The sequence below is a fragment of the Vipera ursinii genome (genome assembly GCF_947247035.1).
Source record: "Vipera ursinii genome assembly, chromosome: 2".
NCBI lineage: Eukaryota > Metazoa > Chordata > Lepidosauria > Squamata > Viperidae > Vipera > Vipera ursinii.
Genome location: NC_139513.1, coordinates 81,361,257 through 81,422,204, shown reverse-complemented (window position 1 = coordinate 81,422,204; position 60,948 = coordinate 81,361,257). Strand labels below are relative to the sequence as shown.

The 60,948-nt window shown below is 39.2% G+C and overlaps 3 protein-coding genes across 4 annotated transcripts in view; 1 reads left to right on the top strand and 2 right to left on the bottom strand.

Moving 5' to 3' along the window:
- Positions 1–427: 427 nt before the first annotated feature.
- On the top strand, positions 428–22,948 carry MYOZ3 (myozenin 3). Its single transcript, XM_083351452.1, has 7 exons — positions 428–610; positions 10,423–10,515; positions 12,444–12,598; positions 13,279–13,347; positions 15,286–15,436; positions 17,794–17,971; positions 22,500–22,948. Exons 2-7 carry the CDS (start codon positions 10,431–10,433, stop codon positions 22,669–22,671), a joined length of 810 nt encoding a protein of 269 aa, XP_083207578.1. The 5' UTR covers positions 428–610; positions 10,423–10,430; the 3' UTR covers positions 22,672–22,948.
- Positions 22,949–29,279: 6,331 nt separating this feature from the next.
- RBM22 (RNA binding motif protein 22) lies at positions 29,280–39,214 on the bottom strand. Its single transcript, XM_083356579.1, has 11 exons — positions 39,101–39,214; positions 38,527–38,580; positions 37,965–37,994; positions 37,164–37,296; positions 34,783–34,883; positions 34,253–34,425; positions 33,430–33,630; positions 32,574–32,738; positions 32,343–32,431; positions 31,361–31,495; positions 29,280–30,346 (listed from the first exon to the last, which is right to left on the bottom strand). The coding sequence occupies exons 1-11, from the start codon at positions 39,152–39,154 to the stop codon at positions 30,216–30,218; spliced, it is 1,266 nt and encodes a 421-aa protein (XP_083212705.1). The 5' UTR covers positions 39,155–39,214; the 3' UTR covers positions 29,280–30,215.
- A 4,413-nt stretch (positions 39,215–43,627) lies between these two features.
- DCTN4 (dynactin subunit 4) overlaps positions 43,628–60,948 on the bottom strand; it is an 18,320-nt gene continuing 999 nt past the window's right edge. The window contains exons 2-14 of one of the 2 annotated variants that reach the window (XM_083355362.1): positions 59,571–59,641; positions 58,581–58,759; positions 56,681–56,724; positions 56,206–56,313; positions 55,247–55,267; positions 53,303–53,376; positions 52,356–52,468; positions 52,120–52,229; positions 50,452–50,525; positions 48,371–48,425; positions 46,040–46,147; positions 45,612–45,709; positions 43,628–45,394 (exon numbers count right to left, since the gene is read on the bottom strand). In XM_083355362.1, the coding sequence (XP_083211488.1) occupies positions 45,181–45,394; positions 45,612–45,709; positions 46,040–46,147; positions 48,371–48,425; positions 50,452–50,525; positions 52,120–52,229; positions 52,356–52,468; positions 53,303–53,376; positions 55,247–55,267; positions 56,206–56,313; positions 56,681–56,724; positions 58,581–58,759; positions 59,571–59,641 (1,269 nt within the window). In that variant the 3' untranslated portion in view covers positions 43,628–45,180. The remainder of the gene's footprint in view (positions 45,395–45,611; positions 45,710–46,039; positions 46,148–48,370; positions 48,426–50,451; positions 50,526–52,119; positions 52,230–52,355; positions 52,469–53,302; positions 53,377–55,246; positions 55,268–56,205; positions 56,314–56,680; positions 56,725–58,580; positions 58,760–59,570; positions 59,642–60,948) is intronic. The other variant, XM_083355363.1, reaches the window with a different exon arrangement.

The window sequence follows — 60,948 nt, the reverse complement described above, 5'->3', positions numbered from 1 at the left end:
TTCTGTGGCATTTATACATGCTTCTGTGGCTGCACCCTTTTATCTGAAAATGTTTGACTATATTCAATGTAAGCATTTGAGGGTAGGAATGGAATGGTGTTCATTTTGGACTTGTTAGAGAGCCGAGTAGACAAAATCTTGCCTGTAGCTTTTCATAGTGTTGAGAGAAACATGGTGATTTCTTAATACTTTCTGCACCTCCCACTTTACTGCGAAAGCTATAGAACCTCTGGGCAGGTGAAACCTAGGTGGCACTAGTTGTATAAAAGGACAGATGGTTATCCCCTCCATGCTTCACTTGGCCTCAGCACTTGCTGCTATTTGAGTTCCCAAAAGTTCTGCTCTGGGATGGACACACCCCCTTTCTCAGCCAGAAATAAATGTCTGATGTAACATGGATTAGAAGCTTGGTATCCCAGCTGGACAAGATCAAAAAAGGCACAAGAGCAAGACTTGCAACAGCTGGAAAGCATTGACTTGGAAAATTTCTTGGGTGAGAAAAAGGATTGAGAAAACTCACACGGGGCTCTAATCCTCACCTGGGAAGCACTCGGTCTGTCAAGACTTCACAACAGAGGCTCTACGGTGGCCTGAATCAGAGCCTGAGCAGGTAGGGAGAACTCTTGTATCTTGCTTTGCAAGGCATTTACTTGTGGTGCGGCTGCTATGAGAAAACCGTGGAAGATTATGCCAGTCATTTGGATAACCAGTTTTATTTAGTACACGTATTATTGAGGATTAAACAACCCAACAGGTGTGTCTCTCAGAGGGAATGGAGAAAGTCTTATAGAGGTTAAGAGTAGATCTTTAACAATTTAAGGAATTTCAACAGCCAGTGCTGGGAACAAGACTGGATTTATCACAGTACATGAATGTGAAGGCCGATCCTACAGATGTATTACGTTTGCTTTTCCATGCCAAGGGTTGACCCTTTGTGTGCAGAATTGTCCTCTGGCAAAACTTTGATCTGAGTCTGGGAATGTCAAATTGCCTGGCTCTAAGAATGTAAGACTCAGCATTAGAAAAGGGCTGCTAGGAGATGACCTGGAACATAGATGCAGGAGCAGGTAAGATTGAGAAATTGTGCCTGCGGGCACACCCTGATAGAAAGCCCATTGATAAACACCTATAATGTCCAAAAGAGCAGATGAGTATATCTTAGGATTCCCTAAGTTCATCTAAAACTGATGGTTTCTCACTCAGTTTCCTAAAGAAAGTAGAAACAAAACTCAGCTCAGTTTTGTCTGCAGTTCTGTCTATTTTCCCAGAAGAGTTCCTCCCAGGTAGTATACATATGGTTGAAGTTCTTAACCTTCTTTTCTGACTCCAGAACTAAATTATTTCAGTTGCTGTTGGAAGAATATTGCACGCCCCCCCCCCTCCACACACACACACACACCAGAGCAGCAGAAGGGGAAGTATCTGCTCTTGAACCAAGCTGATCATCATTTGAAACCATGAAGTACATTCTTCGCTTCGCTCAGAAATATTTGCTTAGGCAACTAAAGACTAATACATTTTCTAGTTTCTTAACTTTCCTGCAGGTACACCCGTACAGGTTTTTGTGGCAATGAGACACATGTAGACTGACCAAAACCTTGCCCAGTTATGCACTATTTTATTTCCATAAAAATATACCAGACATTTAGCTCTTAATTAATGATAAAAAAACCTGGCTTCATTAATCCAAGCAAGAAATGTGTGGCTTGAATCAGAACATGCCAGTGACACTATACCCTCAAAATTAGGGATCTTGCGAGAAAAAAATATTCTCCCAAGCAACCAATAGATCTATTTTTTATTTGTTTAAAATGGGATCGTAGATTTAGATAGATATGAGGCAAATTCAAGAACTTTTGTTCCTTACTTTCTACTGGAAAATGGTTCAAATATTCATATAAAAGTTAAATATTTATTCATATATAAAATTTAGAAACCACCCATCTGATAATAATATGGGATAAACAAAGAAGAAGAATGGAATAAGTGGAGAAAAAGAATTTTTGTGTATGTGTGGATTCAAGAGATAATAAATAAACAGTTCTGCACAACGAAGAATGCTAATTCTTCCTAAATTTTGACACACAGGTTAATGAGCATAGGTGGCATAAATTCAGGCTCAAAAACCTACACATAGAAATAAGGGCAAGAGATTTTTGTCTGTCATTCTATAAGACCAAGAATAGGCACCCATGAGTGATATTTTAGATTAGGCTGATGACATGTTTGAAAGTGATAGTAGCTGAAGTTAGTAAATAGATAAAAAGCCCTTCATTCCTTGAAAAATCAACTTTTCTCAAGTTCAGTTACAGGAATTGTTGATTATCTTAATCTCCCGATTTTGGAGTTTTTGTGACTTTAGGATTAAACCTGCCTGCTTCTTCTAACCCTGTGAGTTCATCCTTTCTGAAATTGTTGCCTACATCCTTCACAGTCTAAGGTCAGGAGTGTATCTCCAGTATTCTCAGGTCACCAGCTAAATATAGTGCTGGAAGATTTAAGGAAGGCTTTTGTGGGCAGAAAAAGACATGGAGTCCCATATGAAGCCTTTTGCTGAGAGATGTAACTCTTTCTGACAGAACTGCCCCATTCGAAAAGCTTAACCTTCAGCTTATGATTTGACAAGTATCTTTGTTTACAGCTGAAGGCTCTCACCACATGTTCTGTTCTTATCTAAGGAAGAACCTATGGATGTGAAGCAGTGATTACTGGATGTTCATTACAGTTCTGGAAGGAAGAGGTTATTCTATAGCAACTTACTATCGATCAGTGGATAACAATAAGTCCACATCACTCTTTTTCCCTCTGGCTAATACTAATAGCTCAGCTGACTTCAAAACATTCCGTTCTCACAAAGACAATTTTGGATTTGCCAAATTACAGATGAAATATCCATGATTCAGAACTTTTGTTTTAAATTCAGAAGAATTTAAATGCCGGTCTTCTCTGACCTTAGGAGAAAATCTGGCCAGTTCAGCCACAAGTTTCAAAGGCTCTGACCATTCCATGGGTGGGATTAAGCTGGTATTTGTGTGCCTTGTGACAGGATGGCTTTTCTTCACATTTTCTTCAGTGAGCTTTGCAGAATGGATTTTCATTGGCTTTAGAACCTGGAGTTTTCCTATACGTTTGCTTGCACCTGATGTTTCATGCTATTAGGGTTTTTTTTTTCTTTAATAAAGAGCTGCCAGCCTTAATTGTCCTGAAGACTTTGGGCAGAATGGAAAAAAGAGAGAGAGAAAACAATACAATTTTCCTCAGGAATTCTACATATTCTCTGTGTGCAAAACCTGCTTTTATTAAGTTGTTCTAACTGGCAATTAAGATGTAACTGAAATAAGTGAAGAAATGTTAATTAACGTCTTTGCCTTATGTTACTATCTTGGCTGAGCATCAGAAGGGGGTGTTAGTTAATGAATTATACTCTATATTGAAAATCCAGAGTAGGAAGCAGATTTTTCTGATAAGATTTAATCAGTAAATGTAATGAAATATTTTGCATATTATTTCACCACAATGCTTCATCTGTAATTCAGATAATGATACCGGAGCCTTGCCATTACTTGCAGTTAAGGAACCCTCCATATACATATTGAACTGAAAAGTCAAAGAAAGCTGAAGGCTTCTGAAATAAGTCAATTTATTTTAAAGAAAATATATTTAGAATGGGAAAAGTGATTAAAACAGAGGCCCCCAACCTTTTGGGCACCAGGGCCCAGTTCCGTGGAGAAAGGTTTTTCCACGGACCAGAGGGGGTGTGGTTTTGTGTGCTGCCTGCATCACACATAAGTGAATGGGGCTTCACTTATTTCAGGGGTGTCAAACTCAATTTCATTGAGGGCCACATCAGCATTGCGGTTGCCCTCAGGGGGCCGGGTGGGTATGGCCAGGGTGGGCGTGGCCTACTGGGTGGGCATGGCTAGAGTGCGTATGGCCTACTGGGTGGGCGTGGCCAGCTCTACATCGTTCGCATCAAGGGTGCCTATGGGGGCCCGGGCAGGAGTGGGACAGATCTGAGGGTCTCTGGCAGAAGGAGGGTCTCTGGGCCAGGGCCAAGCCAGTGGGGGCCGTTCCCTCACTGTTTCCAGGATGGCTTCGCGGGCCACATGAAACCACTTCGCGGGCCGAATCTGGCCCCCGGGCCTTGTGTTTGAAATGTCTGACTTATTTGCACGCCCCAGTTGCTGGCATGCCACGGACTGGTGCTGGTCCACAGACTAGGGGTTGGGGAACCCTGGATTAAAATATACAATTATTCCTTTTTACGTAGATATTTTATGGGATTACAGCCAGTTTGGGGCAGTGGGAAAGGCACCAAACTAGAAGACTGTAAGTTTGAATCCCACTTAGGCATGATTTGGGACTAGTTACTCAGTCCTAGGAAGAAGGTGAAGGCGAATCACTTCCAAAAGCCTGCCAAGAAAACTACATGGATTTGTCGAGGTAATCATTAGCAGTCAAGATTGACTCAATGGCACCAAAACAAGTAAAAGCCCAACCATACTGGATAAAGACCTATGTCTTTTCAGTGTCTCTCAACATTTCATTCCTGATTCCTCTGTTACTAAATCCACTGTAAGAGTATTCTGAAGCTGGACAATCATTAGCATATCTAACAACTTATTTCAACCTGGCTTCTCTGATATTTCCCTTGCAACACATCACCAGTAAAGATGGCTGCCCTTTTTCAGGTTCTTTCAGATGACTATCCTTGCCACCTGCTAATTCTTCTGATTGCTTTTCAGACTGAAGTTCTGATACTTTATGAATGCTTCAGGAAATAGATACGTTATGGGCATGGACATACTGTTCACCATAAACTATGGCATTATCCCACAAAAGGAAAGAAACTCACGGAGTTGCAAATAAGGAGTCCTATGTTCATCCCTGGAAACTCTGAAGCACCACTGTGTGCCTTTGAATCTGCATAGATCTAATGCCTTTGTAGGGACGAGGTGGCTCAGTGGGTTAGGACGCTGAGCTTGTCGATCAGAAGGTCGGCAGTTTGGTGGGTCGAATCCCGAGTGCTGTGTAACAGAGTGAGCGCCTGTTACTCATCCCAGCTTCTGCCAACCTAGCAGTTCAAAAGCACGTAAAAATGCAAGTAGAAAAATAGGGACCACTCCGGTGGGAAGGTAACAGCGTTCTGTGCGCCTTTGGCATCTAGTCATGCTGGCCACATGACCACGGAGACGTCCTCGGACAAGCGCTGGCTCTTCGGCTTTGAAACAGAGATGAGCACTGGCCCCTAGAGTTGGAAACGACTAGCACACATGTGCGGGGGAACCTTTACCTTTACTTTTTTAATGCCTTTGTGTGTATAGAGCTCATGGAGAAACAACAGGCAATTGGCATTTGCCTTTTCTGTAGAATAGTTGTGCAATGAGAACTATTATCCAAACACCCAAGACAGGACAAGACAGGACAGGACAGGACAGGACAGGACAGGATTACTTTATTGTGTATTATATCATATGTGTAATTTAAAAAGAGATTAAATCGCTGGCATCTTTTTTTCCTTGTATTTTCCTTGTATTTCCTCAGAGCTGGAGGTGACATTTGCAAAAACCTATGATTTTTCATGGATTCTTTAAGTCTTGTGGATTTTGAGAACCTGAAGAGGGTTCTTGACACCTCAATCTTGCCACTTGTGGGTTGAAAACTGTCCCTCCTGGCAGCCAAGGTGAAGTGAGGGCCCCACCACGTTAGACCATTTCTGCCTACTGTCAAACCTTCCCTTCTTGGAGAAGATTTCATAGAAGGTTATGGGGTTTCAGCTACTAAAGAGCTTGGAAACAGCTGGTTCCCTTGATTTAAGGTTCAGAAAGCATGGGATGAAAATAATAGTTGCTCTAGTAGATGACATCTATTGTATTAAAAAATATTGAAAACTGTATTGTTCCAGAAGACCCTGGGTGGTTTAATGTTGTCTTCCTTGGCTCATTCTTAATTGTGTGGTTTTTCTTTTATGTTATGTGTGATAAATTTATTGAAGAGGATTATAATTGTTTAGAGTTTTTAAAATTCTTACCGTGGATAATTTAAGGTTGTAATGCTGATGTTATTTTAGACTTACTTTGGATGTTTGTTTTAGTGTTGTTATGTTTGTTATACCATGAATCTTTTAATCCTGCTATAAGCCATCATGACAGAGTTGGTGGCATATCAGCTTAAAATCAATCAACAATCAATCAATCAATCAACCCAGGCCTGCTGCAGGCCTCAGTAATCTCTCCCACACAGTTGAACCTTTACATGAGGTAACTGAGAGAGGTCATTCATCAGTTTGCAGCTGACATTTGCCCAGCAACCATATGGTGGTTCTATGGATACTCTGCTATTTTTGGTGTACTCTGTTTGTAACAGCAGGTCTTCAATTTGCAAGTCGTCTTGGATTTGCAATTCCACTTCGATCAGAAGGTGGAAACAGTGACCAAAACTGTGGTCAGTTTTGTTAGTGCACAGATACAGCTTTTTGGGGAGTGGAAGTTACTCTAAAGCAGTTACAAGTCCTCATCACTTATATCTAGGGCTACCGTTTGAAGATCACCCAGTTACTGAAATGGATGCAAAATGCAGACTCTCAGGGGTTAAAGATGCTGAGCTTGTCAGCATCTGGAAAGCTGACATCCTGGGTTTGAGACTGGAATGCTGCATGTACAATAGGGTGAGCTGCTATTACTTGTCCCAGTTCCTGCCCACTTAGCAGTTCGAAAGCATGCAAATGTGAGTAGATTAATAGGTACCGCTTCAGTGGAAAAGTAATAGTGTTTCATGCATCTTTGGAGTATAGCCATAAGACTGTGGGAAATGTCTTTGGACAATGCTGGCTCCCTCGGCCAAGAAACAGAGATAAGCACCACGCCCTAGAGTTGGACATGGCTGCATAGAGAAACCTTTACCTTTATCTGCAACACTCTATATGCCAATGGGTACACACAAGTTCACCAATATTGGATCCATTTTGCTACTTCTGCAGTGGCTTTGAGTAGAGTCCAAATATAACTCAATGTATCAGTCTAAAACTATAAAGGCCATCTCCTCCAATTTGACTCTGGCTGATCTAGCTGTTCTACTTAAGAGGCTGCTGTGCTACCCTCAATTTGGGAGATGGAGGTAAAGACCTAAAAGCAATGTTGTTCTTTAGCTTATGATTGTAAGCTGCCCAGAGTTATCCTGTGGTAAGATGGCAAATAAATAAATAAATAAATAAATAAATAAATAAATAAATAAATAAATAAATAAGAAAGAAAGAAAGAAAGAAAGAAAGAAAGAAAGAAAGAAAGAAAGAAAGAAAGAAAGCTGTATGAATCTGTGAAATAAGCTTCCCCCAAAACTGTCTCCCCAAATCATTTTTTCTGACAAGCTATTTCAGACTAATATCTATTCTTTTCTGATCAGCTGTGTTGTTGTTAGCTGCGTAGTCATGTCCGACCCATCGCGACCCTATGGACAACATTCCTCCAGGCCTTCCTGTCCTCTACCATCTTCTGGAGTCCATTTAAGCTCACGCCTACTGCTTCAGTGACTCCATCCAGCCACCTCATTCTCTGTCGTCCCCTTCTTCTCTTGCCCTCAACCTTTCCCAGCATTAGGCTCTTCTCCAGTGAGTCCTTCCTTCTCATTAGGTGGCCAAAGTATTTGAGTTTTAGCTTCAGGATCTGGCCTTTGAAAGAGCAGTCAGGGTTGTTCTCCTCTAGGACTAACCAGTTTGATCACCTTGCAGTCCAAGGGACTCGCAGGAGTCTTCTCCAGCACCATAGTTCAAAGGCTTCAATTCTTTGGTGCTCAGCCTTTCTTATGGTCCAACTTTCACAGCCATACATTGCAACTGGGAAGACCACAGCCTTGACTATATGCACTTTTGTTGGCAGGGTGATGTCTCTGCTTTTCAGTGTGCTGTCTAGATTTGCCATGGCTTTCCTCCCCAGAAGCAAGCGTCTTTTAATTTCTTGGCTGCAGTCCCTGTCTGCAGTGATCTTGGAGCCCAGGAAAATAAAATCTGTCACTACCTCCATTTCTTCCCCATCTATTTGCCAGGAATTGAGAGGGCCAGATACCATGATCTTGGTTTTTTTAATGTTTAGCTTCAAGTTGCTGTAGATATAAAAAGTAAATCAGGAGAAGTGTCTTTGTACGGGACCTCTGCCTTTCCATGTTTGTTGAAAATCTTTTTCTTTTTCTTTCTCTCCACTTCTCTTAACATTTCCTTTCTCTCCAATCTCTATTTTGCTGCTTCCATTACTATAAGGGTGGGGTGGAAATCCCCCTCCTTCCCTTTCAGAGGTATTTTGCTTCTTGGGGATCTTTTCTGGGAAATTAAATGTAAAATAGAAAAGAGAAGATCGAATTCCTTACCCAGTTTCAAGCATGCTGTTCACAGTTGTGCTGGTTAGTGCTTTTGGACTTCAGTTGCTAGTAGCTTGGGCTGGTCGATGCAATACGGCCAGCCTTTCTCCTGTTGGGTTAGAAGGCTTTCCCCAAGTCAAATGGAATGGCTGCAGCTGTTCCAGAATCGCTGGAGCACCCTTCTTTCTTTGTTGCCTCTCCGGGACAACTTAGACCCATTTAGGGTCCCCTGGCAGGGCGAAATTAACTGTGGGCATGTGAAGAATCTGCACGCTTGTGACTGGTTGCTACCGCACAAAACCAGAAGTCCCTCAGTGCTTATTGATCTTATTTGATTTGCAAACTGCCTAGAGAAGGGTGTTGTGATTCTGTGCCAGTCTGTGATCCCGGCAGCTGAGTCTGGGGAATCAGAGGAGGAGGAGGTGGGGCCTGGGGAGCCATCAGAGTCAGAGAAGACTCTGATGAGTTACAAGACTTACATAGTGAGGAAGAACCTGGACCCTCCACTCGTGGTCAAGATGAAAGCCAGCTGTGCTGGGAGGATGAGTCAGACTCGGAGGCAGCATAGCTGGAAGATCTTAGAGATGCATGTAACAGGTCACATAAGTAAATCAGAGGGAGGCAATGGGTCAACTCCAGGGGAGAAGGAGAAAGCAGTGAGAAGCCACACCTTGGGGCTGTGTAACAAAAATGGAATGTGTGGGTGGGGCTGGTTGCTGGAGGCAATCGTTTGCAAAGTACTTCTGTGTCAAGAGATGATGGTCTGTTTATTTTACCAGTGAGTTATTTCCTGTTTTGGCTCGTGCTCCATTTTGTTTGTGGACAAGGTCTGTAACTCAAATAAAAAAGGGTTTATTTTTCCAGTCTACTGTTACAAGAAGGGTTGCCTTGTGAAGTAACAAAGGCATACGTAGGCTGGGACAGAACAGTGGGTTCTTATGGTAATATCAAAATCGTGGGGAAAATTAAAAAAGAATGCCTCTATTTTGTCTCCCTGTTGGCATAACAGCTACGGTAATTCCACAGCCCTGGCAACAGGCTGCTGCCATAGGAGTATCCCAGAGGCTGGAAGACAAGGAAAGCCATTTCATTTAAGACCTTCCTTGGAATGCAAGGCAGTATTATGCTGCTACTTCTCTCTTAACAGTCTCAGCTTGAGATAGAGTGTCTTTATTGGTGAATATGGTGCTATTGACACAAGAACAATCCGGGATCTATCACAATTGTAACAATCCAGTTGTTTGTATTATATCATGAGCAGCAGGCTCATCTTGCTCCCATGCCTCTCCATTTGAAATTTGAAAATGTCAATTGCCAAAATCCATCACTTTTTTATTATTATTGCTCAGCTTTCCAAAGGTTCTGTACCTGGATTCCAACTCTGTTTTTCATTTGACAATGATATTCTCATTTATAAACTTTAAAAAATGTGGTTTGCATGGCATTATAGTAAAATGTGCCTATGACTGGCTGGCTAATTGCAGTAAAAGAATCCACTCTAATGGTTCTGTATCAGGCTGGGTAGCGGTAGACAGAGATTTGTCTTTTGCCCAGTATTATTCAGCATTTGGATTTATTAGCTGAATAATGGAGTTGATGGACTACTTATCAAATGTGCGGATGACACAGAGTTGAGAGGTATGATGATCGAATGAGATTGCTATCTGTTTGGGGCAGGTTGAAGAACAGGTTGAGAAGTAGATGTCTTTCAATAAGGAGAAATGTAAAGTATTATCTTGAAGGAGAAAAGAAATGTAGCTCATTTTCCAAGATGGTTTAGAAACATGACATTGGCAGTGATCACTGAGAGCAGCTAGCAGGACTAATTAAATTCTGAGCTGTATTAGGTCAAACAGTGTACCAAAGACATGCAAAATCCTTATTTCCATATAGGTACTATTTGTGTCTTTTCCCAGTAGAATTAGTTTACTGGCAAGCTTTATTTATTTATCAGATTTCTATACCTATTTGTATTTCTACTTTTGCTGGCAAGCTTTAGCACTGGAAACAAATGCAGGCAACAGATAAGTAGCTGGGTGTGCAAAGACTGACTAAATCTTGCTTTTCTTGCAGCTGAAAATATGTTTCCCCTTCCACGCTTGAACCTCAAAAGGGAGCAGTATGAACCAATTCAAGCCATTGTGAGAGAGATTCACGGAGAAGAGGGTAAAGTGACTTTGACTGCCATAATTTTCTAGATCAGACATGTCAAACACAAGGCCCGGGGGCCAGATCCGGACCGTAAAGTGGTTTCATGTGGCCCGCGAAGCCATCCTGGAAACAGTGAGGGAACGGCCCCCACTGCCTTGGCCCTGGCCCAGAGACCCTCCTTCTGCCAGAGACACTCAGATCTGTCCCACTCCTGCCCAGGCCCCCATAGGTACCCTTGATGCGAACAATGTAGAGCTGGCCACGCCCACCCAGTAGGCCATACACACTTTAGCCACGCCCACCCAGTAGGCCACGCCCACCCAGGCCACACCCACCCAGCCCCCTGAGGGCAACCGCAATGCTAATGCGGCCCTCAATGAAATTGAGTTTGACATCCCTGTTCTAGATCATTCCTAGATAACAGGCTTCCCTGGCGTTTTAGATCGCTGCAGGCCCTTAGAAAGCCAAAGATGTGAAGGACACAGACGAAAGTGTGAAGGTTTCAGATCCTAACACAGAACGGAAGAAGCAGGCCTCTTGAGAAAAAACCTGCTTATGAGTATACTCTACTCAGAAGAATGTGTTGTGAAATTCAGGCAATTGCAAAGTAATGCCCATCTTCAATAGATCCAAGGATGGCCTAATTGCAGATGTTCAGAGATGCCCTTGTAAAAGGCAGTTCGTAAGAGAGATTTGTACTCACCAGTGACAAACATTTAGGGAGAGTCTTCCTTTGCTTGTCATGGTTCTGCCTTAGCCAACATATATTTGGTTGAGATAAATTTGTCCACACTAGAGTGTGCCTGCAAAGCCATTTCTGCCCATAATATGTCCTTCTCTGTCAACAAGTGGAGTATCAGCCAGATATACAGGAAAATGTATATCCGATACCAGTCAGCCTTCACAGGTAGTCCTTAACTCATGACCGCAATTGAGCCCAACATTTCTGTTGCTAAATGAAACGTTTGTTAAATGAGTTTTGCCCCATTTTATGACCTTTCTTGCCACAATTGTTAAGTGAATCACTGCCGTGTTTAAATAACGAACACGGTTGTTAAGTGAATCTGACTTCCCCACTGACTTTGCTGGTCAGAAGGTCGCAAAAGGGCATCATATGACACACACACCCAGGACACTGCAACCGTCATAAATGTGAATCAGTTACAAAGCATCCAAATTTTAATCATCTGACCATGGGGATGCTGCAATTGTGTGAAAAAGGTCATAATTCACTTTTTTTCAGTGCCATTTGAACACGCACTAAATGAATTGTTTTAAGTCGAAGACTACCTGTATTGTGCAAAGCCTATTGCTAGGATCCTTCTAGGGAACAAACTTCCAGTGAACAGTGTGCAGAGAATTATGCTGAATGTCTCTTGTTGCAAAAACTTCCATCCCTAGTTATAGTAGGGCTAATTCCTATACACACTGTAACCTAGTAAGCATTCTTGATTACAGTCATTTTGATTAAATATGCAGAGAATGGCAAAGGGTGAAACAAATGCATCCATATTAGAAAAGAAGAAATAGGGGTGTCATGATAGCAGTATTCCAGTGTTTGAAGAGCTGCCACAAAGAAGAGGGGGTCAAACTATTCTCCAAAGCATCAGTTGGAAACTGATCAAAGAGAGAATCAATCTGGAATTAAGGAGGAACTTCCTAATAGATAGGACAATTAACCGGTGGAACAGCCTGCCTTCAGAAATCGTGGGTGCTCCATCACTGGAGGCTTTTAAGAAGAGACTGGATAGTCACTTACTGTGATGGTATAGGTTCTCTCGCTTGAGCAGGGGGCTGGACTAGAAGACCTTTAAGGTTCTATTCTATTCTACTCTATTCTATTCTATTCTATTCTATTCTATTCTATTCTATTCTATTCTATTCTATTCTATTCTATTCTATTCTATTCTATTCTGAATATATATATAACTTTGTGTCTTCAGCTCCAGAGTTAGACTTGGGAAAGAAGGTTAGCACTCCTCAAGATCTGATGATGGAGGAATTGTCCCTGTCCGTAAACAGGGGATCGAGACTGTATCAGCAAAGGCAGAAGAGAGTGCAGCGTTTTGTGCTGGAGAATCCTACAGGCCACAGAGTTGTAAGTCATATTAGAATACTAGGAAAAAATCTTATCGAGATGTCAGTCGGGAACAAAACAGGAAGTGGCAAAGCAGGTGTCAAAGCTGATCAAATCAACATTTATTTCCACTTCTGATGGTGTAATTTAATCATAATTGTTAAGTTTCTAAGCACAAAAGCCTGCATCTTCCCCATCTTGAAGCAGCTGGGGTACACTTGTAGGTGGCACACCAATGCAAGCCATAGTCATTGCTTGGCTTGAAGCATATGTCTCGGGGTTAGGTTTAATTACTTGATAGATTACTAGGTTAGAGTAAATCAAATTAGCTAGGAGTAGAAACTCCTTGAGAATCTCTTCTGACATAAAGAACTGTAATTAACCTTAAATTACTAGCTACTGATTAATTATCTATCCATCTACTGTATCCATCTGCATACAGATAATATGCATGGAAGAAATTATTCCATCTCAAATATAGTTTACTAAACTAATGACAGCTTAATGTTATGAGAATGCCCATAGACCTCTGCAGAGCTTAGATGTCTGCATTATACATTCTACTAGTTTGCAAGTTTCAATATATTTAATTGACAAGCTTTTATTCAGATTATTAGCAAACCCATGTATGCTTTCTGGTTTCAGGTCTTCTCTCTGGTTCTTCCTGTTCAAATATGATATTCTTTGCTCTCTCTTTCTAGGCCTCAAGCACGACAAGTGGAGGTTCACACCCAGAATACAATGGAGTGGAACCAACCAAAGGATGGAAGGTATGCTTAGTTACTTGATCAGAATCTGGGATCGTGTCATATGGGTGGCCTGGAGTTTAGTGGCTTAGAGTTTCGCTCTGCGGTAGTGCTCTTTTTGCATGGGTGCCATTTTTTGTTAAAACTAATGAGTTTGAATCTTCTTTCCAAGTTAATATTTCAGTATTAATGGAAATAAGGTAATCATGTGTAAGTGTATCCATTAGAACAAGGTTGACTCAGCCTTCCATCCTTCTGAGGTAGGTAAAATGAGGACCCAGATTGTTGGGGGCAATTAAGCTGACTTTGTAATAATGCTGCTGGGGGGGGGGCGAAAGCCCTAATAAGCAGGCATATACATAGAATGAAGGCTGTTGCTAAGCACATTGGTTTGTGCTTAAATTGTAAGCCGCCCTGAGTCTTCGGAGAAGGGCGGGATATAAATGGGATTAAAAAAAAAAGAACATACCTGAAGCAAAATCCAATTTCACACCAGAGTATACTTGCCTACACAGCCTAACACTTCCAGCCTTTCCCCAGATTTGTTCTGATGCATTAGCAAAAGGAACTAATTGACTATTTTCCTATCATCCCTTTTCCGAATTTCCTTTCTTTTAGTCTACATAAAAATAAATGTAAAGTGCTAAATTTAGTACTACCAAGGTGAAAATTCTGCTGAACTCAACAACTAATTGAAATTAGTTTGTAGCTTTCTTCTAACAGAGTCAAACCTCCTAGGCCAGGGGTGTCAAACTGCCTGCCCACCGGCCAGTTGCATCATACAGAGTCCACGCCCACCCCAGCTCCAGCAATGCAAAAAAAGTCACGATGTGTTGCAAGATGTCACGTGACGCAGCGAGTTTCACACCCTTGTCCTAGGCTATACTGTACATAATGATCATTTCCTTTTCCCATGGAATCCTGGCAACTGTGATGACAGGGCTTTCTAAGGCTAAGCTGATCACTGGGGGTGGGGTGAGGATGGTGGCTGCAAAAAAACAAGGTGCCACATGATTCCTCTTGCTATTGTTAGGTTTAGTAAGGAGTTTTGGCAATTTCCCTTTTTAATAAACTGATATATTTCAGGGCTTTTGTGGCAGTTGTCACAAAATAGCAGGACCCTTTGATTTCACCGACTGTAGTCAGAAATGGCTTGAAGAGACATCAAAAAGGGCTTCAGGTTGTCCACTTCTGTAAGGTGGAATGATTACCAGACTACAGTGCCCCAGAAGACTCTTTGAAAGAAGCTATTATGGTATTACCTGACCTACTTCATAGATGAATCTCCTCTATTGCAAATGCTATCAATAGACAGTCCTCTATTTTTAGGCATCCCCCATTGATAGTAATTCATGTTAGTTCGAAAATTTGTAAGCACTTGGACAGCATTCTCAACAGGCATTCAAGTCATATGCTCATGTATGGTGTGATACATTAAATGTTTAAGTTACAGTAATTACAGTATGTCTGTATTTGCATCTGTCTATATACTTGAGCATATGCACATTTTATGCAAATTGGTGTCTTTTTTTATCATACTTTTTGCTGTTTTGGAAATGTGCAAATGATCACTTCAGAAACCATGATAGCAAAAGGTTGCAATATGAATATATCTTTAGCCTTTAACAATATTGTTTCCCTAGCAGGACGTATGTGAAATTAGTCTTGTTGTTGTTGTTGTTATTTGCAAATCAAGGCAAATCTGGACAATGGGAAGAGAATAATACACTGAATATTAACTGCAGATATTTTGGGGAAAATGTTTGTGTATAATGGCAATGGATGAAATTATCTTTCCACATAGGGGGGAATGGTCTAAAAGCAGTTACTTATCACATTGCCTGAAAAAATATTTTCTCTTGCCTACACTTTTCCACTGCTTCTAGACAATCTAGTTCTAACTGGGTATTTTGACTAATAGAAAATATTTGCTGCTAATGCTTACTCTCCTTTGTCTGCTAGTCTGCTCACTCCACAGAGGGCAAAGAGAACTATCAGAATGACACACATCACATGGCGGCTTCCGGAAAGAGAGCGCCTCCCCAAGTACCACAAAAAACAGGCAAAGCCTTGAGGATGAGCAAAGCCCTTAACCCCAGTGCAATTGCTCCAGGTAAGAAGCTCTTTGCTACTCCAAGCCATCCCTAGCATCAAGGAAAAGAAAGCTTGCTGGATTTGACTCATAGACTTCTCAGACTGTGGAAATACCCACACATTGCATTTGCTAACTTAGCATACTTAGACATTGATTGTTTCTGTATGAAACCAAGTTGGAAAATGCTACACTATTCCATCATAAACTTAAAAATAAAAGGATAAATTGTGAGTAGCAGTAGTGGAGGAGGGGGGCATAAGTGTCCAAATAATCGTGATAGGGCTCACATGAAGTGTATTTTTATATAATATTTTATTAGTTTTCTAATTTTACAATTAAACATTTAAAAAGCAATGTGGTGGCTGGGTAGTCAATAATTCAATAACATACATAAATCTTTAGCACAAATCTCAAGTTACAACGTCAAATATTTCATCTCTTTTCCCCTTAATATCTACTATCTCATATTGAGCTAATATAGTTCTTATTGTTATCAACTAAGTAAAACCATCTTTGTTATCAATAGTTTTTAGCTTATACATATCTTAATTGTGTTTGCATTCAATCCTTATATACAATCAATGTCCTGTTATTGCTTTTTTCTCAGGCTTTAATTTCCCCTCAATATTCAAGTTAACGTTTGATATATTATAATTTCCAAGCTTTAGGTGACCAGTTTCCCTTATCTCAACTTCTACATTTTTCCTTTTTATAACAAAATCTAAAATTCTAAATACACATCTTGTCTATTTGCATATAATCTTATTCTAGTTTATAAAGGTTATCTATTTTTCACCATATTAAACCAAAAGTCTATTAATTTTATTATTCGTCTTACCTATTCAATTATAATGTTACTTTAGTTTCTAAAAATTATCTATTTTCCACCATATTCAACCCACTAATCAATAGTATAAAATCTCCTCTACTAGATCAAAACCCTAGTTTCTTTCAGCCTTACTCTGGCTTTTTTCCTTTGCCAACTAACCTTCCATGTCAATACTTTTGAATCCTCAAACAGTTCTCCCTCTATTATTATATGTATTATCTGAAATAAGAAAGACCATTTAATTACAGTTTTTTTGGAAGGACTAGCCCAATTATATTCATTTAATCTCCTCCCTATTACTCCAATTTCCCACATGAAGTATATTATCTTTACCTTATTGTTCATACTGATCATAGTACCATCATGGGGAGGTCTGTATTATTTACATTATGAGCTACTGTTTATTAGCAGCAAAGAGTGACTTACTTAAATGTGATCAGCCAGGAAAGGCAACTGATGGAACACCATCCTTTTCTTAACAGTAGATAATTTAATGGGGAGTATAAACAGTTGCCTGTGCTGAAAAACATCAAGACAAATTGGATAGTTGTTCATTTCCTTAACACTTTCATTTGATGCAGTTCTTCTTGTTGTTGAATAAGTAGGAAGCAGGTTGATTTTGATGGAGAGAGAGATCCAATAATATCCTTTTTATTTATTTTATATATACATATACATATATATACATGCACACATAAACATATATCAATATTAAAACAGGAACATCTCAGGAGAAAGAAGTAAGAAAACATGTTTCTCTTTCTCCCAATAAGGGCTACTGTAAACACCCCTAAAGTCCCCTTCATTTTTCCTTATCATTTGTTCTTAAACGTCTCCATGATTATTGTCCTTTCATAGAATTTCTTTGCATGATGAAGGGATACATTTCCAGCATTTTATCTCAACAATACTGAAGTACATCCCTCATCATCCTCATAGTCCTGTCATGATTCATCTCCAGTATAATCTGGGAACATTTTTAAAATCAAAATGGAGCAGAGGATTGTCCATCCATAGTTGACACATCATGATTGCATTCAGTTAAAATAATCCAAACACTACATCCCTTGGAGTACATATGGAAAACATAGATTAGGAAATTGAAAAGCAACTTTTTTTTAATAAAATCAAGCCTCATCTTTAATTGTAAAGAAGCCAAGATTTATTCTCCTTCTGATACATTTACCCACTGGAGACAATGAATGAAGGGCAGAAGTGCAACAGGAATGACAGCCATTGACTACCTTTTGGTAGCAGTTGAGGGTGGACTCATAAATACATACTGTAGTGCCAAAGTACTCAAGAAACTGCAAACTGCAACAATTGACATTGATAAAAAGGCTGAAGGAGCATGAAACTGAAGAGGCATTCTAGAAGCAGGACATGTTGCTGATGAAGATTTCCTACAACTTGGAACCAACAAAACCTATTTTTCTCTATCACATGCACTAGCTTCTTCCAGAAATAACCAATCTGAAACCTATCATTGAAGTTTTGGTGTCACATTACTTAAAACAGTTGTTTTATTGGACAATCCTTATTGCAGGCTATTCTGGACCACTTAAAGAAGTTCCACCAGAGAAATTTAACCGAACCGCAATCCCCAAAGGTTATCAGTCTCCCTGGAGGGAATTCTTCTGCAATGCTGATTACCGGGTAGATGTAAAAAACCATTTGCCTGAGCCAAGAAAAGTGAATAATTTGGACCTTAGGAATTTCAATAGGTAAGAAGGTTTGTTCTGTTTCTTTTGCATTTTTTGTGTGTGCATAAACTCTATCGATGATAATCAGTTTGTTTTCCCCTTTCCTATAAGATGTGATGTGCATATTTTCAAATATTAGCTCTTTAAAGAATGGTAGAAAATATATAGGGACGCAGTGGCTCAGTGGGTTAGGATGCTGAGCTTGTTGATCAGAAGGTCGGCAGTTTGGCAGGTCGAATCCCGAGTGCTGCATAGCAGAGTAAGCGCCTGTTACTCATCCCAGCTTCTGCCAACCTAGCAGTTTGAAAGCATTTAAAACTGCAAGTAGATAAATAGGGACCACTATGGTGGGAAGGTAACAGCGTTCCGTGCGCCTTTGGCGTCTAGTCATGCCGGCCACATGACCATGGAGACGTCCTCGGACAAGCGCTGGCTCTTCGGCTTTGAAACGGAGATGAGCACCAGCCCCTAGTGTCGGAAACGACCAGCACGCATGTGCGGGGAAACCTTTACCTTTACCTTTTTTAGAAAATATATATCCTTCCAGAAGCTGCTTACTTGCATGCTTCATTATGGACTACACTGGTTAAGGCTGCTATGTGTATATAGTTCATCAACATCTTAACTTTGTAGTTGCTGGATTTTACAAGAGCAGATTCTTTGTTTTTCTGAGAGTCTGCTCAGCACAGAAGCCAGAGCATTTAACACTCTGACTCATCAAGAGTACTTTATGGCCAGTGAGCCTTGCAGGAAGAGGAGTTTCTAGGAACATTAATGACCTGGACTGATAGTCCAGTTTGGTACCATGGAAGATCACACTGAACACCAAAGGTGAAATTTTGAAATATGGAATAAACCCAGGAATATACATGAAACTATTGTGCTATCCTACACTAATCCTTTCTAAAGTTAATGCAAAATTACCCAGATGTATTGTAAATAACACATATTTTGGAAACTCCATCTGGGCTATTATGCTATGATTTCTAAGAGGCCATCATCCTGGCTTCTAAATCTGAATCAGAGAAGAACACCCCAAAATGTATGGAACCATAATTTTAAAACAATGGTGATTACTTGATGGCATAGTCTTCTTTATCTGTAACTATTCTGACTCTGACTGTTGTTTAATGATGTATCCCCTTGCTGAGACTCCTGTGCCTGGCCTGTATAAGCGGATATTATCAATGTTAACAGCCTTTGCCAGATAGCAGAACTCATGAAATTACCTTTTAATCATCTAGAAGGACCTTTATTTGCATGCAGAGATTATTACAGCAGACAAGGTGTGGTAGATGATGAAATGGATGGTATTTCAAGGTCAAAAGACAGTAATGGTCGTACCATGAGACTGCATGTAGAGACCACTGCATGTGAGATGGTGGCAGGAAGTGATAGAACATTCAGGGTTAAGAAGAAAGAGGAAGTACGTCACAAATGGGAGGGGTTGGCTGAACAAATTAACATAAATGTTGTAGTTTCCAAAACAACCACATGGTGGCAGCACAATATGCACTGCATAATACTTTATGGCTGATGTAACAGCACAGTAACACAGGGATATAGTTAAATTAAATTTCTCCAGGGACCACATGAGAAATGGGATTCCAAAGGAGACTATTTGTAGCTCAGGGCTGAAATGAGGGGTCCTTGGTGCTCTCTGAGCTTGCTTGTTTTCTTGCTGACATTTCATTACCCTAACTAGGTAACATCGTAAGTGCTAGTAAGGAGTGCTGTTTGCTGACAGTTTATATTCTGGTGTCTTGTCTATCTAGGTGGGTGGGGGCGGTCTTAGGAATTCTTTGGTTGGGCTGTTTACTAATGGCTCTTTGGCAGTTTCTTGATTGGGGTATTGCTTGCTTGATTGTTAGTCTGAAGTTGACCTTGGAGTTAATCTATGCTGATCTGAGTGCTGATTACTGGTGGAGAGATACTGGAGTCTTTTCCCGCTTTTGGGCTGGTTGATTGTCTCTTTCACATAGTCTATAGATGTTGTTAATGTCTATGTGTGTATTGATGGCTGATTTGTCAGAGTGCCAGGCTTCTAGAAATTCCCTGGCATTTTTGGATTTGGCCTGGTCTAAGATTGTCACACTTTCCCAGTTGAAACTATGGTTAAATCTGTCTATATGTTGTGATATTAAAGAATTTTCATTATGCCTTTTGACTGCCACTTGGTGTTCGTGGATGCATTCTGCTGATCTTCTGCCTGTTTGTCCTACATAGTGGTTGTTGCAGTCCTTACATTTTATGCTGTAGATACCTCCTGCCCAAACACACTGCAGCAACCCAGAATAGCAGAAAAAGGAAATGGAGCATCTATACAACACATTCCAACAAAATCGATACCCACACAACTTCATCAAAAAGTCCCTGACCACTCAACCCAATACAGCACAACCACCCTAAAAAGGATTACACTCCCATACACCAAGAATATCTCAGAAACTGTGAATAGACTACTACAACCACATGGAATCAGTGACCCCATGAAAAAAAAACAGGAGTCATCTACGATATACTGCTTAAGAACTGCAACAACCACTATGTAAGACAAACAGGCAGAAGACTGGCACAACGCAACCATAACACCAAGTCAAAAGGCATGATGAAAATTCTTTAATTTCACAACATATAGACATATTTAACCATAGTTTCAACTAGGAAAATGCAACAATCCTAGACCAGGCCAAATCCAAAAATGCCAGGGAATTTCTAGAAGCCTGGCACTCTGACAAATCAGCCATCAATAGACATATAGACATTAACAACATCTTTAGACTATGAAAAAGAGACAATCAACCAGGCTGTTGTGTAGTGGGTTCTGGAGAGCAGGAAGGACGCTGAAAGGAAGTGACTGTATTGGGGAATAGGGGCTACCTGCACTCCTTATATACCTGGCCAGTACCTGGCCAGGTACATAACCAACCAATCGGATTGAACCTCTGTTTCCCGCCAAAACTGCTTCCCGCCAAAACAGTTACAGTTCAACACCTCCTGGTGGTGACTCTTATGCAAGTGCTTTAGTTGTTTCTAAAAGCCTAATACATAACACAGGCCCAAAGAGAAAAAGACTCCATCACTTCTCCACCAGGAATCAGCACTCAGATCAGCATAGATTAGCTCCAAGGTCAACTTCAGACCAACAATCAAGCAAGCAATGCCCCAATCAAAGAGCCATTAGTAAACAGCCCAATGAACAGCCCAGCCATTAGTAAACCACCCCCACCCACAGACAGGCAAGACTCCAGAATATAAACTGACAGCAAACAGCACTCCTTAGTAGCACTGAAGATATTACCTAGTTAGGGTAATGAAACATCTGCAAGAAAACAAGCAAGCTCAGAAAGCACCAAGGACCCCTCGGAAATACAACTGTTGTGGAGAGCCACTGCTGTTGTCGCTCCACCTGTCCTGAGGACCTCCTGCCTTCTCCTACTAAGGCTGCTTTCCTCAACACTGCAGGTGGAACAGGGACAGCCAAAGGGTCAGATATAACCCAAGGGCCATAAAATGCCCAGGTCTGCTCTACTATATTCTCTCTTAGCATTCAGATACACCCACCCACCTGTACAACACGTAAAAACAAAAACAATTCACAGATTTCAAAGAGAGGAAAAATAAGCTCCGAGTCTCCAAAGAGTGAGAAGATGCCAAAAGCAGCAGGCTTCCAATACTAGGCATTGGTAATATAAAACAGAAAGGGCTTAAATGGCTTCAGCCTTTATATTTCTTAGACATTTTACAGCAACTGTTTCATTTGTTGGAAACAAATCTTCTGTCCAATTTCACCAATTTGAGAAGTTGGCAACCTACATAATCCATGATTTTCTGTGCAGTTTAGGATAACCAATTTCTGAGCTCTCAGATTCCCCCGAGTAGCAAAAATGACATCAGGAAGCAAAAGATGCCTGAAATAGTATTTACGCAACTCAGAATTGAAAATACTCCCTTGTTCATCCGTATAATATACACTGTGTTATTTCACTACAGAATTAAATAACTGTTTTGCTGGATGAGGTCAAAATAAGATTTTGACAATAGACTCATTATTCTGGGATGACTGTTGGTCAAGAACAATGCGTCATTTGTTTTGTGATCATTGTACAAGCATACATGCATAAACCCACACACCACACACCAGTGTACTTTGCAGAAAACACAATGGCTGTAATACAGTATATACACAAATGGTTCAAAAGCAATGTGTTTGCATTTCACACCAAAGTAGTTCATTTGCTTATCTGCGAAACTGATAAGAAGCTCTCTGAACAAATCTGGCATTTGAAATTAGGAAACTCAAATGGAACATACCTGTGATCAGTTTTGTAGCCCTAATACAAACACAGTGCAATGAAACTTGCTTGGCCAGAACATTTTAACTATTGACTAGCAAACCATGAGGAACTTGTAAATTGTGGCTTAATTCACTAATGGCTAGCTGCATTTGACACGTGCAGATTGTGTCGTATCAGCAGCAAATATTTTCCCCACTTATGTTTGAATGCTTTGTTTGCCACCAGTCTTGAACTTCTCATCCTCCTTATAGGACTCCTACACCATTTGGTGGGCCGTTACTGAATGATGCGTTCCCTGGGTTTGATGTAGTTGTGCCTCCTATAGATGCCATGAATGATGTGATGCTACTTTCAAACAGACCCAGCTTCAACAGAACACCTCAAGGATGGATACAGGTTATGCCTGAATCAGAGGATCTGTAGAGACTGCCTCGTAGTTGTATCTCTTATCCCAAGATCAATACCTGCTTGACGCCCAGTTATTAACAAATAATTGCCAGAAGAGAAATTTTTAACATAAAACAGACAAATCTCACACCATGAAAGTAAAAGTAGCAGCTTTGGCTTATTGTTTATTGTTAAATGCTCCTGCCTGGTGACATTTTGACTACAAGCTGTAACAAATCATGTACTTCACAGTAGGATGATTGCTTAAAACAGGGGTCTTCTAATTTGGCCCTTTTATGACTCGTGGACTTCAACTCCCAGAATTCCTCAGCCAGTGTGCCTAGCTGAGGAATTCTGGGAGTTGAAGTCCATGAGTCATAAAAGGGCCAAGTTTGAAGACCCCCTAGCTTAAAACATTGAAACAAGGAGTGAAAGGAATTATTAAATCCAAACAGCAAAAACCCCCATTTTTTAAAAAAATGAACATATATCTAGGGATAAGAGAAGATATAGTAATGTAAAAGTGTACAAGGCATATAAAGCCTCTCTCTGATTGTGTTTATCTGTCCTATCAGATCCAGCAGAAGAGGCAAGCTACAGGCCCCTATTCGCATGCCGTCTGGAAAGATCCAGGAACAGAGCTTTTCTCTCTAAACATTCCCTGAGAGATTAGATTTGCCCCAACATTGGTGGCCTTTCGTACAGCTTTCATGTCCTGGTTATTCCATCAGGCATAAGGATTGGAATATATGACAGATCCTGTAGAATGGTTCTAATGATAGCAAAAGATTTTTGTTTAAACCTTGCTGCGGTTTACAGATTTATTGAGGTGTTGTTTTTATTTTGTGATCTGCTGATTGCCACTCAGATCCATTTCATTAGATGGGTAGCCATCTAAACTGAAATTAAATTTGAAATAAAATAAAGCAGGTTAAAATGAACTGAATTTCATGTTGTTGATATTTTGAAAGAAATGATAGGTCAGATGTGGATTTATGGTTACATCTAGTTTATCTCTAATTAAATACCCAGAATTTTTTGAGAGTGATCAAAGCAAGATGTTGTAAGAGTTGCTAGAAAATTTTTTTTTAAAAAAAAATCACATCTATTACAACTCTGTTTTTCTGATGTTGGAAGCTGTTTTCAGAAGTTTGTTTTCAATAACCCTAGGTAAAGATACAAGTCCAGTTTTTGACAAAAGATTACTAGACGTTTTCTAGAAGAAGACAGAGAATGTGGGTCACAGTAAGAGATTATATCAATATCATTGTTAAATGAAATTCATATTCCTATTAGCTCTTGCAGGTTACATTGCCCCCACTTATTTTTGTGAAGTTATATTTATTAAAAAGTATTAGGAAATCCATCATTAAAAATATTGAGAAAAGTTAATGAGATACTGCAATATAATATCCAGAAACTAACTAAAAATTATGGGGAAAGGGGGAGATTTTTTTAAATAACAGCTTTATCAATGATTGTCTTTGCAGGATCCTGATAAGTAGTTTGGATTTTGACCAGTTTGTGCTCCTGTATTCTTTCTATATGCCTATGCGGAGACTATTAAGTATATTGACAAAGCTGTAGATGTCTACTTGCCAGATCTTGGAACCAAAGAGTTTGTGCAAAACAATAGAAAGCCTCATTCTATTATCTATCTTTATTAATACACTTTCCTTCATGTTTGAATTTATTCAGCTGTATTAAAGAATTAGATTACATAATTTATGGACTTTCTATTGTGTCCTCCCTCTTTTCCCCCTCCCATAATACAAATGTGCTCTGAGGATATCCCAAACTTCAAAGCAAATTTGAACTATATGCAAAGGGGCCATTAAGATTGGCTCCACTGGCACTTTGGCAATGAAATATCAGAAACACAGAGGTTCTTACTAATCATCGTTAACATTTTTTTGGTTTGTTTTCAGTAAACAATTGTCCACTTTTTAGCCTGGTTAAGTATATATCATGTTTATATATTAGCGAAATAAAGTGATCTATTTTAAATGCATTTTGCTTTGAGTTTTTTGTTTCGGTCAAGCAACGTTATTTTTCCAAAGAAGAGAAATTATTCATGATATGAAGGTAAAACTAATAAAAAGACATCTCATCCTCATCATTAATGGCAAACTTCAAAGGCTATTTTAGCACACCAATCACTATATTGTGGCTACAATTTTTAGACAGCTATGGTCACAATAATTTGCTAAAAATTTTACTTACCACAATCTTGCGAAGGTTGTTGAGAGTGTGGTGGCGCAGCAGCTCCCTCTGTTCCTGGAGGAAGCTGATTATCTAGACCCGTACCAATCGGGCTTCAGGCCCGGGTACAGCACGGAGACGGCATTGGTCGCGCTAATGAATGAACTCTGGCGGGCTCGGGACAGAGGTTGCTCCTCTGTCCTAGTCCTATTAGACCTCTCAGCGGCTTTTGATACCATCGACCATGGTATCTTACTGCGGCGTCTTCGGGGGTTGGGAGTGGGAGGCACCGTTTTACGGTGGTTCTCCTCCTACCTCCTGGGACGTTCGCAGTCGGTGTTGGCAGGAGGGCAGAGGTCAGCCTCGAGGCCTCTTGTTTGTGGAGTTCCTCAGGGGTCGGTCCTCTCGCCTCTCCTGTTCAACATCTATATGAAGCCACTGGGTGAGATCATTTGTGGTTTTGGGGTTGGGTATCATCAATATGCTGATGATACCCAGCTTTTTATCTCCACCCCAAACCACCCCAGTGATGCCCTCTCCGTGATGTCCCATTGCCTGGAGGCGGTCCGGGTCTGGATGGGGAGGAACAGGCTTCGGCTCAACCCTGACAAGACTGAGTGGCTGTGTGTGCCGGCGTCTCGGGAAATTCAGAATATTCCACCGTTAATTATGGGGGGTGAGATATTACCCCCCGTAGATAGGGTTCGTAACTTGGGTGTCCTCCTAGATTCACAGCTCTCCTTGGATGATCATATAAGAGCTGTGACTAGGGGGGCCTTCGCTCAGGTTCGCCTGGTGCGTCAGTTGCAGCCCTATCTAGACCGGGATGCCTTGCGCACAGTCACTCATGCACTCGTGACCTCCCGTTTGGACTACTGCAATGCTCTCTACATGGGGCTGCCCTTGAGGACTACTCGGAGGCTCCAGCTGGTGCAGAATGCAGCCGCGCGAATGGTGGTGGGAGTTTCCCGATACTCCCATGTAACACCTCTACTCCGTGAGCTGCATTGGCTTCCAGTTGTCCTCCGGGTAAGATTCAAGGTGCTGGTTATGACCTATAAAGCCCTAAATGGCATGGGTCCGGGTTACTTATGGGAACATCTGCTGCCGGCACCAACTTCCCTTCGTCCAGTGCGCTCCCACAGAGAGGGCCTCCTTAGGGTGCCGTCAGTGAAAGAGTGTCAACTGTTGGCCCCCAGGGAGAGGGCATTCTCGGTGGGCGCACCAGACCTGTGGAACCGTTTACCGGTGGAGCTCCGGACGGCTCCCAACCTTCGCTCCTTCCAACGTGACCTAAAAACATATTTATTTGAACAAGCCGGCCTGGTCTGATGGGTTTAGGGGTATTTTAACATTTTGTAATTTATTAAATTGGGCTATTGTATTTAATATTTTTTAATTTTTTATATATTGTATTTTATTGTATCGCCCTGTACATCGCCCTGAGTCCTTCGGGAGAAGGGCGGTATAAAAATTAAATAAAATAAATAAATAAATAAATAAATAAATAAATAAATTGTAACCTCTCACACTCATGGGACTCTTGTGGCACTTTACATGTCGAAGGTGCTTTGTTGTTGTTAGCTGCAAAGTCGTGTCCGACCCATCGCAACCCCATGGACAACCTTCCTCCAGGCCTTCCTGTCCTCTACCATCTTCTGGAGTCCATTTAGGCTCACGCCTACTGCTTCAGTGACTCCATCCAGCCACCTCATTCTCTGTTGTCCCCTTCTTCTCTTGCCCTCAACCTTTCCCAGCATTAGGCTTTTCTCCAGTGAGTCCTTCCTTCTCATTAGGTGGCCAAAGTATTTATTTTTATTTTATTTTTTTATTTTAATTCCATTTATATCCTGCCCTTCTCTGAAGACTCAGGGCGGCTTACAAGCTTAGCAGTAGCCTTCATTCTATGTATATGCCTGCTTATTAGGACTTTCACACACACCCCAAGCGGCATTATTACAAAGTCAGCTTAATTGCCCCCAACAATCTGGATCCTCATTTTACCTACCTTGGAAGGATGGAAGGCTGAGTCAACCTTGAGCCTGGTGGGATGCGAACCTGCACTAATTGCAGGCAGCCGGTGTTACTTAAGGAGGCATTAGCCCACTGCTCCACCAAGGCTCTATTTGAGTTTCAACTTCAGGATCTGGCCTTCTAAAGAGCAGTCAGGGTTGATCTCCTCTAGGACTGACCGGTTTGATCGCCTTGTAGTCCAAGGGACTTGCAGGAGTCTTCTCCAGCACCATAATTCAAAGGCCTCAATTCTTTGGCACTCAGCCTTTGTTATGGTCCAACTTTCACAGCCATACATTGCAACTGGGAAGACCATAGCCTTGACTATACACACTTTTGTTGACAGGGTGATGTCTCTGCTTTTTAGTGTGCTGTCTAGATTTGCCATGGCTTTCCTCCCCAGGAGCGTCTTTTAATTTCTTGGCTGCAGTCCCCATCTGCGGTGATCTTGGAGCCCAGGAAAATAAAATCTGTCACTACCTCCATTTCTTCCCCATCTATTTGCCAGGAATTGAGAGGGCCAGATGCCATGATCTTGGTTTTCTTAATGTTTAGTTTCAACCCAACTTTTGCACTCTCCTTCTTTACTTGTAACAAGAGGCTCTTTAGTTCCTCTTCACTTTCTGCCATTAGAGTGGTATCATCTGCATATCTTAGATTGTTGATATTTCTCCTGGCAATCTTAATTCCAACTTTTGATTCATCTAGCCCTGCCTTTCTCATGATGTGCTCTGCATAGAAGTTAAATAGGCAGGGCGACAGTATATAACAGAGTAACCTTTTTCGTAATTATGTAATTCAGATGGGTTATCAAATGCAGTGATTCAATACTGCTCTGTATTCCAGGCAGATGCTTGGACACACTTGCCTAACCACTGTTATATTTAGATTATAAACTTTGGTTTTAATATTCTGCTTTCTTAAATCTATTGCTGTAGGTTGTTCATGGATATTAAATACTGTGGTTCTTAAGTAATGTAAAAGTCACGTTCAGCAGTATCTACTGGAGGTTTTGGGATAGTGGTGGGGGAGGGGAGGCAGGACTTTTTTTAAAAAAAAAAAGCAAAGCAGCAAGAGCAGCATCACATTGCTTCTTCCTTTTTGTCCGCGCAACAGTAGGACTAGTGTCACAATATCACTTCTGCTATCACGCTTTATTGACATCCCCCTTTTTCCAGACAAAACTGGAAAAGCAGTCTGATATGAGGCATGCCTAAGTTCAGGTATAGCATTTTAATATTGGTTCTTGAGCTATGTTTAATTATTAAAAATGGCTGGGGGAAAATGTCAATATTTTATGCAGTTCATTTCTGAATTGTCGATGTTCATCCCCTTTATAAAGTCTGGAAATTGAAATTGCCTGGGTAAGAACATGAGCATTATAACCCTACAGTTTGGGTTCCAGCTATGTCAACAGGCCTAAAAGTCAAAATGCATGGTGGGATAGGTTTATTACTGTCTTTCCAACAGTCTGGATTATGAAGCAAACATTGAAGAGTATATCTTCATTTTGGAGAGCTGCAATTATGCAACTGTGGTCATTTCTCACCTGGACTACTGCAACGCACTCTGTAAGGGGCCATCCTTGAAGTCCATTCCAAAGCTTCAGCTGATGCAAAGTGCGGTAGTGAAAGCAGTCTTGGCCCCCCCGAAAGATGACCCCTATTACACCTCTGCTCTGCAAACTTCACTGTCGACCAATGTTTTTCCGAATGCAGTTCAGTGTTATTACCTTGAAAGCCCTTAACGGCATAGGTTCAGGCCATCTGATGAACTGCTTTGTCCAGCTAGGACAAGCCTATCCTACTCTTGCTGGCAAACAGGGACTACTTTGGATTGTTAGTCAACTCCGACTATCAAGAGCCAGAACAGCCTCTGCTGCAACACCTGCCTTCAAAACATCTTACTTTTTTAAGTAAGATTCCTCCCCCTCTCCCCGATCCTTCCACAAGAGCCTGAAGACCTGGCTATGCCGGTTGGCCTGGGTACCAAATGGGGGGGGAGTTCCATAGTGGAGGTGGACTCCACCTCCCTCCCCTTGGTCTCTGTTCTCCATCCATCTTTTTGGTTACCATGGATCGACATCAGCAAGTCTTGCAGGCCCAATTGGCAAAAGAAAGCTCAGGACCGTATGGGTTGGAAACATGCAGACGAGGTAGGGGTGGGGTTCAGCCAGTTCGCACCACTTCGGCAGAACCGGTAGCTAATTATTTGTTGTCCAGGCCCAGAATGGACTTCCAGAAGCGGCATCCACACAGAGAACCGGTTGTTCGTATATTTGAATCCCACCACTGGGACGAAGCCTCCATCCGGCATCATGGCTAGCATGATGACAATTCTCGTTGTGTGCCTTCTTTTATTGTTCTATTTTACTTCTGTTTACACTCCTTTCATTTTCTTCCTTTTTATTAAGTCACATAGTTACCCCATGGCAAGACAGGCAGAAAATTAATTTAACAAATAAACAAACTAAAGGCTAGGTTCAAACATCACTGAGAAAACCAATTAGGAATATTTTGTTTAAAAAAATAACGAAATTTGAGAATAGGTAAAAAATACGATTTTCTTTACTAAAGACACGTTACAGACCAAGGACAAAGAAAGATGGTGCAAAGTAAATAATGAAACACATTATCTAAAACAACCATCAATAATCAAGAACTAGATTAAGGAATAAACCAGACAAGCTAGGGTAGCAAATGAAGGCCGTGGAGCTTTTACTTCAGGTCGTTTTCCTCTGTAACAAGAGGATTAGCAAGCATGCAGAACTGCCGTCTCAACACTTTGATAGCATGTATTACAGCCAGGATCATGAATGACAGAAACAGCTTTGATACAAAGTGGCACACCATCTGCATGATCTTCAAAGGAGTCTGCTGAGGCCTTCTACTTTATGCCAGTCTAGCTCGGTGCAAGGAGGAATCTGGAGCTAATTTCAACAGTGATAAGAGTAACTGAGCTGTGAAGGTGGGTCCTAGACCTGAACAGGCCTGGGTCAATTCCACTGTTAACTGACTGGCAGTAAGCAGACTTAAAATAACAATAAGCCAAAAGACTTATCAAAGGTGTGCAAAATGGAATTTATGGTGCTTGTAACTCTAGCAAAATTTGTTTTGTTTTTTTTTAAAAAGTTCATAGCTATGCTTCTTCTGCTTTTTTTTTTAACACAAACCACCCTTTCCTCCCCCCCCCCAATTAAGAATTTTGGTTATTATACAGGGGATCAGTTTTTGTTGCTGTGAAACACAATAAAATTAAATCTGTGCCGAGTGCACAGAAACAAGGGCGATTTATTGTAACTGTATGTCATATGCCACAAATTTAAATGTCTTGTCCAAAGAAAAATAAGAAAGGAGTCAGTGGGGTTAAGGATTGCTGTGTTTTCCTGCATGTGCACCCATTCTTTGAGGATCTTGAGAAGGATAATGTATGGGGCCTGGAGCCCTCATAAAAGGAGGTGGAGGTCCCATTGCATGAAACATGTGTGGCCCAAATCCTGCAGGATAAAAAGAAAAAAAGATTATGGACAATTCATCTCCCAATATAAAAGCAAGATGTTTTGCAAATAAAGGCGAGACTTAACAGCTCCTCTGGAACGTGCTGAAATAATTGGATTTTGAGCCTTAATATTTTTATTTACCCTTAATATATTTTGATTTAGCTGCCGTTAGTTAGCTGCATTTTTGCTTTTAGTTTTATCATATTTCAAGTGCATGTTGCCTGGAGGTTTTTGCATGATTTATAATTCAAAAATTCAAAACAAAATTCTTTTCAAAACAAAGCATCGCGAATGTATTTTTAAAAAAGAATTATGGTGACAATTATATATGGGTAATCCTCGACTTACGACCACAACTGAACCCAAAATTTCTGTTGTTAAGCGCAACATTTGTTAAGTGAGTTTTGCCCCATTTTATGACCTTGCCATAGTTAAATGAATCACTGCACTTTTTAAGTTAGTAACATGTTTGTAAAGTGAATCCAGCTTTCCCACTGACTCTGCCTGTCAGGTGACAAAAAGGTGATCACATGACCCCGGGACACTGCAACCGTCACAAACACATACCAGTTGCCAAGCATCTGAATCTTGACCACATGACCCTGGGGATGCTACAACTGTCGTGTGAAAAATAGTCACAAATCACTTTTTTCAGTGCCGCACGTTTGAACGGTCCCTAAACGAATGGTTGTAGGTCAAGAACTACCTGTATAGATTTATACACTGAACCAAGGATTTGGTTTTTTACAATCAATCTGAAAATCTTCTAGCCAAAAAATAATTTAGACCCAACTATTTTCTTATCCCCTGGGTTTGTTTCGCAAAGGCTAGAAATGAAGAAAGCAAAAAATGCTGCTGAAATAGCAGGAGGGTGTTTTTTTTTAAGTGACATTCCTGTCCCCCACTCTTTGCAAGTTTCTGAAGATGCTCAGGCAACGGAATATGCTCCTCCGTTCGTTCAAAGAACGGTACTCAAGCAACTGTTTCTCCAGGGTCAGAAGTAATAATTACCTGGGGGTGGGGGTGGCGCGATGCCAGGAGGCGGCGGGAGGGCAATGTTTACAACAGCTGGAGGGCCACTGGGAGGTAGATTGAAATAGTTTGCAGAAGCCGCTTCCTCTTCTGCTGCAGGAGGAGGTGGAAGAGCTGCAGGGCATAACATTTCGGTTGTTAAAACTTTTTCCAGCGACCTCAGTAGCCACACGTCTGAACAATTTAGGTCAAGAAAGTATCACTTACACCTGTTTTCACAACAGTGTCTTCATTCCAATAGAAGAGAATAGTTATAAGCTCAGGGTGGAGCTGTGGAACTATTCCTAGTCCCTGAATCTTGGTTGCTTGCAGATGTTTCGATACTCTACTACTATGTAGCATCATCAGTGTGAGTCAATGTGGGGTTTCCTGTCGGTTTATAAGTAGTAGTTTGCCCTGCCAGCAAACCTCACACTGACAGTGATGATGCTATTTAGTTGTATAAAGGAATATCTGCAAACAAACATCCAATCTCAGAGAACATCAAAACCTCACAACATCTTCATTATTTAGCAGAGATCCAACACGGATTAGGAGATGGAAAGGCACTGCACTCTAGCAGTACAGTCACTCTCTCATCCCAGACTGCTTCACAGACCTGTTGTTATGAAAAGCCCATATTTGTAATAAACAACCAATATCTCTTGAAAAGTTTCAGAACCACTAAAATAAATAAAAAATATTGACGTATGAAAAGCCCTCGAATCTAACCCTAGCTCTTTACACCTTTCCAAGAACTAGAACAATAGGCTTCAAATATCAATCCAGGCCTTCCTTCACAGACTTGTTCTAATTCTTTATTCAATTTATAATTAAACAGAACTCAAGAAGTTCTACTTCAGTCCCTTTCGAGGACATAATTGCCTTCGAAGGTTAGACCAAGAAAAACAAATACGTCCTGCATTTCCCTTGGCTAAGGCTGTCATGATGGTTTTGGCAGAAGACAACTGCCTTGCCTTACCTCCAGGCAGACCAGGAACTGGTTCCAATTTTAGACCAGATTCTGTAGTCCCTTCTCGTTCCTTCTCTTTCCCCCTCGCTGCTTGAGATCTGAGATCCAGGAAAAGATGCCATACTTAGGATCGATTGTTAAATTAAGACATACTTAACTTCAAAGTTAAGAACTGTACTGGAGAAAAGAGTGGAACAAAAATGTATATTGCTTTCCCTTTTTTTTCCCTTGACTACTTACCTGCCCCACTTCACATTAAGCCTGCGGCCATTCACAATGAGTTTGTTGAAGGATTTTTCTGCTGCTACTTCAGCGGCTTGTCGGGTAGCAAATTGGATAAATGCACACTGCTGCCTCTGGACCACTGTTATTGTCCGAATCTCACCAAACTGATAGAAGTGATTCCTGAAGAGGAAACATTCTGACACTGTAACACACGGTCTCACACACACCTACGTCACACCAAACTGAACTGGTTTTATAGCCAGTGAAGGAAGTTTGCCTCTAAACAGTTCACCAATTAATTATATATTTGAATGCTATTTGAAATTCTAAAAAAATCTTCAATCTGAAACAATTCGTAAGAGCCCTTGTTGCTATAAATATGTGTATATATAGTACAATAATTTATAATTTGCCAATACTGCCCAAGAATCATTAGTAAACAGAATAGTAAGATGCTGACATAACTTTAACTGCTATCTTATTTAAAAAGACTTAATTTGGCATCCCTACTCATTGCCACTCTTGGCTTGTATTATTCGTGAACAAGACGACACTGAAAAATGAGAAACATCTTCTCAAAAAACAACATTTTATAATGACTCAGAGATGTGCCAGTTTATTACATGGAAAAAAATCAAGGGTGGGATATAGAATTTCTTGCATCAGTTCAAGCATGAGAATGCCATTAAAAATTTAATAGCTATCAAATGTACATAAAGGCTAAAAATAAAGCCTTGAGAAGCAAATTGTGCATGCTGATATCTATTACTGCCCATACACTTTTGACTGAACCTGGAAGAACCACTTGACAATCTCAAGTAAACAGTTATAAATAACACTAACAAGAAAGGAGGCAACAACAGGGACATACCTAAGGTCAGACTCAGTGATAGTATCGCCCAGACCTCCGACATACAGTGTGGTAATTGTCTTGTCATCAGGGGGGTCCAGACGAGGCATTGTAGAAGCTCGCTTGAGGAGCTTGTCAGCCACAGGATCATTTATACCATAGTAGCGATCTTTAATGTTCTGATCTGCAAGAGGATCATCTGGATCTGTAGGTTTTTCGTGTCTAAAGGTTCAGAAGCAATATTGTATGATATGTTGTTAAAAGTGGCTAAATTCGTTTGATTCATCGAGCCTTCTAAACCGTGGCCCTAATTTGGCAACATAACATCCAGAGAACTTAAAAAGGAAGCTAGATTATTAGGTGTGGTGAGATCCTGCAAGTATTGGAAATTCTTAAAAAAGCACCATTGCTGCAATTTTACGAGTTTCTCAATCATCAGAATCAATGTCTTAGTAAGTATTATCTAAGAATTATAACTACTGTCTCAACAGTAATAGCAGAGACCAAGTGGAATGATTATGTTGTTGCCACCGGAGCAAGGAAACCCAGATTCTACCAGACCCTTAGCCGACAGTCACTTTTGCAATAGATTGTTGTGAGTGAAAAATAAAAAAGGAACGTTTCCTCGAAGTGCTAAATGAATAAGAGAATAGAAATCCAATAAACAATGCTTTAATTTTGATATGTCTTGGTTTGTTGATGCATATGCATTATTTGGGGAGTAACTGCCTGAACTTTTGAGCCCTTTCCTTCCATATCCATCCATCCATCCATCCAATTTTGCCACCCACTTGCCAGGCAACTTAAAATTATAAAATTAATAAACTTCCACTCTTAGTTATACCTGTAAGGACACTCTTCTCCCCTTTTACATTCTCCTTTCACCCAGAATGAACAAATATGAGGGCGGTTGCGCTTATAGTAAGGGGTGGTCCGAGCCAATTTTAGCAGCATGTCACTGGTAGACGTTGCCTTTCCAAGAGCACCAACAGGTCGAGTGCCATCAGAATTCATGATCTAGAAAAGCAGACAGATAGGGGTGGTTATTTTTTTCATTAAATTTATATTTATTTATTTTATTTTATTACATTTATATACCGCCCTTTCCCGGAGGACTCAGGGCGGTTTACAGGGAATTAAAAACCAAAAATACAAAAGTTAAAAACCAAGTTTAAAAAAGATTTAATTTATCCCTGTACAAATAAAACCCCAATTAAAATAAATTAATCCTCAGCCTGGGCCAGAGAGCTCGAAGAGCCAGGTCTTCAGGCCACTCATCTCATGGTTCGAAGGGTATATAGTAATACCAAGAAATTTCATGTCCAAATATTGGGCTCATTTAATTTACACCACAAAAAAATAACATTTCTTCACCTCTCTTTCCATATTTTGGGTGTAATATTCTTTATTAACATCCGACTTGGGCATATCATCTTTAAGTGAGAGTCCAGCATCACGAACCTGAATAGGTAAACCTAATATTGAAGAACAAAACAGACAATTGATACAAAGCGAAAACAAAAGATATTTTTCCAAATAATAAATTTATCTCTTTCACTAAAGTTACATCATGACGCTCTTCATTCTCTAAATCTAGCCTATGTAATAATCAGACACCATAAATCCTGTCTAATCTGTAGCGTATAGTCATATTTTTAGTCCACTTTATTATATATTCTCTCATTCTTTTTCTATTTCAAATTTCACTAAGTTTATAGATTTCAGCAATTGCATGTTCACTGTTAGTACAAAATTCTATTTCAAAATCAGTCCCACAATGTTCAATACCATGAACTCTTTTATCTTTAAATCCTTCTGATAAATGTAAATAAGAGAACAGCTGGCAACTAGGACCATCTGCCACCAATTGTTTCCTTCATTTTATTTTGTATTCCCCTAAATAAAATTCTAATTTATAATATAGCCATTTTTGTTTGCCTTTTATTTCTCAACTATTTTTTTTTGTGTGCTGAGAGCCACAAAGGTGTTTTCAGACACAACCTGGATTTGTATCTATCCCGTATTATTAATATGGCCTATCTAACATAATTATTTCTAAAATCCACATGAACTTTGATTTTATTGTACCACAAATATCCATGTCACTCAAATCTCAGGTCCTGTAAAAAATCTACATTTTTAGCATTATAAGTGGTCTTCATTTAATGCTCACTCATTCAGCAACCAAACTTATGATGCTGAATGAGCATAGTTACAACTGGACCTCATATTAACAGCCGTCACAGAGTCTATGGTTACAGGATTGCAATTTGAGACTTCCCCTGCTGGCTTCCCAAGCATGGGGAATTTGGCAGAAAATTGGAAGTTGCACACATATGAAACCCTCACTTAAGATTAGTCCTCATTTAACAAAAGCAGCTGGGACTGCTGTCACTAAGTAGCACAGTCACATAATATTTCAACTTACAACTGGGTTACTTAACAATGGAGTTTTAGGTCCCAATTAGCATTGTTAAATGTGGAGTATCTATACTTGGATAACAGTCATCCATTTCCTTCATCCATTTTTTTGCAAAATTATTTCTCCCCTCTGAGACTTTTGAGATTTTATTCCATATAACTATATTCCAATTCTCTTTTAACTCGTGTTCAGCTATGTAATATCGTATGGGGGCCGTGCAGCACTTCAGGTTCAAAGATAAAAAAGATGTTAAAACATGGGTATAGTACAGGTAGTCCTTGACTTGCAAAAGTTTGTTTACTGACTGTTCGAAGTTATAACAGCACTGAAAAAAATTACTTATAACCATTTTTCACACTTATGACTGTTGCAGCATCCCCATGGTCATGTGATTTACATTCGCATGCTTGACAACTGACTCACATTTATGATTGCAGTGTCTCCTATCTTTTGCAACCTTCTGACAAGCAAAGTCAATGGGGACACCAGATTCACTTAACCTGTTACTAATTTAACAACAGCAATGTTTCACTTAACAAATGTGGCAAAAGTCGGTAAGGGGCAAAAGTCACTTAAAAAATTTCTCAGCAAGATAAATTTGGGACTTGTGGTCGTAAGTTGAGGACTACCTGTACATCATTCTGAAACACACATAAATTTTTTTTATTTTTTTATTTTTGGTGTCTTAATTTTAACTTGGTGTTTTAGAATTTTATTCTAATTGTTTTAACTTGGGCAATCATTTAATCTCTTTTTAATGTTTGTATTTAGTATTTTATTCTGCCCTGTGAACCGCCCTGAGTCCTCAGGGAGAAGGGCGGTATACAAATATTATTAAATTAAATTAAATTAAATTAAATATCTACAGTGTTAAGACAGAAATGTTTTAAGATATAATAACCATAAAAAGAATGGTCAAGCTTTAAAACAGAATTGATTTAACTGATCTACTATTACTACTCACACAGATGTCCCTAAAAATATTCAACCTAATCCGGACTCTCCACCATTTATTAGTGGGATGAAGCAGGGAGAAAAACATTAAAACTATCTTTTCTGATTTCACAGAGCTTCCAATATTGATTTAATCAAAACAGTGGAACATGGATTGACTTTTTGACCTAGTAATTTATATGACAAACCCTTCTTTATTTTCACTATTAAGCACTATCAGCAACATCTGCCATTTCAAGAAAGACTCATTTCTCAAAGCTGATACAGAACTTCAGATATGCAGACTCTGATCTCCCAGTAACAGGAGCTCATTGTGTACTGAAATAATAATGTGTTAATTTTGTACTCATTGATTTAATGTAAAATGATAACTACAAACCATATTCCAAGTCAAGAAGGCAAGTCTGACAAACATTCTTCAGCTTGCTGCACGTTTGGCACACTTCAGTCTTCTTAAAACGCATACGAACACCAGGGCACCAACGAAAAACTGTGAACGGCCTGGCACAGATCTGAAACAATTATTACATTAATCCTAACCAAAATCCACTTTAATGCATTTATTTAAAATATTTCTATTGTGCCTGTATTCTATACAAGTTTAGCTGGCTGACACACTTAACAGCCAAATAAATTCCTACATTAAGTCAGTATCTCAATTTAGGCATACACAGATATATCTAATTTTCCATTATTTATGTGCTATACTGTGGCCTGAAAGATCTGTTTTGAGAGATTCAGTCTTGTTGAAATAAAAAATAAGAGGTAAGCATTAAAGATTGTACCACTTTTCTTAAACAGAATGTATTATTCAAAAGTTGAGAGATTCTGGGTATGTTGCTCTGGTTTTTTATCACATACATATTCCACTGTCTAAAGTACCCTTGTGATTTAAATGTTTACCTTTACAACTAAGATACTTAGGTTTAAAGAAAAACAGCTAATTTATGTTTAGATAATGACACTAATAATTTGGATTTACACATCCAAGTTAATCCAATATATTCAGAGTTCTGTAATATTCTAAATTAAAGCAAATAATGTTAATTTAAGATAATGGCCAGGTTTATACAATTTCCTAAGGAACAGCGAAATTACCACAATTCACAGAACCCCAAGCTACTTCTTGTGTGCCATTCTTTACAATTACATAAGTTCTTGTTTCCAAAGGAAAGCGTACCTTGCATTCTTTTCCATATTTTTCTTTGGTCTAAAATATAGGAAGGAAAAAAACATTTTACAGCAGATAATTATCCCAAGACAATGTATTTCAAAAATCAAGATTTGCTTTTTCATCACTATCCAAGAAGCTCATATGTATTTTGTACATGACTTACATCTATCAGTTGGAAGAAGACAATGCATATCAGTCTCCAATCATTACTAAAATCAAAATAACATGCAAGAAATCTTCACTCTTCATCTTCCAAAAGAGTTCAGATATCATAGTCCTATCAGAAATCTATTTCTTGATCTCCAAGAAATTCCAGCATGCCATCCTCTTCAAAGTTAGAGCTATCTTTTAATGTACCCCAAAGGATACATATATAGACAAATAAATACCTTAATGTACTCAAAAAGGGTATTCACACATGGTGAGTATACAGATCTTTTGCCTTACTAAACATGTAGAACTATCAAATGAAACGTTTGCTTTAATCTTGACTATGCATCCAGCTAAATTAATGTTTTCCTTTTATCTTTACTGTGTGTTCAATATCATTCTGTCACAAACAACATACCATTCGGATATAGGGGTTTTCTCCAAGACAGGTCTGGCACAAAATAGGGAAATCCTACAGGAAAAAAAGTACAATTATTATTCCAAGACCCAAGATAATAGCACACCTCATCCCTACCCTATGGTACACCAACAGGGCTGTAGATTTAAAAAAAAGAAGAAAGAAAATGACACAACTCTTCCAACTCCACACATGGTTGAATTCCTACAGGATCACAAACTAAATGCTCTAAGCTTGCCTAAATTAAGAGAAAGGAAGCCACGCGCTTCATTCCTCCAGGAAAGCTGATCAAGGTACGTGGCCGCAACGGTCCCTCCGTGTGACCCCGGGAAGGAAGCTAGCCAGACTCCAAAGATCTCGGCTTCTCTATCCTGCCACAGGAAAAGCTCAGAGCAGGCAGCAGCCCCCGGCCTGGGCACGCTTCTCAACATCTCTTCCTAGAGCAAACGGAATCGAAGCCTCTTCGGCCACGAAGCGGGACGATGTCAACAGACCGCCCGATTCAAAAGCCACCTTCTCCCTCCTATCAAAGCCGGGCACCGAAACCTAAAGGACGACATTTTATTTTTTTTACCGCATCCTCCCAGTTCTGCCGATTATACGTGTTGGATCCCAAAGACGTCGCCATTTTATTGTGCTTAAAGTTGAAAGGAAAAAAAAAAGCGGGCCCGGAAGTAGACGCTCTGCACTCCGGAAGTACCCTTCCATAGTCTAGGTCAGGGGTAGGCAACCTCGGCTCTTTTATGACTCGTGGACTTCAACTCCCAGAATTCCTGAGCCAGCTATGCTGGCTCAGGAATTCTGGGAGTTGAAGTCCACGAGTCATAAAAGAGCCGAGGTTGCCTACCCCTGGTCTAGGTCCTTAACCAATGGTTGTAGGGGGCGGATAAGAGTGTTGTTGTTTTTTTAAATGCCCTATTAGATGGGACCGCTTCCTTTTGAACGGTTGAACCGGAAGTGCTTCCCCTGGGCTTGTCCCCAAACCTGACCTCCAAGCGCGGGCTGACTTAACTGCTAGCGTGAGCAAAGCGGAGGCGACTTACACTAACTATCACTCAGTTGCAGACTAAGATGTAAGCGAGTCTTAGGGAGGGGAAGAGTCGCAATGGACACTAAGAGAAAATGGCCGGTGCATTTTTCAGCACTCTAGGCGAGGTAGATCGTTAGGATACTCGTTAAGTACAGCATCGTATTTCAAGATTAATCCCAGCTCGGCTTCAAAGCACCGCCTACTCTGCAGGTATTATTTGTAACTCAGCTGCTATCTAGAAGACCCCTTGAGTAAAGCGAACCTTGCTTCTGAGTAAATTTATACGAGAAAGGAGGAATCGATTATGCCTACGTTTCTGAGCCGTAAAACTCAGAGCATACTTGTCTTTTTTCGTTTTCATCCTCCCCACCAAGTCATAGTCATTACTATAAGATGGGCAGACATATAAATTGTTTAAATGCTACTAGTATGCTAATAATCATTGCTTATTGGATTGATTTAAGATCATTTCCCCTTTAGCAAGAGTTGATTTTGGTGGTGTTTTTTTTACTGAATTATGGAATACTGTAAGCCAGGGGTGTCAAACTCAATTTCATTGAGGGCCGCATCAGCATTGCGGTTGCCCTCAGGGGGCCGGGTGGGTATGGCCTGGGTGGGCGTGGCCTACTGGGTGGGCGTGGCTAGGGTGCGTGTGGCCTACTGGGTGGGCGTGGCCAGCTCTACATCGTTCGCATCAAGGGTGCCTATGGGGGCCTGGGCAGGAGTGGGACAGATCTGAGGGTCTCTGGCAGAAGGAGGGTCTCTGGGCCAGGGCCAAGGCAGTGGGGGCCATTCCCTCACTGTTTCCAGGATGGCTTCGCGGGCCACATGAAACCACTTCGCGGGCCAGATCCGGCCCCCGGGCCTTGTGTTTGACATGTCTGCTGTAAGCGGTAGATGTACTCAACAATTGGCTGTTATTCCAGCTGTAATGTTAACATTGATTTCATGCCATCAGGTTGGTATCAACTCTTAGTGACCACAGAGTTTTTCTGCATGATAATCTGTCCCTATTCTTGTATTTAAGATCAGTGCAATTATCACTACTGTAACTAAGTCCATCCATTTTGCTGCTAGTTGTCCTCTTCCAATTTCCAAGAATTAGAGCTTTTTCCAGAGAGCTAAGTTTTTGCATAATGTGTCCAAGATAAGAATAGCTTGGTCATTTGTGTGTTGAGTGACAACTCTGGGTTAACAGTTCATATTAACATGGTCTACGTCAGTGGTGGCAAACATATGGCATGCGTGCCAGAAGGGGCACTCAGAGCCCTCTCTGTGGGCATGTGCGCCATCGGCCCAGCACAGAATTCACCAGAGTAGCAAGCAAGTGGCGTTTGGAAGTGATGGGGCAGTAACTGAGCAAGTGGCATTTGGAAGCAATGGGGCACTGAGTGAGCAAGCAAGCAAGTGGCGTTTGGAAGCAATGGGACAGTAAGTGAGCAAGTGGCGTTTGGAAGCGATGGGGCAGTGAGTGAGCAAGGTGCCTTTGAAAGAGACGGGAGTGAGTGAGAGCGAATGGAGGCTTTGCGAACAAAGTGTGAAAGAAAAAGGGAAAAGTGAGGGAGAGAAGGGAAAAAGAAAAGGCATTGACATTTTTATTGTTGTGTTTTTGTATGAGTACAACAAAAACAGATAGCGGAAGGTCATTCCAAGAGGCCTGGACAGAGTCATTTGGAGTGATTGAACACAATGGGAAAGTGTTATGTATTCTTTGTAATGAAAGTGTTGTGTGTCGCATATCAAGTGTCAGACTGCACTTTGCCACCAACCACAAAAGTGTTACCAAACTTGGTGAAACTGAAAGAAAAGTTTCTGACAGCTGCCAGTTTTCAAATTTCACTGTGCATAGCAAAACATGGTAAGCCCCTCTCTGATGGGGATTTTAGCAAAATAGCCATGTTGTATGGGAGTAATTCCCTTTTTCACGATTTCCCAAACAAGGATAAAATTATTCAACGCATTTATGAGATGCCACTTAGCAGAAATACTGTTAAAGATCGAGTCCAGCACATGGCAAGTGATGTTAAGTCAGCAGCTCACCACTGACTTACAAAAGGCAGCCTGTTACTCCATGTGCTTGGATGAAATCACAGATATAAATGATCATGCAAGGCTAGCAGTAATTTTGCGTTATGCTGTTGGTGACATCATGAGAGAAGAGCTGGTGAAACTGGTGTCTTTGCCTGAAAGAACACAAGGGATAGATATCTACAATGCTGTGATGGAGGCTTTTTTGTCACAAAACCTAAGGAAAAGTGGTTTCAGTTACTACTGATGGAGCACCTTCTATGGTGGGTGCAACATCTGGTTTCTTACAGTTCTTTGTGAAAGAAACAAAACATCAAGTCATTCAGTTCCATTGTATTATACATCAAGAAGCTGTTTGTGCCAGGAAAAGCAGCAAAAAATTTGACGATGTCCTCAAAGATGTCACAAAAATGGTGAATTACATCATAGCTCATGCTCTGAATCTTTGACAGTTTCAAGCACTTCTTGAGGAGGTTCAGGCACAGTATAATTGTTTACTTATGTATAATAATATCCGGTGGCTGAGCAGAGGACGAGTCCTGGAGAGATTTGTAGCCTGCTTGGATGAAATTAGGTTGTTTATGAATGAAAAAGGGCAGGAATATCCACAGCTCACTGATATAGCCTGGCTTACCAACCTCATGTTTTTTACAGATTTTACACTACACTTCAATGTACTGAACAAACAACTACAAGGTGTAGGGAAAACAGCAAAAAGGATGTTTTGTGATATCAAAACATTTGAGAGAAAACTGCAGGTTTTTGAAAGAGACCTTGAAAGTGGGTACCTGAAATGTTTTCCAAATCTAAAAATACATTTAGAAAATTCTGCATCTGCATACAATCCTACAAGCCACCAGGAAATCTACAAGGAATTTTCTAGCATCGTAGCAGCTGCAAAAGTGTCTTCTGCATGGTCTACTCTTATCCCTCTAGTACACAGTGTGTTATAAAGCCCCAGTTCTCAGCTGCCCTGTGTTTGAAGTATATCACACCCAAGTTCTATAGCATCTTTCAATTCCTGCCAATTGCCAGTCTTAGCCTTTTGATTGCCACTACAAAGCATTTGGAATGGCAATTTAATTTCAATTCTAATTGGCTACATAAAGGACAATTAACATTTCTACTTGCAGTAAGTGTTTCACAACAGATCACCATAGATTTTCACAAAGAAAAGTATATAATTTGACTAAAATAGTGTTTGTTCTTTGCTTTCATATTCATTTTAAATATGCATGTCTGAATTGGTTAGATGAGGGATATACAAGGGATGGATGGATGCTTTCAGTTAATCTAAAACGTTTCAACAGTTACTGCAATCATCATGCCTATAAGTGCAATAAGTGTTTCACAAGTGACAACTAAAGTATAGTAATGTAAGCTAATCGTTTCAATTAATGTTTTATATAGAAAAAGCATTGATCAGATTCACATTTGTGAATGTTAAAAAAAACCCCACATTTCCACTTTTTATGGAGTACAGTTAGTCCTCAACTTACAACAGCTCATTTAATGACCACTCGAAGTTACAATGGCACTGAAAAAAGGGACTTATGATCATTTTTCACACTTTCAACTATTGCAGCATCCCCATAGTTAGGTGATCAAAATTCAGATGTCTTAGCAACAGGTTTATATTTATGACGGCTGCTATGTCCTGGAGTCATGTGATCTCCTTTTGACAAGCCAAGCCAATAGGGAAGCCAGATTCACTTAACAACCTTGGTTACTAAATTAACAACTACAGTGGTTCACTTAACAGCTGTGGCAAGAAAGGTCATAAAATGGAGCAAAACACACTTAACCAATGTTTCACTTTGGAACAGAAATTTTGGGGTCAATTATAATTGTAGGACTACCTGTAATTCAAAATTTGGGACTATTGCATACCTTGTAAAAGATGTGCAAAAGTAATTTGTTGGTCCAGTTTTACAAATCATAATGTTATGCTAGCATTGCCAAAAGAAATGTAGGCTAGTTATTTCTAGTCATACAAATATGACAGAAAAATCTTAAATATGATAAAAGAAAAATACATGAAAGCAGCTTTGAGTGCTTATTTATTTGAAGTTCGCTAAATTGTACAATAAGGCAACACAGTTATTCTAATACTGATAAGGCAGAATGTTCCTACAGTGAAATATTTTTACAGATATGCAAAGTGAGATATGTACAAGTACTTATATTTTAAGAGATTAAAAGGAGAAAAGACTTTTCAAGTATGTCCCAACTTTCTGTGTTTACAAGGAATCTTAAATATATATTAATTCGTTACACTATTAATTTATTAATTGTACTTCTAATTAGTGTGTGTGGAGTTAGATCATGGATGTTGGAGTTAATGTATAAATTTGAGAACAGCAGACATTAATATTGTACTACATATTGAATAAATATTGCCTAGATGTCTTAAATTCATGCTGCACAACGTATATAATCTACATCAATTTTTTTACATCAATTGCACAGAATAAACGTGAAACCTTTATTTAAATAGTGCCAAATAAATTAAAACTACTTAAATATACTTTCTAACAACTTAGAAAATATATTTCCAAGGGCTTTAAGTACATCTTCCAATTATACATTTCTATTCATCTTCTCCAATCTTGGACTACATGATAAATATTCACACTGTAGTGTATGCCCATGGCCACCAGCCTGCAATCAGATCTTTTCACTTTCCCATTACATACAATGTGTATGCAGTGCTACAGTATTAAATGTCAAATCATTAAAATTCAAGACCCCAAACTTGGGAATTATATTTTATAATTTATTCATTTTCCTATTAACAAAACCTAATGAAATCTGTTCAGTAGGGGAATAAGATTTTACACCTTCAGTGCAAAATTGTACAATGGCAATGGTAGTTACTTTTCCGAGAGGTCTTAAAATTTCAAATTTACTTACTAAAAGTAATTAAAATCATAATAAACTATATTTGGTCATCATCCTGTTCTTAAAGGAACAATTTAACAAAAACACTAGTGCTTGTCCCAACTGGATCTTTGCTTCAATAAATGCAGTACAGCAGCAAATGCAACTATCGAAAACTGCCTTTCCTTTAAATAAGCATTCTCCAGCATAAGAAGTTAAACCCTCCAACTATATAGTATTGATACCTGTGCTATTTACTTGTCTTCCTTTCACGCTGCTATGCTGATTATTGCTTTACTGAAAAATCCACTTGAAGTAATTACTACTATCAGAAAAGTAATAATCCAGTTATCAGAAAATGTACACTAGCTTAGATAAATTGTTCCAAGAAAAGCTGGTAAAAGGTTTTGCAAGGAACTAGTATGACACTTTTTTCAAGGAAGATAGAAGGTAAGTACAAACATGCACACTAAAGCTGTACTGTCACTTTGACTATGTGTGTGCTATAGTGACAGAACTGCTAATTCATGTAATGGACGTGAAGAGTAGGAGGCAAAGAGAAAAAAGTGTCTTTTTTTCTATTTCAACTCTAGCTTTTTTTGGCTGAAATTTCACTTTCCAAGGCATCTCTGTAAAACCAGTATTTTATCACAATGCATTTTCAAAGCACAGTGTAACAGGCAACTATCATTTAGCATTCAATCAAGACACAAACTTCAGGGAAGCAGAGGACCCAGGCTGAGCTCCACATGATGGGTGAGCCAAATGACTTCACAACTCTGATCACATTCCTCTGTGGAGCGGATTGGAGCAGCAAGATTTTTGAACTCATGTCTCATCTTAAAGCTTACAGTAACTTTTCCTTCTTCTTTCTGTGGAGTAACTTTGATGAATACCCCAACTTTGTTAGCCTTCCGGAAAGCTATGATGCTACAAAGCAGGAATAATAATAATAATAATAATATAATAACAACAACGATAACAATAATAAATGAAATATATTCTTTGGTCTATTTAAAATCTAGTGCTGCTAGGAGAAACAATATTTTTTAAATTTCCACCTAGAAAAAGTCAGGATAGCATTGGTCAGTTTTCAACAGTTGGTAAATGCAAGTCTATACCTATGAAAGCAGACAGACAAACTTACTCAGGGTCATCCTGGAAATCCTGAGATTCTGCCAAGTCATCATATTCTGCTGCTGCATCTTTGCCAGCCAAGATTAGTTCCTTGGAAGGAACCATCACCTGAAAAGAGACATAGACAAAAAAGGTTTCATAACAAATATGAGAACCTGGAAGATTAAGAACCACTGTAACTGCTAATGAAATTCAAACTATCATGGAAGCTTCTCATATCCAAAAGCAGTGGTATTTTTCTCACAAGATCTAATGCCTATGCTAATCATGGGTATTAAAAGCCTCCTCTCTTTTTTTTTTAATAACTGGGTTAAGGCAGAAAATCATTCTAAACCTGAAAAAAGGACTGTGCAGGTATTCACAATTCTTATACATTTTTAGCACAGTATCAGTGTATACATTAGCTTACACATGTAAGATGGTAAGAAGTTACAGTACCTTTGCAGTACTATTAATATCCTCAGGATCATTTTCCTCACATTCTTTTAAGGTCACATGGGTAAGGTTTTCCACTGGATTGGTTAGAGTTAGAAGAACCTGACTTTCCTATGAATGACAGAAGTATATAAGAGACAAAGTAACATTCATGAAGGTTCTATATGGTCCTAGATCAGGGGTCAGCAACCTGAAACAGTGAAAGAGCCACTCGGAACCGGTTCCCTCACAAAAGGAAAAACTGGGAGCCGCAAAAAATGTGTGCGCATGTGCGTACATGCGCGCATGCACAGAACAGGGTTTGACTGAAGAGTGGAGCCAAGGTGAGATATGCACCTACTGTGCATATTTGAATTGATTGGTTGAACTTTTTTAGTCCCACTTTTTTTTTTGGACTGCACATGGCAGAGGACTGGGAGCCGCAGGAGACGGCTGAAAGAGCCGCATCCGGAGCCGTGGGTTGCAGACCTGTGTCTTAGATTGAGAACATTCATTTTTGCCTGTACGATGCCCTTTTAGGAAGTGCTAACCTCTTAAACAGCAACATGTGAACCATTATCCCATTCATTTTTCTAAACTATAAATATCCAATTCATATTGGAGTTAAGGAAAATTATGAATTCGTTTGCAGTCAACCAAACCAAAATCAAACAAAAAATCTGAAATAGGTGTGCTAGCCGTGGATTCTATCAACTATGTATGTCATATGTAACTTAAGGTCACCAGGGACTCTTGGCTAGGCTTCAAGCACGTATCTGCATGACAGAAAATAATCACCTCCCCACAAACTCTTTCCTCTTTCCTAGAGGAAAAAAAAAGTCTTTTTCTTCTTTTTCCCAGAGACCTCTGGGAGAAAGAAGCAAGAAATTGTAAGCTTGGGTTGGAGGAAGTCAAGATTCACTTCTAACCTCAAATTTAAGACTAAAAGTTCCAGCAAGGATAGGTAAAAGAAGGAAACTGGGTCAAGGAATTACTACTTGAAGAAGCATAAGTATATGCCTAGTTAGCACTACATTAAGATTTCTGAAGGGCCCGTCTGGTTTTAATTTCCTATCTCTGGTTATATAAAAACAGTCCTATTTCATAGAAAGTCGCAACTCTTTCCATCAGAGTTGTTTTTATATTAGTAGATTCTTTAAAAAAAACATGTATGTTGAGGGATTTTTTCCCAGTGGGAGGTTTCTATAAGGTGTTTATGATAATAGCAGCACTGTATAGTTTAATTAATCTCCTTGTCCACTGAATGTTTCACTTTCTTATTTTTAATAAAGCAATTTCCCTTTCAAATTATAGCTTGTAATCATTTATTTATTTATTTATTTATTAAATTTTTATACCGCCCTTCTCCCGAAGGACTCAGGGCAGTGTACAGGGCAATGAATATAAAAACGAAGTACAAAAGTTAAAAAACAATTAAATATTATGCCCGAATATAAACAGTAATTAAAAGCCATACTAAAACCCCAACCCTAACCCATCAAACCAGGTTGGATTGCTCGAATAAATAAGTTTTTAGATCCCGCCGGAAGGAGCGAAGGTCGGGGGCCATCCGGAGCTCGACCGGCAAGCGGTTCCACAGGTCTGGCGCGCCCACAGAGAACGCCCTCCCCCTAGGGGCCACCAATCAACATTCTTTGATTGGAGGCACCCTGAGGAGGCCCTCTCTGTGGGAGCGCATCATGACCTAGCTTCCCGAAGGAAAGTAGGGGGGCTGTTTTCCATAATTATACACCACAGTGCTACAGAGGCCAAAGAGTAGCACCATTCAATTTCTTTTTCTCCCAGTCTTTTTCCCTGCCATTTACCAGAAGCCAAAGAGCTGGCAAGATTAGTGAAAAGGTATCAAGCAAAGGCATTTCCAGGAAGTCACATGCTGACGATGATAATCAACAAGCACTACCCTGATGCTAGGAAAGCTTCTAAAACTAGAGGGCTTCTGGGAGAGAGGTTTGACACCTCCAGGTTTTCACCTTAAGGTTTGGCATTATCACTCTACCTACTCTTTCCTACATGAAAGAAAAGGGGAAATGCTTCAAGATTTACAATTCTCAAAAGCACGCTTAAACTTCTGACGTGATGTTGGCACGTATTACTTATGGACATCTTTTTCAATTGTTTCATCCTGATAGGCTTTTGAATCCAATTTAAAAACTGTGGATTGTGAAACCATGAGTTAGAGTCACCTCTTCACTTAACCAATGTTATTAAAAATTAACACGTTAGCTTTCCAGGCCTCTGTCACATTTGTAAACAAAACGAAAGATTTCACAGCCACTCATATTCAGGCTTCACAAAGTCCATCTTCAAAGTGGGTTAAAATAAACAACTACTAACCTTCATATAACGCAGATTAGGAATCGACATGATTCTCACTTCTGGGATGTAATTGCTATAAAAAAACACCAATAGGAAATATATGAATGGCATTGTCTCTAGCTTTTTTCCTTTATTTTATAATTTTAAATACCTCATTTTTTTTCAATTATGCAGTTTTCAAATTATTCTGAACACTGAAACATTTTAAAAAACTAGCAAAAACATACGATTGGGAAACAGGTTTTTGTAAGGAAGTTTTACTGTAATTTATAGCTTCCAGTTTGTTTGTTTTTTCATACAGTACAGTAATTGGGCTTACTGTGAAGTTGCTTTCTCTAATCACAAAAAGATGGATCTCACAGGAAAGAGTTAATTTCATTTCTTTCAACTAGTAGGCAGGACTAGAAGACATTTTCCCATCCCATGAAGGAAATACCCTCCCTTCAGTAGCAAGTGCTTATTTCAGCTGAAAATCAGAAGTCTGGTAGCACCTTTCCAGATTTACACATTTTATGACTTGTGAGCTAGGATTCAAATTAGGATGAGGGAAGGAGGGGGGAAACGGTTCATTTATGCAGGTTATATATTACATGGATTACAGTGTTAATTGTAATGCTAAAAATCATTGTGTTCCATGAAACCTTTCGATGTATGTAAGCTCAACTATTTCTCACTCAATTGTGCTATTAGAAGTTTTGGATTTATTTCTTTTCCAAATGGTATCTTCCTGTCCCTTCTGATTTTTCATTATCATAGACTTAACATGGCTCTCCTACAATTATTTCAGCATTGTAGTTTAAATTCTTTATGCTGTAAATCATTGTAGCAACAAAAAAGCTTGCCACTGACACGAGCACATAGGAAGTGGAAGAACCATTTTGAACAGGATAATAAATAAAATCACCCACCGCTCTCTTAAACGTCTCATCTTTCCCTAACCTGTAGAGTGGGATTGTTGGGTCTATCAATAAACATCTGCTTCTCTCATCGTGGGATGTGAGGACTCTTCATTATTTCACATACTTATCTCAAAGTATAAGCAGCCCTCTCCTTGCTGTTATAGAGTCTTTACCTCTGATGCTACCAGATGGCCCCTTCCTATGTCATCCTTTTCCCCCTTTTTCCATTGAGCATGAAAGAGATTGTGAATTACCAGCAACTGTTTCAGCATTGGGTACAACTAAGATCTGGCTTGCTCAGGCAAGCTGGCTATAGCTATCAAGGCCTGCACGGGGAGATTATTTGGCTGTACTACAGAGGTGTTCAACACTAACACAGGTGCTTGCTTCCTCTGTTGTGTTCCACTGCTTTGGAGACCAATTCTCCACAATTCAGCTCTATTTCTGAATGAGCAATGTCCTTCCCCCAGTCACTGATCCTGAGGTGCGATCTCTTTTCAGCACAGATCTGCTATACTTGCCAGAATCACATAGCTTGATTACTCACACTTCATGGTGTCAGCATCAACACCTCACTGTTTATTTATTAATTTATTTATTACATTTATATGCCACCCATCTTGCTGATAAAGCGACTAAGCATGGCTTTTCCCAATTCCATTTTTTCTCTTTCTCAACCCTTACCGTAGAGCTGAAAGTTGGCTTTTTCTAGAAATCAAGGCTAAAGACTGAAGGAAGTGGTTTCCTCCATGGGATAGAAGTAATCTTATCTTCTGGCTAGGATCAGTAGAATAAATCTTACCTGCCAGTAAGATAAGTAATACTAATTTTCAATCTGCCAGAGCAGAAACCAACTGAACTATCAGAAGCACACATACTTGAATTAAATGGCTATTGTAGCCTTTTGTGAAAGAAAAACATAACACTTAACATAATGTCTAGCTGACTGCGCTGCATTGCTTAATAAAAATGGAATTAAAAATACATATATTCACACATTTATTGTATCTATATTCATAAGAAAGGCTAAAATAGAAAATTTGCTACTAGCAGATTAGTTTTCTGCGTGCTGGTACTTGGATTGTGAGAACCTTTATTTTCCAGAAGAAATTGTATACAGCAGATATAGATTTATACCAGCCATGAGAATTTGCTTCAGGTCTTTTGATTTCTTGCAGTCACTGTTTTCAAATTACTTACACAGCAGCCAATTGAATTTTGAATTTTATTGATGTGGGATTGAACTCTGGTTTACTCAAATTGTGTTCACATTTCTACAAACAAAAGAAAAAAATGAGAATAAGAAGTTTGCAAAGCTATGCTTAAGAATTATAAATACCACTGCAGAATCATTTTATTTTACTCAATTCACTAAACAGAATGTAAGGGCTGGACTGTATCCAAGAGTGGCTGTTGAGAGTAGAATGGAAACTTCTCCTGGGATGGATTCCTCCTGAACTGAAGCCTTAAGTGGATCTCAAATCTGCTGCAGAGAACCCAGTATTCTCCAGAATAGATACGAAGGAAGGAAGGGGCATGAGCATGTGGGGAAAAACAAGGGCATTCATCCATATGAATATAAAGTATTTCCTTAACAATGGAAGTAGCCTATAAAAATGCTGAAAGTTTTAATTTGGACATTCAGAAAGGTAACTTTGTTTCCTAAAAAAAGAACCTGCTCTATTATCAGACCTAGCCCAAGAAGAAGTAAAAAAAAAAGCCAGTCAAACTTCAGTTCTTTATTTGCATAATACTGTATAGACAGAATCTTGTCAGCTTAATCTTATGCTACTCTAACCTAGTGGAGATACCCTGGGAAATTCTAGGGAGGGGCTATCCTAAATCTCTTTCCATAGTCCAGCTCCAAACTGTGCTTCCTGTTGTTCCACCCTTGGAATGTGGCCCCTCCTTCCTGGGAACCTGCTGTTATTTTAATCCACCACATCACCTCCCCCTTCACAGACATATTCCAACACAACTGTCAATCAAGGTTTACTGAGTTCAGGATGTTGTTTCCTGTAACAGCTAGCCACAAGCCTTTGAGAAGATAACATGGAAACATACCTTGCCTAGGAACTGGTATAAATATAACCACTATGCAGAATATCTAGATTACCTTCTGCGTCTCTTGACTATACAACGAGGCAGTGTGCTTTATAAATGCATTTTACAGAGTTGAAACCCAAATGTCAAGTTATTCTGCATCACAAATTTATCCAATGTAACATTTAAACCTACATTCATTTGGACAATGAATTCTACAAATAACTATACAAATTTTTATTCTAAATGTATCTTTCAGGGTAAGGTTCTTTACATCTTTGCAGCTTAGTTATCGGTCTTTTCTTTGGTCGTTAGTTCTCATATTCAAATAAGAACTAAAGAACTAATTCAACTCAATGATAATATGCTTGTAGTTGAAATAAAGCACTTAGCGTCTACCTCATTCAGTTTAATTTTGGCCATGTATTATTGCCTGGAATTGTCAGTATTCCACATTACTCCTTACCACTATTAACAGTAGCCACTGGAATAAACACATTGCATCTTTGTGACCTCACAAAGCAAAATAACTTTACAGTTGGGTTTCAACACTGTAAAATGCATTTATAAAGCACACTGCCTCGTTGTATAGTCAGAGAGAAGTAATATTTTCCTACTGAAGTAATACAAATTTATTGTAATCTAAGAATTCTCAAAACATGCATACCCGTGTCAATTACATTCAAAATCAGCCAAGGGCCAAAGCTGAAAGTTACATGAAAGAGAATTGGAACAATTCCAGGGAATTCTGGAATTTGCATACGATCTCTGATTTTGCCAAAAATGACGGTGTGATGGTAGTAGTTTTTCATAGCGATTACATACCCTGCATCGCAGTGAGCGTTTGATCAGAAGGTGCTTATGACGTGGATAAAGTTGAGAAGCACAGATGGGCTGAAAATCTGGCTGTAGGAGGCGCTGCTTTAAGGTTGTCACTATTCACAACACAGGAAGTTCAGAAAATTCACAATCTCAGTTAATGATTTTGAATAACAAGAACAAGCATTATTTGAATCAATCAGCTTGGGCCAAAATGTGCCAAAGACAAGCTAAACTATTACCTTCCGTTAGATTGACTGGCCTTGTGTAATAATCCTCAGGTAAAGGTTCTACTTCTTCCACAGCCTGAGCTGGTTCAATTTTTATCTCCTTGTGGTCTTCCCCTTCTTTCAGCCTGAGGCAAAAGGAATGGATCGATTGCTTTTGAAAGAAGTCATAAAAGCCTGACCAGTACTAAATTGCTGGTTCAAATGAAGCCGTGTAGAGCTGCTAGAGACTAATTCTTTACTTATATTCAGATATTCTTGCAGCATTTGGAATAGTCGTACCAAGCTGTAACACTCAACCTAATTTAAGCTTTACATTTTATCACTGAATTAATATAAATAGCAAATTTTAGAGGTAAGAAAATGAGCTGTAGGGTTTTTTTTAAAAAAATAATATAAAATGACACTTTAGACAAGATTGCAGATACAGCTTAGATCAGGGGTGTCAAACTCAATTTCATTGAGTGCCACATCAGCATTGCGGTTGCCCTCAGGGGGCCGGGTGGGTGTGGCCTGGGTGGGTGTGGCCTACTGGGTGGGCGTGGCTAGAGTGTGTATGGCCTACTGGGTGGGCGTGGCCAGCTCTACGTCATTCGCATCAAGGGTGCCTATGGGGGCCTGGGCAGGAGTGGGACTGATTGAGGGTCTCTGGCAGAAGGAGGGTCTCTGGGCCAGGGCCAAGGCAGTGGGGGCCGTTCCCTCACTGTTTCCAGGATGGCTTCGCGGGCCGCATGAAACCACTTCGCGGGCCGGATCTGCCCCCCCCAGGGCCTTGTGTTTTACATGTCTGGCTTAGATGTCCACACACTGGTATTGAAAGTACAGCATTTAACTAATCATTTAACTAATCAGCTAAGGAAAACCCAGAGTTATCCTTGACTCTGAGGCTATTTCCATTTTATATGATTGGTATTAAGCAATGTAACTTTATCAGTCACTGATATGAAAGAACTAGTACTCACGAAAGTCCAGTAAGGGCACTGATGGGGGCCCCAGGCCTCTGACGTTGGAGCCTGGTTCCAAGGCCATATTTGTCCTACAAAAGAGATACAGGTAATCCTTGACTTTTGACTGGTTGCTTAACAACCCTTCAGAGTAACCAGACTGAAAAAAAGTTACTTGTGACCCATCCATGAAGTTATGATTGCCACACCAACCCCACAGTGATGCATTTCAGGTGCTTGACAATAAGCTCACTTTTACAATTAGTTTGCAGTGTCCCACAGTCACATCACATTTTGCTCCTTTTTTGCCATTTTCCAGCAAAATTGTGTCCATAAAGTGGTTTCACTTTTACAACCACCTTTACAAACACTGTTTTGCTTTAACTACCACAGTGACTAATTCAACGACTGTCATAAAAACAGTCATTAAAAATGAGTCTGGTCATGTGCTACCTCATCTTACTACCACAATTAGGTAAAACCAAAATTCTGGTCCCAACTGTGGTTGTAAGTCAAGGATTACCTGTCAACAACAAGAGGTGAGTCGGTAAATGAAAACATACCATCTTGGGATTTGAGGCAGCTTAAAAACAAGATGTATCAATTACAAGAAAAGCAAATTTGGAAGTCTTCTCTGTTCAGATAAAAGTTTTGATAGTTTGACTAACAAAAAGCAAACATACAAAAGCAAAAAAGGAACAAGACCTTCAATCACTGTCTATTCTACAATAAAGTGATTTAGTGCTTTCATTTAAATTTCATTTGATATAAAAGTCTCCTAGCTTGGAACATATAAATATTAAATATATATTTAATTTGCTGCCTATCTCGTATCCAATGACTCTGGGCAACTTACAACATAGTTTACATTCTAGGAGGAAAAGTACTTTTGTGGCCAAATGCCCCCTACTGCAATAGACCTGAAGAAAATATAGAAATGACAAATATATAATCACTATAATGGTCTGAAATCACACCATTACACCATACCTGAGTTAACAACAGTCAGCTGAGGTACTTGCCAACAAATTGATTAACATTCTGAGTTGTGACAGCAGATATTAAAACTGAAGGTTGCTAATTTCTAAAGAAAAGTAGGCTAAATTCAAAAATGTTCCTCTGCATACAGAAAACAACTGAAACAGTTTTTTTCCCCATTAGTGCCAGACCAATGCACTAAAAAGTGAAATCTAAAATGAAACTAAATTTCTCCATGGTCAAGAGGTCATGCAAATTCTCAGAAAAGTATAGTAATTGCCATAGTTCACTGAATCCAATGTTAAAAGCACAATTTATATGGCAATTTTACTGATCAGGTGGTTTGAATTATTTCACTTATCTCCCTGCCACTTTTAATAGTTAGGCCTGTGTTATCTTCAAAGTAAGGATAGAAGGTTTAGCTCTATACCATAAGTAAAATTGCTAAATACTTTGTGATATTAATTTGCCTCTCTAGCTCACCTATTATTTTGTAAAGCTTTGGTGGGTGGCGTATCAAATAAAATCTATATTAAAATTGTTATACAGCAATGCTATTTAAAAGGACATGTTTTTTAACAGGGAAAGAAATATTTAAGTGGCAAAATTGTGGACAGGGAGTATTGTATTTATAGGCAATCTATAGTTCAAGAGGACTAAAATGTGTCAAAGAATCATAGACAGGGGAAGCACAAAACATACTTGTCCAGGCTAATCCTACCCATTGTTCTTAACAATGTTCAAGTTCATCAAAGATTGTGACCACACAGTACATTTATAGGGTCTTACACTGAACAATTTTGGTTTTATGTAAAAAAAATTCTACGGAGTACACCAAGTTACGATTGCTAAACTTAAATACGTATTAATTCATTCAGACTGAATGTGAACTTTCCTACTATGAGCTTGTTAGTTACCCAAATGCAATAAAGACAATTTAACTAGCTGAATCCGGCTAAAGGAAAACCAGCTAAAGGAACTTACCACTACATGTATAGTATGTTGCTGTGGAGAGCCCCCAAATTAGCAGCAGGTAGCAACGGAGATAAAAAAAAATGCACCAATAAAGACAAAAGCATTGCACAGAACAAGCAAGTTATACAGTTATCCAAAAGGCAGCAAGCATATGCAAAATTATTTAGCCAAGAAAAACATAAGCTTTTCATATGACACTGAATGCATAGCTGAAAATTAAAATAAAATACATATTTAAATCTAAATATCTCACAGACATTACATTTGTGCCAACTCTGAGCTAAATCACTGTATACAGAATAACAATAATCCAGCATTTGAAAGCTGAATGTATTGGGGCCCATTTCCAAATCTGAACCTTCATTGTAAAATACAAGCCAAGTTACTTTATGATTTAAAAGTATGAATGCCTACATTTATTTCAAATATAGGTAGTCCTCGACTTACGGCCACAATTCAGCCCAAAATTCCTACTGCTAAGCAAGAAAGTTAAGTCAATGTTATGACCTATCTTGCCACAGTTGTTAAGTGAATCACTGCAGTTGTTAAGTGAATTTGGCTTCCCTATTGACTTTGTGTCAAAAGGTAGCAAAAAGGGAATCACATGACTCCAGAACACTGCAACTGTCATAAATATGAGTCAATTATCAAGTATCTGAATTTTGATCACAAGACCATGGGAATGGTGCAATGGACATAAGTGTGAAAATTGTCATAAGTCATTTTTTTCAGTGCCGTTATAATGTCAAACAGTCACTAAATGAAATGTAAGTCGAAGACTACCTGTAAATGGTATCTTTTAATAAAACACAAGCTATGAAAACTTCAGATAAGTTCCATTTATCATTTTTTAAATTTTCTTGCTTCAGTTTTAGAAATGTCAGCTATAAAATCACTGTACTTTAGAATGTTACATCTGGTGTTCACTGTGTGATCTCAACAATTTGTGTGCTGTTTTCCTAGCTTACCGAAAAAGCCAGTGGCATGTATGGACGCCGTCGAACTAATTTTTTACGATCTCTTTCCATCTTCTCCTTCTGAGCCAACTGTTGATAATATTCCACCAGTTTATTAATCTATATAAAAAGAAACATTTTAAACATGCGAAGGCACATTCTTTACAATAATTTTTTTCCTCAATTCATTCTGAACATTTTTTTAAAAAACCTTTCACTGCATTTACAAATCTTCACATAGTGGAGTTTAAAATTTACACTCTCTCTTCCTAGCAACTCTTTCTCCCCCTATTTATTTTCTTTATAGAATATTTTATGTTTAATTTGTGCCACTATTCCTACATATTTACCCATTTGAATGGACTTTACTGTTTTTTAGTAGAGGCTAAACACACAGAAATGGAACAAATCAATTCATTCCTGATTTATTTCACTTTCATATTTCCTAGTAAATTAATTTATTCCTGAATATGTTTCTTTTAGTTACCTTTTGTGTATAAGGATTTTCAGGTTCCTGCCAACCTCCACTGGCTGCAATGTAACAAAAAATAACATGAACGATTAAGAAGCAAATCATGAAACACATGTTCTAGTAAAAAATAAACTATACAGAAAGTAACTGTCTGCTCTTCTCCTCTGCTAAATCCATCCCTGGCCTAATAAGGTAAATATTCCCCCGCACATGCATGCTAGTCGTTTCCGACTCTAGGGGCCAGTGCTCATCTCCGTTTCAAAGCCGAAGAGCCAGCACTTGTCCGAGGACGTCTCCGTGGTCATGTGGCCGGCATGACTAGACGCCAAAGGCGCACGGAACGCTGTTACCTTCCCACTGTAGTGGTCCCTATTTTTCTACTTGCATTTTTACGTGCTTTTGAACTGCTAGGTTGGCAGAAACTGGGACGAGTAACAGGCGCTCACTCTGTTACGCGGCACTCGGGATTCGACTGCCAAACTGCCGACCTTCTGATCGACAAGCTCAGCGTCCCAACCCACTGAGCCACCACGTCCCCTTAGAATGACATAATACCTAATAATAATAATATGACATAATAATCACTGTATAAGATGACTCAGAAAGCAGCTTGTGTTTCTTATCTAATAATTGAAAGTTGGTTAATGTTAACAGGGACATAAAATATCAATGATACATCAGCAAATCAAACACAGGTGATAAAAATCTACCTTGTACCTTCCATTTTTCCCTTGCAAATTTCCCTATTGCAAGGGAATTTTATTGTTACAATTAGTACACAGTGAAAAAGACTTCCTTAAGGAAAATCAGCAGATAGAAAAAAGCATTCCACATAGTGGGTAACAACAATGTACAATGTTACAGAACGAAATATTACAAAACATTCCACTCTCATATGCATCTTCAAAACATATCTGGGCGGGGGGGGGGGGGAGAAGACAGATATCTATATAGATAACAAGAGGATTTTGCTGAGTTGATAATATTTTCTGCACATAGTGGAGACCGGCCCTCCCTGAAAGAAAAGTGGAAGGCAGAAATTGGTTTTTCCTTCAAATTTCTTGCCATTAGTAAGGGTTCCCATTCTTATATGTCTTATGTTAGGAATATCTAGCGTCTGCTAATTATGGAACCATTGTAAAGGACGAGCATAAGAGACTATACTGCTGAAATGATTGAAATTATGTCCATTGTTTTTCTTTTGCTTTGTTCTACTATTCATCAGCTTCCTTTTGCACAATTATTATGGAAAGAAGCAATTCTCTTACAAAATTCCAGAATATTTCATTCAGAAGAAAAGATATTGAAGAAGATTTGTATGTATAGTGTGAAGAGTGTGGACAAAACAGTCCTTTGTTGTCTCTCATAAAACTAGCGCCTGGTTCATCTGCTAACAATGAATAGTGGGAAATTAGGACAAAAAAGCATGCAGTTTAATTATGGAGTTTACTTCTTCATATATAATGACACTAATTTAGATGTCTTGAAAAAGGAATTAAAAGAATTAATGACTCAGGCTCTTAAACCAATTAGTCATGCTGGATAGTGCTACCTCTAAATGATTGTTGCAAAGAAAAATATTTTCCAATTGGTACAAAAATTGGACAAAATAAACTTTTGATCCAATTCAGCAAAATGTTTAAATGCCTTCAATAGGTATTATTTCACTAACATACAGTATTTGGGGACCCTCATTATCAACTGAAGTGACAAAACATATATTTATAGAACACATTTCTTTTTGTGGCAAAGGCAAAGACCCCATTAGTCATTGAATGTAATTCCATTCAAATTCTCTAAATCCTTTGGTGTGTACTACCAGTTTTTAGCATAATACAACAACATTCCCCTTTTGACCAATAACTGTGCATAATATATAGTTTTTTGTCCCATTTATTTTAGATATGACACTCACCAACCGATTTATCTGCCATGCCAACATCCCTGGATGTCCAGCGGCAAAATCCACAGGCCAGATAATAAGCTTTTTTCATTGTAGTCTTAGCTGGATCATCAGGCAATGGAGCAGGAATGCTTGTTGCTCGAGTAGAAAGGGTATGCATACAGCAAGGGCAATCAAAACAGTTAGCACACCTAAGCAAGAAGATACCAGTAATAGCTTTTTAATTGAATGGATTTGATTGTATTTAGTGACAATGCTCATTATTATGTAAACCATATTGATTTCTTGAAATTAAAAGCTGTATAGAAATTGGGGTCAAGGTTCTTGATTTATAAATGTACATATAATTCCTCCTAACAATAAATTTAAAATAGTATTTTTGGCTGAGAAAAACTCATTGCGGCAACCAACAGGAAGCCAATTCACGTTATCTTTTCCTTTATAAAAAGACAAAGATCCTGTCATGCACAATCCTTCAGATTCTGTAATAATCAATCCATTAAGATTCTATATAGGTAGTCCTCGACTTACAACGGTTTTCAGTGCTGTTGTAACTTGTGAAGTTGCAACAGCACTGAAAAAAGTGATTGATGATCGTTTTTCACACTTACAATCATTGTAGCATCCCCATGGTCACATGATCAAAATTCAGACAGTTGTAGTGTCCCAGGGTCATGTGATCACCTTTTGTAACCTTCTGACAAGCAAAGTCAATGGGGAAGTCAAGATTCACTTAAACATGTGGCAACCGTGTTACTAACTTAACAATTGCAGTGATTCACTTAACAACTGGCAAGAAAGGTCGTAAAATGATGCAACCCTCCCCCTCACAAATGTCTCAGCAACAGAAATTTTGGATTCAGTTACGGTCATAAATCGAGGACTACCTGTACTATTAAATTCAAAGAGGGTTTCATATTAATAAGTATGTGGTCAAATATAAAGACATCATGAAAAACACAAAAGATTTTTTTAGGAAAAGAAAGGACAATATAGTCTTACCTATTTTTTTTCAGCTTGGCTTCAGCTGAAGGCATATTCTCCAAGCAGCTGGGACAGTAGTGAGAATCCACCTATACAAGAATAATTTTTAAAAGTCATCTTTCTTCATCATTATACTTAAACTAGTGCTGCTTCTTATCTTTGCAACAAAAAAGACATTTTGATTTTTAGGGGCTGCGACAGGACAATATCCAAGACTGACTTATAAACCACAAAACCTTAAATTTGATTATTGTTATTTCAGATTTTACTCTCAAAGATCAGATAGGCATTTTAATTGTAGAGAAAATTTATCTCATTTTAAAATGAAATGTTAAAATGTAACATCAAATGTCACGCTCAGGAGGCATAAGGTCATTCAGAAGGGCTGACAATGCAGCATTTCTTTCTATTCTAGATATTATTATTGAGAGGAAATTTAGGTCTGTACCAGAAAAATAGTCAGCGCTGTCATTAAAGTTCAATCCCCAGGATTATTAATGACAATTGAAATTGGCATTATAACTGGGATGAAAAACAAACTTAAAATCAGCGGTGATTCCATGAATTTTCTAGATTTTTTTCTCATTCTCAACTATTAGTATTTTGAACAGAAGATGCCAAAGATCAAATTTGGAAATTGTCCTGTCATGAACCAATTCTTAAAATTTATTTCCTTATCCAACTGGGTTCCAATAGCTTGTTGCCTTCTTTAATTATTATTTAGCTTTATTTCAAAACTGAACAACTGAAAAATAAGTAATTCAAAAACTAATACTTCAGATTAAGACCACTTAATCATAATGACTAAGATATTTCTTGTTCAGTGCTTATAGTTTTAAAATGGAAATTGGTTCACATTCAAAAACACACTACAGTAACAGAGTAAGATAAAAGTAAAATATTCTTCTTCATTCATGTTCATAAACAAAATGGATTTAAAAACAGGCTTTTACAGTGTTGGGCCTGCAACCCAAACAATGTCAAAATTAAGTGCAGGAAGTAGAAATCTTCGGAGAGTTCTAGAATGTTTGGAGCAGCAGAGTTCCTTTACTATTTTGTGTTTAACCAATGGGACGCTTGTTTAAATCTGAGAGCCCCTGTAAAATTTGAACAAAAGCTGCATATTTTTATTGGTACACTCACTTCTCAGAATATCAAAAGATTAATTCTAAATTGTAACTGAATAATATTGTTTAATAAATTGATTTTCAGTATTACAAAATACAGCACTGAATTCCAAGGGCCCCCTAGCTTTGCAAACTGGACAGCACATCTGGAACTATGAGAAAATGTCATGGGAATGCTCACACAAAAATCACTGTACTAGACAGAAACGGGTGAGTTTGTTCCTTGGCACACACTTTTTTTAAGTCTTTCACTGTATTACTACCCTTTT

What these genes read in the sequence shown, in the direction of transcription:
- RBM22 (XM_083356579.1), bottom strand. Translation starts at nt 39,154, where the DNA reads ATGGCGACGTCTTTGGGATCCAACACGTATAATCGGCAGAACTGGGAG. An exon ending in GGCAGAACTGGGAGGATGCG is followed by an intron (nt 38,581 to 39,100) that starts GTAAAAAAAATA and finishes TTTTTCCTGTAG; the next exon opens with GATTTCCCTATTTTGTGCCA. An exon ending in CGCGCCACCCCCACCCCCAG is followed by an intron (nt 30,347 to 31,360) that starts GTAATTATTACT and finishes TTTATCCTGCAG; the next exon opens with GATTTGGGCCACACATGTTT.
- MYOZ3 (XM_083351452.1), top strand. Translation starts at nt 10,431, where the DNA reads ATGTTTCCCCTTCCACGCTTGAACCTCAAAAGGGAGCAGTATGAACCA. An exon ending in AGAGATTCACGGAGAAGAGG is followed by an intron (nt 10,516 to 12,443) that starts GTAAAGTGACTT and finishes TTGTGTCTTCAG; the next exon opens with CTCCAGAGTTAGACTTGGGA. An exon ending in CCCCAGTGCAATTGCTCCAG is followed by an intron (nt 15,437 to 17,793) that starts GTAAGAAGCTCT and finishes TCCTTATTGCAG; the next exon opens with GCTATTCTGGACCACTTAAA.